General features: G+C 33.0%; 3 protein-coding genes, 2 long non-coding RNA genes and 1 pseudogene across 5 annotated transcripts; 1 reads left to right on the forward strand and 5 right to left on the reverse strand.

Moving 5' to 3' along the window:
* Positions 1 to 14,625: 14,625 nt before the first annotated feature.
* LOC137828156 (cyanidin 3-O-galactoside 2''-O-xylosyltransferase FGGT1-like) lies at positions 14,626 to 16,207 on the reverse strand. The gene has a single exon (XM_068634614.1). The coding sequence runs from the start codon at positions 16,202 to 16,204 to the stop codon at positions 14,786 to 14,788; it is 1,419 nt and encodes a 472-aa protein (XP_068490715.1). The 5' UTR covers positions 16,205 to 16,207; the 3' UTR covers positions 14,626 to 14,785.
* Positions 16,208 to 20,536: 4,329 nt separating this feature from the next.
* Positions 20,537 to 21,958, reverse strand: LOC137823159 (uncharacterized). Its single transcript, XM_068628312.1, has 5 exons — positions 21,934 to 21,958; positions 21,673 to 21,799; positions 21,315 to 21,593; positions 21,135 to 21,236; positions 20,537 to 21,058 (listed from the first exon to the last, which is right to left on the reverse strand). The coding sequence occupies exons 3-5, from the start codon at positions 21,573 to 21,575 to the stop codon at positions 20,564 to 20,566; spliced, it is 858 nt and encodes a 285-aa protein (XP_068484413.1). The 5' UTR covers positions 21,576 to 21,593; positions 21,673 to 21,799; positions 21,934 to 21,958; the 3' UTR covers positions 20,537 to 20,563.
* Positions 21,959 to 21,964: 6 nt separating this feature from the next.
* LOC137823168 (uncharacterized) lies at positions 21,965 to 24,564 on the reverse strand. Its single transcript, XR_011083075.1, has 3 exons — positions 24,406 to 24,564; positions 22,375 to 22,438; positions 21,965 to 22,271 (listed from the first exon to the last, which is right to left on the reverse strand). It is a non-coding gene; the product is annotated as an uncharacterized lncRNA (long non-coding RNA).
* An 11,220-nt stretch (positions 24,565 to 35,784) lies between these two features.
* LOC137806119 (uncharacterized mitochondrial protein AtMg00860-like) lies at positions 35,785 to 36,342 on the reverse strand. The gene has a single exon (XM_068606082.1). The coding sequence runs from the start codon at positions 36,340 to 36,342 to the stop codon at positions 35,785 to 35,787; it is 558 nt and encodes a 185-aa protein (XP_068462183.1).
* A 2,774-nt stretch (positions 36,343 to 39,116) lies between these two features.
* Positions 39,117 to 39,327, reverse strand: LOC137819985 (uncharacterized). The gene is made up of 2 exons (XR_011082528.1): positions 39,269 to 39,327; positions 39,117 to 39,190 (listed from the first exon to the last, which is right to left on the reverse strand). It is a non-coding gene; the product is annotated as an uncharacterized lncRNA (long non-coding RNA).
* Positions 39,328 to 54,395: 15,068 nt separating this feature from the next.
* LOC137811535 (small nucleolar RNA R71) lies at positions 54,396 to 54,501 on the forward strand (annotated as a pseudogene).
* The last annotated feature ends 8,109 nt before the right edge of the window (positions 54,502 to 62,610 follow it).

The following is a 62,610-nucleotide window of genomic DNA, read 5'->3' on the forward strand; positions in this document are numbered from 1 at the left end:
TTAAAAGATTGGTCAAAGCATTTAATGACTGGAAGCAGTTAAATCATTTAAAGCTCAGTCAAACAGAAAACAGTTTTTCTGTTATGGTCCCAAAACAAACAATCGGTTGTTTCCTTGAATCAATCGGTTGTTTTGGTATTTAACAGTTCAACCATTTTAAAAACAGTTTTCAATATTTTTCTCAAAACCCCTAAGTACAAACAATCGGTTGTTTCAACAAAACAATCGGTTGTTTCAACAAAACAATCGGTTGTTTTAACTTAGTTTGAAAACATTTTACTTTCACAAAGATTGAGAATGCTAATGCTTTAGATTTAATCAAAGGGTGGATTACAACATATAAACTACCCAGAACTAAGCTAAACCAGCATAGCAACATCAAGCACAACCAAGGCTTCAACATCCTTCAAAGGGTTTGGATTCTTCAAAACTTGAACACCACTTGGTTCAACAATATGTTGCTATTTCCAGAGTAAAATCCAAGAAAGGGTTGAAAATATTGATTTTGGATGACAATGGAAATACCGGTAATTCAACTACTAATGTGGTTTTCAGAGAAATATTTGAAAATGTTTGAACATATTGTTACAGCCATATATATCAGGTATCAAAATTCTTTAATCCAAAACTATTTATATTTCTCATAACTTTGTTCTAATATATTAACTGGAAACCAAGAATTTTCATACGTCTTCTTTTTTGTAATAATATGTTTCTTCTTATTTTTCATAGTAAACCGATCAACATGACTATAATGGATTACCAAGAAAGGTATTCATCTATAACTTCTTAATAAATTTCATAATTTAAATTGTCTATAATTTTAGTTTGAGAATCTTTTTGTTTTGGATGGTTTTAATACAGGTATTTCATTGTAGTTAGTAACAAAGAAGGGGATATTCAGTACAAAAAATAGGAAGCTATTATACTTTATACAGATTCTATATTATAATATTTGTCACATATGTTGTTACTTTATACATCTATGTTACTTTATACAGCTATTATAATGCTTCCTAAATAAATTGATCAGACTTCCAATATGTTTGTTTTTTGTTATGTCTATTTCATTGCATAGGAAGATTTTGTAAGTATTAACTTCAACTATATATTTCTTTAAACTACTGAGACAAAAGCTATGACAGGTACTCAATCATTCCTCATAATTTTAAATAGTTTCATGATTTTATTAATTATCCATGGTTATATTGAGATTTCTCTTTTATTTTTTACTTTTTGCAATAATGCACTTAACATGTTGTGCGAATTGAGATGTGTTGACATTAAATACAATATTGATCAACACCCACATTTTAGCACCTAAAGAAAAGTATCTATGTAGTCCATTTTGTATTTTCTTTAGTATGTTCTGTTCTTTTACTGGGTATTTCTTTTATTATCAAACTTTAAATTTAACAATACATCTGACTTCTTTTGTTTTGGAAATTATTTTACATTTTCCATGAAATTGATGATAAATTGTTGTATGGATTGAGCGTTAAATAGAGTTGGTCAAAAGTAGTAAAGTTGTTGCATTATTCTGTAAATAATTCAAGACATGTTGCATTATGTGACAATTACTATGTCAAAAGTATTTATTTAATAATATGAAAACAGCATATAGAGTTTTCCAAAATTATGCATACATGTACGAGTTTATAATTTAAGTTTTGGCTTGCTGTTTTTGGAATAATGTGTTTACCATTTTCTATGTAATTAACATGTATAAGGCAGCTACATGAATATATCATTTATAAAATTACTTTCTTCATTAGTTCGTCATGGACATTGTATCTAAAAGATTCTCAATGCTTTATCTTTTGAGGATATCAAATGAATTAAACATACATATATGAAAATAACATATCGGAGCTCCTTTGGTTACCAAAAATGTCTAACAATAAGGTATATTTAGTTCATGTTTTTTATTATTTTTGTATTTTATAGATCTCATATAAGTATTTCATTATTTTGATAACATTGCATGTCTTTCAAAAAAATTGATATTGAGAGTTTTCAAAGTAAAACATGTTGATCAAAAGTGATCAAGGGCTTTGAAGAATCCAAATCCAAGTGTTTGATGCAAGGCTGAAGTTGTTGCGGTGTTTAGGATAGGATTTGGGTAGTTTAAAAGTGTAATCCACTCTTTATTGAATCTAAAGCTAATGTGTTTTTTAAAAACCTTTATGAAATTAAGTTTTTTTCAAACTAAGTGAAAAACAACTTGTTATTTTGTCGAAACAACCGATTGTTTTACTCTTAGGTGTTTTTCAAAAGGTTGAAAACTGTTTTGGTTGGTTGACTTGCTGTCAAACAAAAACAATCGATTGTTCCATGGTTTCTTTGAAAATCCTAACAGAATTTTGTTTTGGTGGTTGAATGTGCTTTAAATGATTTCAACTGAATACGCTCCTCTATTAAATGCTTTGACCAATCTTTCAAAAGTATACATGGTTTGTTTATGTTTTAAAACAAAAAAAGAGAAACGAATTTTTGTTTTTCAGTTGTGATAAACATAGCTTTCAAGTTTTGAACATTCACATCAAGCTTTGGGTTTTCTCAAGAAATAGTGGAATAGTATTGCATCTGTATTGATTTCAGATTGTTCTGTAAATAAGTGTAATTCGTTCTGAATCTTCTGTATTTTCTGGTATTTTTGCCAAGGAGTGGTGTGTGCTCTTGAGGTGCTCAAGATCAACATTCTTAGTGTGTGTTGTCCCAAAATGAGTGTGTTTCTTGAAGGGTTCAAGGTAACTACTTTGGTGGTTTGTGTGTAATCTGTTTTGATTGCTTAGTGGATTGCCTAGTGGCTTATGGGGACTGGATGTAGCTCTTGGTTTAAGAGTGAACCAGTATAAACTGTTTGTGTATCTCTTGTTGAACAAGATGCTTTGATGTCTCTAAATCCAAGAGAAAAGCTAGAAGACCTTGTTGCTGGGTGTGTGTGTGTTGTTTGGTGTGTGTGTGTTGTTTAGTTGTTTGAAACTTGTTAATTCACTTCTTAAGATGATCCAAGTTCATTTGAATCTTAAACCTTTTGAAAATATGTGTTTTCAAAAAAGCTGTCAAACTTTCAACAGGTTGTTTTTCGAAATAAAAGGTTGTTTTACATTAGTAGTTTTTGAAAAAGGTTGAAAGTTGTTTGACTTGGTTGACTTGGTTGTCAAACCAAATCAATCGATTGTTTCGACAAAAAAATTGATTGTTTTCCTGAAAACCTTAACAAAATTCTGTTAAGCGGTTTTAATATTTTTAAATGATCCTAACTAACTTGGTTCCTTTATTAAATGTTTTTGACCACTTGGTGGGTCTATATAAAGGTGGTTTTACGCTCCTAATCTTGGAGTGAGAGAAAGAGTTTATCAAAACAGTTTTTCCAAGATTTGAAAGAGCTTTGGATCATTCTTAAGTGTGTGGAATAGGATTGGGTTGTAATTCTGATCTTTAAGTTTTGTAATACCCAGGTGTATTCTATTCCCTTCTTCCTTGATTATTGTATTTCTATAGTTGTGTTGCCAAAGAGTGTTGTGTGTTCTTAAGGTGTTCAAGATCAACATTCTTGGTGTGGTTTGCGAAAGGTAGTGTGTTTCTTGAGGGGTTCAAGGTCACTACTTTGGTGTGTGATGTGTGTAATATGGTTTTGATTGCATAGTGGATTACCCAGTGGTTTCTGGGGACTGGATGTAGCTCTTAGTGTAAGAGTGAACCAGTATAAATCTGTTTGTATGATTCTCTCTTTCCTTGATCTCACATATATCTGTTTCAAGTTGTTTTTATTAACTGCTGATAAAAAAAAACCAATTGTTTCGACAAAACAACCGATTGTTTTTCTGATATCATCTTAAAATAGTTTTGGGTTTTTGTTTCCTTGATTATTTTCTCTGTAATTTAGCATTGATTTTCATTATACCTTCAAAATTCGCTAAAATCCCTGTTAAACAATTCACCCCTTCCCCGCTCTCGTTTAAGGCCATATATTCTAACAATTGGCATCAAGAGCTTGGTTCTTTAAAGATATTCAAGTTTTGATCCTAAATCTTTTTTAATGGCTGAAAAGTTTTCTTTTGGGGAAGGTGCCTGTTTAAGCAAACCACCTTTGTTCTGTGGTATGAAATATGAATTGTGGTGCATAAGAATGAAATTCTTTGTTGAATCTATAGATAGAAAAATCTGGAATGTTATTACAAATAACTATCTCATGCCTATATTTGAAAATGTTTCTTCTGAAAAAGAACATCTTGATTGTGTAGTTATGAACATCATTGTATCTGCACTTGATTCTAATGAATTGCTCAAGGTTTCATAATGTAGTTCTGCCAAAGAAATGTGGAATACCCTTGAAGAGTATCACAAGAATCCAAGGAGTGCCTTGATGGACAAAGAAGAATCTTCTGCTGAATCTTTCTCTTCAAAATCCAAAAAGAAGGTTTGTCTTATGACAAAACAAGAATTTGGATCAAGTCAAGCTGCTGGGAACAAAAACTGTCAATACTCAAGTGATGAGAGTGAAGAGGAAACATTTAGGTTGTTGTTTAAGAAATTCAGCAAGTTCCTAAAGAAGAGAAATAGCATAAGTGACTCATTCAACAGGTATGATAACAAGAAACCTACTCAGTTTAACACTAACAAATATACATGCTTTGGATGTGGTGAACAAGGTCATATTAAAACTGAATGTCCCAACAAAAAGAGGAAAAACTTCAAGACGCATGAGAAGAAAGGAAAATCAAGAAGAGCTTATAATGATGACTCATCAAGCTCCTCTTCAAGTGATGAAGAAGAAGCAAATTTATGTCTAATGACAAGACAAGAAAGTGACACAAGCAGTGTAAGTTCAAGCACTTCTATTAATTTTGAGAATTATAGTCAACTTCTTGAGGCCTTCAATGAGACTCATGAAGAAGCTAATAGGTTGTCCCTTTTGAACAAACGGTTGAAAGGTTTAAACAACTCGTTGGAAAATAGAGTCAAGATCTTGGAAGAAGAGTTGAACAATTCAAAAACTGATTTTGAAAATTTGGAAATGATTTACCAAAACTCTTCTTGTAAGTGTGTTGATTCAAGTTCTTGTAAAAATTGTGAATCTCTTCAAAAGAAGGTTCACTATCTTTTAAAAACCATGGACAAGTTTTCCAAAGGCCAATCTAATCTTGAAACCGTTCTTGCTTCTCAAAAATGTGTTTTTGGCAAGGCTGGGTTGGGGTTTAATCCAAACAACAAGAACAAATCTATTTCAAAACCCTTTTCAAGTTTCTTTGAAAAACAACTTGTTGTTTTATCGAAACAACCGGTTGAAATTTGGCATTACTGCATGAAAATGGGCCACACTATTAGATTATGTAGAGTAAAAAGGTATTTTGTTCCTAAAGGTATTTTGAAATGGGTTCCTAAGGTTTCTAAGGTTCTTACTAACATCATTGGACCCAAATTCATAAGGGGACCAAATCTTGCTTCTTAATATTTTGTTGTAGGTATCCTTGGCAGCCAAGAATTACTTTTGGACTTGAAGAGTGACTGCTAAAGGGAAAACCATCAAAACCAAAGTCTGTCTCTGTGCCTGTACTTTCAATTGTATATGTCTTTCAAGGTTCTTTGAATGTCAAGAGACATCCTTGGCACATGCATAGTGTTGATCAAAAGAGAAACTTCAAAGAGAGTATGTGTGTTTTCATTTCTCAATTTATGTAAATGTGCCTTGTGACCATATGAACATCTCAAAGTCTTCTTTTTTAGTGAATCTATTGGGGTTCTCTGTGCAAAGGTACGAACAAATTGCATACTGCATTTTCATCAATTTAAAAGATAATTTTTGGTTATGAAAAATGTTCTTTTTGCTGTCACAATAAAACAACCGATTGTTTCTGCGAAACAACCGATTGTTTTTCCTCTGGCACCTTTGTATAATGCTGTCAAGTTTGCTTATGCATGATTAAACCTATTTCTTTTTTTCAAATCTTGCTTTTGGATAAATATACATTGAGTGTGCCTCAGAGTATAATAATAAAAGATTATATCCTCTTGTTTTCTTGAAAGCTCTATGACATGTTCTATAAATGTTAAAATTGTTTGTACTACTAAACTGCTGTGTTATCATTCTGATTTCTGCTTTATACAACTTCTCATTTTCTATTTGTGAGAGCAAATAGGGGGAGTTGTTTGTGCTTGATTTGGTTGTATAAGATAGCTTTAAAATTGATGCATTATGTTGTTGCTTCTCTACACTTGAAAGCACTTGATTACTTCAATTTTTCTGGTTTTTCTGCTAATGTTGTATATGCAGAAAACTGGTTTGTGTGTGTCTTGTTATCTTGCTGCTATACTTGCTTTGTATATGCATCAAATCTGTGTTACAGGAACTTTCAAGTACAAGTGTTATGATGAAGAATGATTAAAGTAATGCTTATGGTTCAAGAGCATATACACCTTACTCATATTTTTGACAAGTCAAAATTCATGACCTATGTAAACAAACTTCAAGAATAAAGAGTCTGATCTGGTGTTGTTGATGGCTTATAACTGTGGAGGAGTCTGTCCATGTGGTGTTTGATGAAATCATTCATAGTGATCAAAGTTCTACAAAGGTTTATGTAAAAGAAGATGAGCATAACATCACCTTGGAGAAGCTGGAATCCTGTCCAGAAAAACAACCGATTGATTATGTGAAACAAGCTGGATGAATCTGGAGTAATTACAAGGAACAAGGCAAGGCTTGTGGCTAAAGGTTATAATCAAGAAGAGTTTATCAAAATAGTTTTTCCAAGATTTGAAAGAGCTTTGGATCATTCTTAAGTGTGTGGAATAGGTTGGGTTGTAATTCTAATCTTTAAGCTTTGTAATACCCAGGTGTATTCTATTCTTTTCTTCCTTGATTACTGCATTTTTGTAGTTGTGTTGCCAAGGAGTGTTGTGTCTTCTTGAGGTGTTCAAGATCAACATTCTTGGTGTGGTTTGCCAAAGGTAGTGTGTTTCTTGAGGGGTTTAAGGTCACTACTTTGGTGTGTGATGTGTATAATCTGGTTTTGATTGCATAGTGGATTACCCAGTGGTTTCTGGGGACTGGATGTAGCTCTTGGTGTAAGAGTGAACTAGTATAAATTTGTTTGTGTGATTCTCTATTTCCTTGATCTCACATATATCTGTTTTAAGTTGTTTTTATTAACTGCTGGTAAAAACAACCGATTGTTTCGACAAAACAACCAATTGTTTTTCTGATATCATCTTAAAACAGTTTTGGGTTTTTGTTTCCTTAATTCTTTTATCTGTAATTCAGCATTGATTTTCATTATACCTTCAAAGTTTGCGACCCTCTTAAACAATTCACCCCCCCCCCCTCCCCCCCTCTCGTTTAAGGCCATATATTCTAACATCTCTCTCTTCCCTTAAACTACTTTAAATTCAGTTGTTAGTGCTTTACTGGTATAAACAACCGATTTTTTTGCATAAACAACCGATTATTTTGCAGAAACAACCGATTGTTTTTCTGGTACTTTGTTGTTTTGTGTTTAATTTCTTGGCTAACTGAAATTCTGATCTGGATTCACTCAAAGGATTTTGTTCAAGCTGAAAAAGTTTTCAAAAATCCCTCTTAAACAATTCAACCCCCCTCTCGTTTAAGGTCATATATTCTAACAAAACGTATACCTAACCCTAAAGACGTTTTCAAACTCTTGCATTTTAAACTCATTTATTACCCAATACTCTTTTTTATAATGTTCTATACTTCTCATTCGTAATAAAAAATAACAATTTATCTAGTATAACTGTCATTTTCAAAATATTCCATTCATCATTTCAATACCAAGAAATTAAAAAAAAAATCATTCTTTTATGGTCATTAAAACTATTAATTATTACTTATTTGTTATTATTTATAAATCATACACCTTTCCACAATCAAACCATTAGTTTTTAATTTCTTCTATATTGTGTTTTTAATATAATAATAGTACATATTTTACATTTACATGATTCTTAATTCATTTAATTTTAACTTATAAATTATTGTAAAACTAATATTTTAATTTAATATATTACATTTTAGAAAAATATATTTATTTTAATAAATATTATTTATTTATTATTTTAAATTATAATTATATAATTTAAATATGAAATATTTAAAATATTCACAATATATTTTTTATGTAGACATTGTGCTCTGTTGCATTGGATTTATTGGATTTATGTGTTGCCTCATAAAAGTTTCATATTTCATAGTAAAATGCATACCTAACCCCTAAAACCTTTTCCAAACTACTGCATTCTAAACTAATTGTTTACCCAATGTTTTTTTCTATGGTTTAACGGTCATTTATTTAGGAACTTATTTAGTATAACGGTCATCTACAAAAAAAAAATCATTCATAATATAAATACAAAGAAAATATGATCATTATTTCTATGGTGCATTTTTTAGACATACACGTTGTGCTCTGCTATATTGGATTTATGTGTTGCCTCATAAAACTTTATCATTTAATAGTAAAACGTATACCGTACCACTAAAGACTTTTTCAAATTCTTGCATTTTAAACTCTTTGTACAATGTTCTTTTCTATGGTTGTCTATACTTCTCATTCATAATCGAAAATAACAATTTATTTATTATAACTATAATTTCGAAAAATTTACATTTATCATTTCAATACAAATAAATTAAGCATTTTATCCTTCTTTTATAATTATAAAAACTATTAATTATTACTTATTATATATACATCGTACACCTTTCCACAATCAAACCATTAGTCTTCAATTTATTCTATATTGTGTTTCTAATATAATAATTGTATGTATTTTACATTTATATGATTATTAATTCATTTAATTTTAACTCATAAATTATTTTAAAACTAATATTATAATTTAATATATTACATTATAGAAAAATATATTTATTTTAATAAATATTATTTATTTATTATTTTAAATTATAATTATATCATTTAAATATGAAATATTTAAAATATTCACAATGATGCCTTTTTTCGGCAGACACTGTTGTTCTCTACTGGATGAGATTTATGTGTTGGCTCATAAAAGTTTCTCATTTCAAAGTAAAACGTATACCTAACCCCTAAAAAGTTTTCCAAACTAGTGCATTGTTTAACCAATGTTATTTTCTATGGTTTAACTGTCATTTATTTAGCAATTTATTTAGTATAACTGTCATTTCCAAAAAAAATTCATTCATAATTTCAATAAAAAGAAATTATGAACATCATTTCTATGGTGCATTTTTTAGATATACGTTGTGTTCTGCAGGATTAGATTTATGTGTTGCCTCATAAAAAGTTTATCATTTCCCAGTAAAACGTATACCGTACTCCTAAAGACTTTTTCAAATTCTTGCATTTTAAACTCTTTGCCCAAATTTCTTTTTTGTGGTTGTCTATACTTTTCATTCATAATCAAAAATAACAATTTATTTAGAATAACTATCATTTCCAAAAATTTACATTTATCATTTCAATACAAAGAAATTAAGCATTTTTTCCTTCTTTTATAGTTATAAAAGCTATTACTTATTACTTATTACTAATTATTTATAAATCTTCCACCTTTCCACTATCAAACCATTAGTCTTTAATTTCTTCTATATTGTGTTTTTAATATAATAATTGTATATATTTTACATTTATATGATTCTTAATTCATTTAATTTTAACTTATAAATTATTGTAAAACTAATATTATAATTTAATATATTATATTTTAGAAAAATATATTTATTTTAATAAATATTATTTATTTATTATTTTAAATTATTATTATATCATTTAAATATGAAATATTTAAAATATTCATAATGGTGCATTTTTTAGGCAGACACTGTGCTCTGTTGGATTGGATTTATATGTTGCCTCCTAAAAGTTTCTCTTTTCATAGTAAAACGTATACCTAACCCCTAAAAACTTTTTCAAACTACTGCATTTTAAACTAATTTTTTACCATATATTCTTTTGTATGGTTTAACTGTCATTTATTTAGAAATTATGAACATCATTTCTATGGGTCATTTTCTATACATACGTTGTGCTCTGCTAGATTATATTTATGTGTTGTCTCATAAAAGTTTATCATTTCACAGTAAAACGTATACAGTACCTCTAAAGAATTTTTCAAACTCTTGCATTTTAAACTCTATGCCCAATGTTCCTTTCTGTGATTGTCTATACTTCTCATTCATAATCGAAAATAACAATTTATTTAGTATAACTATCATTTCCAAAAATTTACATTTATCATTTCAAAACAAAGAAATTAAGCATTTTTTCCTTCTTTTATAATTATAAAAACTATTAATTATTACTTATTATTTATAAATAGTACACATTTCCACAATCAAACCATTAGTCTTCAATTTCTTCTATATTGTGGTTTTAATATGATAATTGTATATATTTTACATTTATATGATTTTTAATTTATTTAATTTTAACTTATAAATTATTGTAAAACTAATATTATAATTTAATATATTACATTATAAAAAAATATATTTATTTTAATAAATATTATTTATTTATTATTTTCAATTATAATTATATCATTTAAATATGAAATATTTAAAATATTCACAATGGTGCCTTTTTTCGGCAGACACTGTTCTAAGCTGGATGGGATTTATGTTTTGATTCATAAAAGTTTCTCATTTCAAAGTAAAATGTATACCTAAACTCTAAAAACTTTTTCAAACTACTGCATTATTTACCCAATGTTCTTTTCTATGGTTTAACTGTCATCTATTTAGCAATTTATTTAGTATAACTGTCTTTTCCAAATAAAATTCATTCATAATTTCAATACAAAGAAATTATGAACATCATTTCAATGGTTCATTTCTTAGACATACGTTGTGCTCTGCTACATTGGATTTATGTGTTGCCTCATAAAAGTTTATCATTTCCCAGTAAAACGTATATCATACCTCTAAAGACTTTTTCAAACTCTTGCATTTTAAACTAATTGTTTAGCCAATGTTCTTTTTTATGGTTTAACTATCATTTATTTAGCAATTTATTTAGTATAACTGTCATTTTAAAAAAAAAATCATTCATAATTTCAATAAAAAGAAATTATGAACATCATTTCTACGATACATTTTCAAGACAGATGTTGTGCTTTGCTGCATTAGATTTATGTGTTGCCTCATAAAAGTTTATCATTTCACATTAAAACGTATACCATACCTCTAAAGACTTTTTCAAACTCTTGCAATTTATACTCTTTACCCAATGTTCTTTTATGTGGTTGTCTATACTTCTCTTTCATAATCAAAAATAACAATTTATTTTGGATAACTATCATTTCCAAAAATTTACATTTATCATTTCAATACAAAGAACATAAGCATTTTATTCCTTCTTTTATAATTATAAAAACTATTAATTATTACTTATTAGTTATTATTTATAAATCTTCCACCTTTCCACTATCAAACCATTAGTCTTTAATTTCTTCTATATTGTGTTTTTAATATAATAATTGTATATATTTTACATTTATATAATTCTTAATTCATTTAATTTTAACTTATAAATTATTGTAAAACTAATATTATAATTTAATATATTACATTATAGAAAAATATATTTATTTTAATAAATATTATTTATTTATTATTTTAAATTATAATTATATCATTTAAATATGAAATATTTAAAATATTCACAATGATGCCTTTTTTCGGCAAACACTGTTGTTCTCTACTAGATGAGATTTATGTGTTGGCTCATAAAAGTTTCTCATTTCAAAGTAAAACGTATACCTAACCCCTAACAACTTTTCCAAACTAGTGTTTTGTTTACCCAATGTTCTTTTCTATGGTTTAACTGTCATTTATTTAGCAATTTATTTAGTATAATTGTCATTTCCAAAAAAAATTCATTCATAATTTCAATAGAAAGAAATTATTAACATCATTTCTATGGTGCACTTTTTAGATATACGTTGTGTTTTGCTGCATTGATTGATGTGTTGTCTCATAAAAGTTTATTATTTTACAGTAAAACGTATACCGTACCTCAAAAGACTTTTTCAAACTCTTGATTTTTAAACTCTTTGCCCAATGTTCTTTTCTGTGGTTGCCTATAATTCTCCTTCATAATCGAAAATACCAATTTATTTAGTATAACTATCATTTCCAAAAATTTACATTTATCATTTCAATACAAAGAAATTAAGCATTTGTTCCTTCTTTTATAATTATAAAAAGTATTAATTATTACTTATTACTTATTATTTATAAATAGTAGACTTTTCCACAATTACACCATTAGGTTGTATTTCTAAAAAGTTTTTGAACTAGAATACCCTCCATTGTCGGTATATTTTGCTCTCGTAAACCACTTGAGTGCTTCATTAATGTTTAAACAAAGAAAATGAACAACACAAACCTAGCAGAAATCATAAGCAAGAAAACACTAGATACATTCAAGACCATCATAGATCATTCGAAGGTATGTTTTCATTTTTATTTTCAACCAAATGGTTTCCAAAAGAATTTCTCCATATCTTTTTTTCTTTCTTTCTGTTTTAGGGTTAACTATTCTTTGACTCCATTCTCATATAATTCTTATATTATCATAGAATGATTTTTTTGTGGACCGGGTCTTTGGAATAATATTTGGTACAAAATTGGATCCTATATTTTGTCGATCAAAGAGGAAATATATTTAAGGTACGTTATAATATAGACCTCCACAATCCCTTGATCGTTTACAGTTGTGATGAAGCGTAACCTGTACGTGTTAAAAGAAGGATCTCATCAAATTCTCTTCCGTTATGTGGGGGAGAACTGTTTTGAAATAACAATATCTAAGGATAAGTTGTTTGAAGATACTGTCGTATATTTCTTTCTAGAAATTGAAAATCGAAGCTCATTAACATATCATGCACTTGTGCATTTTACACTAACTTTGACTTTTTCCTAAAGCATAGAAGTCATCTGGTATTTTTTATAACAGACTTTTAAATTGGGAAGTGGATGGAAGAAATTCTACAAGAAACACTTACTTCGGGAGAACGATAAAATTATTTTTGAGGCAGATGATGAGCATACATGACAACACTTTCGGGTTATCATTATGAAAATGATTTGATTGAAAGTTTATTGTAATATATTTGGAATTCAAGATTGTTTTTAAACTCGACATAAATTACAATTATTTATTTTTTATTAATATCATAATAATACTTCATAAATAATTATATAATGTATTTCTATTCCATGTTGTATTGTATAGATGAGTTATAATACTTTTTTTTGGTACATTTTATCTATATTTAGATTATGTAATTAATAATTGATATAATATTGATTTATAATTATGGTAGAACATATCTAGTACGATATTAAATGTAATATATTAACATTATTTTTTTCACTTCTTTAATATTATAATATTATAAATTAAGTTTATAATTTTAAAAATATGATAGTGTGGTTAACTATTATTCGTTTCATTTTATCGTGTCGTAAATATTTAAAAATATTAATTAATCTTCAATTTTTTTTATATTGTGATTTTATTATAATAATAGTATGTATTTTACATTTATACGATTCTTAATTTATTTAACTTATAAATTATTATATAATTAATATTATAATTTAATATATTACATTTTAGAAAAATTATATTTAAATATATGTAATTTATTAATTATTTTAAATTATAATATTATCATTTAAATAAATATAAAATATTATAAAATATTTAAAATATTCCCATGCGTTACACGGTCAAGATATTCCTGAAGGTTTCTATGTGTGCATCATGCCAATGTTTACTTTCCATTTCAGGTCTCAATTTCAAATACCGAAAAGTCATAATGTTTACTGTTTTCTGACGTGGTAATGGTTTGCAGAATGAGGATAGAACCTCTGGAAGCTTCGAACCTTACCCCAAACCTTTTATAATCTAACCTATCTGTTAGATAGAGGTTGTCATGTTTTTGGGACTTAGCTATGACCCAACTCTCAACATAAGAGAGATAGAGAATGATGTTGATAATTGCTAATCAATATGATTTGAGAAAGTTGCAGTAATCAATTTAATTTCGAACATTACGAAATCAATCAACTTAGTCATGAAATTCGATAGGTTAGTTTTAAGTAAGCATGATCCCTTCACTATGTTATTTAATATAATGATTAAAATTAAACTTTTTATGAGCAATATAAAATTAAAAGAATGAATTGTAGCTTTTGCCAACACTCTAAGCAACGTTTTAAAATTATGGTTGTTACCAAGGCTTTAAGCACCAATTTTATGGGCTTGCTAAAAACTATGTTGAAAATGTCACGACCACCTAAATCACGACACGACTGAAAAATTATTATCTAAATATTAGGTTATAGTTTTTATGCTTTAAACAACAATATTGTCTGATTGTCTAAAGTGTTATTTGTTTCTTAATTATTCTAATATTATATTAAGTAGTAAAAATTAAGTTTAATTCATCTTTATAAAATGTATATATAATTTGTCTATACATGTTTATTATGGAAATCTTCATGATATAAGAACACATTAAGATTCTTTTACCCATCAATAAACAATTCAGAATTAAAATATTTCCTACGCTCGACCTTGATAAAATTCTTAAATAGATGTAACATAAATAAAAATAATAATTATTGAGTACTTCAACATTAGTGATAGTTTACAAGTCTTTTTTTTATAATTGAGATATGCATTGAACAAGAATTAAAGATAAAGAGTAATCTCTCAAACATTATTTAAGCCTTCCACGTACTATGGAATAACTTATAAAACTTTTACTTGAGTAAATCTTGAAGCTTCTGACAAAAGTTATCAACACAAATGGACTCTAAATCAGGACTTACCAAGCAATTCCTCAATTTTGCATGATTTTCCCTGACTTCTCTGCCAACCTCATTCTCTTCATCCATCACAGTTTTCACTGCTTTGCTTACACTCTCCTTTGTGAACCAACCATCTTCTTCACCCTTCTGCACTTCAACCCCAACCTTCAAGTTGCTACCCATCATCCTTGCATTAATGATATGATCAGCATCTAGTTGTGGTAGTAACACCATTTGACACTTATTCACTAGTGCCTCAGTTAATGAACCAGCTCCACAGTGTGTTATGAAGCAACCCACTGATGAGTGCTCCAAAATCAACTGTTGTTGTATCCATCCACTGTGGACAATTCCTCTCCCTTCAACTCCTTCCTTAAACCCTTCTGGGAGTGCAGCTTCAATTGTCTCAAACCCAACAGGAACTTTCACAACTGCCAAGAATGGAAGTCCTGTAAGTTCAAGACCCAACAACAATTCTTGGAATTGACCATGTGGTAGTTTCCATTCACTCCCAAGTGCACAGAAAATCACAGAACCATCCTTGAAACCTCCAAGCCATGCACTCCAGTTTTCCTCCAAAACAGTGTTAGGTGGCTCAGGTATGATGGGTCCTGAAAGGAGAACAGACTTCCCTAACTGCTCTGCAAGGTAGTCAACATAAGGCCCTTCAATTTCTCTACAACCTTTGAACCCAATTGCATCTGATAGCATTAAACCATATTCGAAGCGATCATAGAAGAGAACACCGCTACCAAACTCCCAATTCCTTTTAGAAGCAAGGAACTTGGCTTCATCCAGATGAAGCTTGATGGATGACACAGGATACCCAGGAGGGGGTTGCATAAGATCACTTTGTGGGGACCTAATGTAAGATACTGTGGCAGGGCTAACAATGAAGTATTGAAAGGATTTGATCCCCAAACGAGAAGTGATGTTTGGTAGCCAATATGTGAAGTCAAAGAAAACAATTTGCGGCTTTAAATCTAGGAGGAGAAGCTCTATATCCTTCTCAGTGCGGTCCATAGCCGTCATAATGAGTGGACCTAAAGAAAAAGACACATCGGAAGTGGTTTCTGCACCATGAGGAAGACCTTCAACATGAGGAACATTGATAGGGAAAAAGGTGATCAGATCTGGGAAGAGGTTGAATTGCTCTAACTTGGATTGTGTTCTTGTGGGGATGAAGAAGGAGATTTTGTGTCCCCTCTTTGCTAACTTGTTGGAGAGGTGGAGAAATGGAGTTAAATGTCCCATGGCAAACCATGGAAACATTGCTATGTGCAAAGAAGAAGAATCCATTTTTTTTTTTCTCTGTTGATCAATTTTCAGCTTTTCTGCTCTTTCAAACACATAAAGCCAACTTCTGCACATCAATCAAGTTATTAGGAAAGAATGCAATAATTAGAAAATATGTGAACCCAATCAATCCACGTTGCTTAACAATAAAAATTCATTTACTTCACAAATTAATAAAATAATATTTTAATCATATAATTTACTTTTTAATTTAAAATATTATTTTATTATTATAATGTGCTGTCTAGAATATGCTTTTACTGTTTAATATAAAATAATCTTTTCCTTTTTAAATCCCAAATTTTAGGATGATAATACATTAACATACTTTACACTAAAAATATAACCCTTACATTCTAATAAATTAATATTTTAACAATTTTTATTTTATTTTTTAATTTAAAATATTATTATATGGAGTTGTATAACCCTTACATTCTAATAAATTAATATTTAACAATTTTTATTTTTATTTTTTAATTTAAAATCTATAATATGGAGTTGTGAAGTGTGTGTATTTTACTGTTTACTCTTTTAAAGAAAAGTTTTTCTATTTTTTTATTATTTGATTTGATTTTAAATATTTGTGGTTTGATTGTGACTTGCACCTGGTATACCAAACCATTATATTTAATCAACAATTATACTATAGAATAATATATAGTGAAATTTATTTTAATTTAGTTTTAATTTATAAAAATACATGAGTATTGTTGATAAAACACGATGACAAGTAAAGAAAAACAAAAATATTTAATAAAACCTGATGAGAAGTAAAGAAAAACAAAAATAGACGGGACACAAATTAAAAAAAAATCTTACGTTGTAATGTAAGAACCGTAAAAAAAATGACAATCCGAAACCTCCTCCCCACCACCTTTTTTTTCTCTCTCTTTTTCTCCTTTTTTTTCTTTTCATTTTCTCTCACATACCTCATCTATTTTCAAAATCTCATCCATGTGAAAATCTCATCAGGTGGAGTCAAGCTACATTTTCATCCTATCATATTTTCAAACAGAATAAGTTCATTTTTACTCTAAAGATCAATTATTCTATGTTTTTCTCTATGATTTAGTCATCAATCTTAGTGGGTCCAGTTGTGAAAAGTGTTTCTCTCAACTTGATTAAGCTCATACTAAAATTTAATAATTTTTGGATAACTTGCTCTAGGCCTGTTTGAGGTAGAATTTCCATCAGAATAAGGAATTACAGGTAAGGGAAGCTAACTTTAATTTTTAATAGCACCCTAGGCTAGAAGATCTAGATGTGGTCCCAATATTCAATTTCTCTTGCAGAGATGTGTGTTTATATATTGTGTTGTTTGTTTATATATTATTTAAACTTGTAGAAATATTAGATTTTGATGGTTTAGTATTTAAATGTTGTTTTTTAATGTTAAATAGACTTTTGAATGTTGTGGATCGCGTTTTAAATGATACTGTATGATGAAAATGGTATGGAATTGAATTCATACATTTGGGATAATGTATGGAGTGATGTTTGTTGTATATTAAGTATTGATGCCTATATGGTAATAGAGATCTTCGAGCTTCACTAATGATTTAAGTCACATAGACTAAGATATCCGGAGGTGGTGAGAAGCTGATGGAGGAGTTCATGCACACCATGACATATGAGATGCACGACTTGGGTTGTATTGAACTTACCTTGATCCTTTCTCTTGGATACCCTGATAATCTTTGGATTAGGTGTTAGTCTCTAGTAGGACTTACTTAATACGGGTCTTTCGGAAGACGTTTGTTGTTATTATGTTTGTTGAATATCTTGGATGTGTGTAAATCCATGTGAGATCTATGTGATTATTTTATGTTGGGATTTGAAGAAGATTGAATAATTGAGAAATTGATTCATGTAATTTGGTTTTCTCTTTTGATTTAATTGTGTATATTATAAAATCTTATTTTCACTAGCTTACCCTTATTTTTCTTGTTGTGTTGTGAACTGCAATGACGGTACTTACTACAAAAAATATATTTATTAGGATGGGCCAAAAACGGACACTATATATAAGAAACAGAACAAAACTATAATTATCGTCAACTTAGCGTTTATTCAAATTTGGAAGCTAATATGCTCGACGTAAAAGTAGTGGGGGATGCATGAGACACTTTTTGCATAGGCCTAGCCTACATGGTTCCCACAAGAAATTATATTTTATATTTGTTTATTGAAAAAAAAACATGGGCTAAGCCAACGGTATAGCCACACAATTTTGAATATGCGTGAGCTTAGCCTTCACGTTGGCCACAAAAAAATATATTTTTATTGTCCACTCAAAGAAGCATGGGCTTAGCCTACACTTGCCACACAATTTTTAAAAAATCATGAGCTTAACCTATATGTTACCCACATAAAATTATATTTTATATTGTTTTTTTTGAAGAAGCGTGGGCTTAATCTACCTAAGAGCCACACAATTTTTAAACATGCGTGGACTTAATCTACATATTTTACACAATTTTTAAACAAACATGAATTAAGCCTTCACGTTATACACACAAAATTATATTTTATATTTTTTTTTGTGTAGTCAACGCTACACATGCTACAGATTTGGTAGTTGTGACAGTATTTATCAGTTGTGACAGTATTGGGCTTTGATTTGCGTTTTAAATATTACAGTTAATGAAAAAAAGTTTTAAATCACTACAAAAAAAATCACTTTTAGCGACCACCAAATTCGGTCGCTAAAATCACTATAATCGGTCGCTAATCATATCTGCGACCGAAACAGTCACCAAATAAAGATGGAAGCGAAAACCCTGGTCACAAAGCCGTTAGCGACCGAATTATAAAGTGGTCGCTACTTTGCAACCGAAATTTCGGTGGCTAAATCGGTCGCAGAGAATTTGGTCACCAAAATTTAGAAACTAAATTAGCAACCGAAAATTCGGTTGCTAAGTTTGTCGTAGATAAATTTAGTCACCAAAATTTGAAAACCAAATTAGCAACCGAAATTTCGGTGACTAAATCGTTCGCAGAAAATTTGGTCACAGAAATTCAAAATCCAAATTAGCTACCCAAATTTCGGTGGCTAAATCGGTGGCTGAATTAGAAGGTGATAGCGACCACCATTTTCGGTCGCTAAAAAGAAATCTTTTGGTGACTATTTTGGTGGCTAAATGGAGACTTATACAGCGACGGATTTGATTTCGGTGGCTAAATAGCCACCAAATCAATTTCGGTGGCTAAATAGCCACCAAATCAATTTCGGTGGCTATTTTTATTTGTATTATTAATACCAATTTAAAATGGTATTTTGACCATTTTATAAAAAAATTCAGACCTGCTTATAAAGATACTCAAAATTCAATCAAGCTAAATTGTAATGAACTTCAAATACATAGTTTAAGAAGAAGTTGTGCTCAAATTAAAGGTAAATCATACTACACAACTAAAACTGTTGAAAACTAGTTATGTACCGCCCAGGTAGTCGGAAGTGATGACGTGGCAGCAAGCGATAATATAGGCATGTTAAACGGAACACCTGGCTGACAGAAGGGAAGGAAGTCGGGGAGCTCGTGTAGTCGCCAATCGTTAAGTTGGCGTGCTCCGATCTCCAGCATATCTAAACCGGTGGTCACCAGGCTTGTGTCGTAGTCGCCGGATGCGAACCCAGGCGACCAAGTGATCAGAGATCGCCGAGAGGAGGACATCGCCGAAAGATCAGGAAAGCTTGTTCAAGGCTTTCAAAGGGCACGAGTGCGAAGGATGAAGTTATCAGATGATCATTCCCCAGCTAGCCAGAGGTTAAGGCCAGAGAACAGCTTACCAGAACATACCCAATGAAGCAAGTGAAGCAGATCATGATGGCGGCCGGCGAGACCACAGATAAGGTGTGCATGATGACGCCCCGTACTCGCCACACAGAAGAGATCGCGCTCCAAGGCAGCTATACGCCGAGTTACTCCTTGCATGGGTAACTTAGTCGAACAGCCTGAAGAGTAAGAAGTGACGCTCAAGCAGAGGACGCTCCAGATGGTGACACGTGTACAGCTGGATGCGAGCCACGTGTTCAGATGTGTAACCGTCAGGAGAGAGAAAGTGCACAGGTATATAAGAGATTCTAACGAACTTCTGAGGTACGCGCGCGTTTAGAACACTTCTTTACGCTTGAGAATATTTGAGGACACTGAGAGAGTTTTTGCACGGTTCCTTTAGTTCTTAGTTTTCTCTCTTAGAGTTTTGGTGGTTCCGTCACTGACTTGAGTGTTGGAGCGCGATCGGCCGCAGCGGCGCCACTCTTTCTTTTGCAGGTTCTTGAGGTGAATCGAGGTGTGAAGGACGGAAGCTAGCGTGGTGCAAAGCCGATCCAGAGGAAGAATACCTTTGACGTGGCAAGGCTCTTGCGTTCTGGTCAACCGGCAGGATCAAGTTAAAAGAGTCAAATCTATGATATAATTCAACATATAACTAATCTTCTTCTGAACTGTCATCTCTACTCTGGTCTCCTTTATGATGTCCACTGGTAGTAGGATCTGAAGATCCTGACGCGGGATTATTCATTTGAATGTGTTGTAGGATGAGTTGCATCTTCTCATCTTGTTTGCGCATGCGTTCACTTTGCTCTTCATGAGTTTTCATCAATAGCTCCATCTTTTCTTCAAGTGTCCGCTCCTTGACACGTTTTGTCATAAGTTCATCATTTAGCTTTTGAATAATCTCACGCATTTCTTCTATTTGATGGACTACTGGAGCTTGACTTGCAGCAGAGTGAGCAGTTGTTGAACTATTAAACCTTTTGCTCAATACACCAAGACCATAGACATTCCCTTTTTTATTTCCACTTCCAACAACATCAATGTATATTTCATTGTCATCAATAGAGGCAACATGAGAGTTTTGCGAAGATGCGCTTTCAAGCATTTGCTGTTGTTGGGCTTCTTCTCGACGTTTCTTATATTTCTCCTGAAAATGAAGTCAAATTGATTATTGCGAAGAAAACATATAGTAAAAATTAAACTATAACAAATTTTAAACATACCGCAAGGTCGCGAGTCTTGTCATTGACCCATTCTCCAGTCTTCAATTTCTTTGTTCTCTCTACAACCTCCCAAGCAGTTGGTTGTCGTTCAAGCTCTTTAGTCTACATAAATTCAATAAAAAGATATAATAGATTGTATTTAAATTAAATATAGAAAGAGAAGAAATATAATAATATTACCATTTTCTCAAAGTGAGCTGCGGTAGATATGGAACCACCACAGTAGGCTGAGGCTCCCTTCTCAACAGCCCGATTCGCCTTGGCAATAACACTCTTGTTCTGGAATTCTGTAGAACTCCAATGCTGGTCCAAGGTTGCTCGAACAAGTTGTGGAATCCAGGTCCCCTTATATTGACCATGCCGAACTTTACTCATAGCATTTTTAAAGATACGGGAGGCTTTTGTATCAAAAATGGATCTAATGAGTTGGTCTTGTTCCATATCCCACCTATACTCTTTCTGCATGTAAAATAAATTAGAAAAAAAACATTGTAGAAAAATAAAATATCATTTTAAATGTAATCATAACTCAAATTACCTTGAACTCTCCAAACCATCTATCTCTAAGCTCAAGACGAACCTTCTTCCAAGTGGGACTGGGTTCATCATATTTTTGCTTGATGATTCGTGAGATTACATTGGAAGGTCCATTTGCAGGTGAAAAACTATGTTCAAAACATATTGTCAAAATGATATATGAAAATTAGATCATATTTACGAATTACAATTAGATTAAAATATACTTACTATGAAAATTAGATCATATTTACGAATTACAATTAGATTAAAATATACTTACTCTCCTCTTTCTGCATGAAGCCAGAGTCTTTGATCAACTACATTGCCAGACTCATTGTCAGGTGTAAGAGAGTCTTGTATCGGTGAAGGTTGATTCATAGTTGGCTCTGTAGAAAAGGTAGTAGGATTTGATTCTCCTACATGATGTTCAATATCTTGTCCGTGAAGTGTAGGAAGTGGGGCGGCTCCTTCATAAATAGGATGTGTAGACTCCATAGTTGTTGGAAGAACAAACGAAGGGGGAATGTTGGTATTGGGTAAAGATATATCATCAACACGAACACCTCGACCACCACGATTAGGTGGTCTACGACCACCACCTCTACCCCTTGGTGTCATCTACAAGTAAAAAATATTACATATATAAATTAATACAATAATCAAAGTGGATCAATCAATTTTGAATAAACAAATAAAGTAATCATGATCAAAAGACTCAAACCTGATTGTGTTTTCTACAACCAAATATGTCAACCAAATATGTCAGTTATCTTCCCTGTTATTCACTACAATTATGGGAAATCACAATTTGTCCACCAATAATAATTAGGCATGAATCCCTCTTGATAAAGATCCCACCCAACTTGATCCACATACTTGAAAACTTTACAACTACATTTAATACAAGGACATCTTAACATTTCACCTTGTTCTTGAAACTTTTCTTGACTAATAACATATTGTAGGAACTCATACACTCCTTCTCTAAATTCCTCTGTCAGATGTTTGTTTCTGTCCTATCTTTTATACATCCACTTCCTACCTTCGGGGATTTCCATTAATGCAATCTGACTACAACAAATTCTTAATGTATACACTTGTTTTAGGAGAGAGAAAACAGAACACTGAATGGAGAAAGTAAAAATTGGATGCAAATATGAAAGTATTGGGTTGACAGGAAGAGAAACATGCCTTTGTTGGTTCACTTTGTAACTGATCTTGGGAGGCGGTTCTATTATTTATATAGAGCTGCGGCTATATATATTTTTCCTATAGACAAGAGAGATGAAGAATATCATATTGAATCAAAAGATCATTAAAATAAGTAAAACTAGCTTCAGCCTAATAATAAAGGTTTAGTCACCATCATCGAAAACTAATAAAAATTGAGATATAATCAACCATTGATTAGCCATATTGCCAACAGTTTCATCCTGGTATCATACAAAAGAATAAGAAAGAAGAAACTACAAACTAAGGAAATGAATGCAAAGGCAAGTTTAGAACAGAGGGAAAAATCTTTCACCTTTTATTTTTTAAAGTTCAACCATTAATTTGGTCCCTATAGTTGAACAAACTTTACATTTTAGTCTCATGTAAAGATCATAATTTTAGTCTTATACATACTATTGTAATCTCTTTTAATTTCTATGAATTTAAACATTGAGACTAACAGATTAAAAATGGTATGAATAAAAACTAAAAGTAATCGAAATAATGAGTGAGATAATGGCCTTTTTTTTAATATTGATTGTGATTTTTCAGTAAAAAATAAATTTTATGCACTCTGTTCTAAAATGACATCAATTGGAATGGTATCCAAAATTAGTAAATAAGGAAGAATTTTGGAGAGTTAATTGCATATGAAAGATAAAACACCACATTGCACAACATTAATGTAGTAGTATAAACAGACACATGTAACAATGATAAAACAAGATAATTTTGTAACTCCAAAAGGTTCACTCTAAGAAAGGTGGAGTAAAACACAACAATACTTGAGAAAAAGAAAAATACCTGAGGAACAACAATTGCTAGATTTAGAACTCCTATGGCCAATCCTGCATAACCAACAGGCATCTTGAGATCAGAAACATTAAAAGACCAAATATTCAGGATATCAAAACTATCTACAACTAATACCAACCTTGGCCACCTCCTGAATCAGCCGTCAACTCTGCTGTGACAGCAAATGGAACACTATAGGATTGATTGCTTAGTGGAATTCCTCACTCCAACTTGCCAATTGTAATTGTAGAACTTGCTTTATGTATATAAACATTTTTATCATATACATGTATGATTAGTTTATGTAAACTACATTCCAAAATGACTATATTTTGCAGTTTCAACCCAAAGCTAGCCCTCAAAAAGCTTCAAGGGAAAAAACTGCTATTTGTTGGGGATTCACTGCAAAGAAACCAGTGGGAGTCTTTTGTCTGCTTGGTAGAATGGGTCATACCTCATAAGCATAAATCTATGAGACTAGCTCATTCGGTCTTCACTGCCAAGGTATTGATATATTGATTGAAATGATGGTCAAATATGTTTACTCAACTCAAACAGCTATTAACTAGAACAAAACTTAGATGCAATTTTACATATGCTTTTGCTGTTGTTTTCCAATCAGAATTGGAGTTTCACTTCAAAAGACAGAACTAAGATGAAGCTTTAAGAAAAGAAAAAAGCCAAAAGAATATGACTCTAGGGGTAGCTATTTTCAATCAATCATATAGCCAAAAGACAGGCATACCGTTCGCTCGCACCGTTCGCCTCCGCACGGCTCCGCTCACACCGTTCGTCTCTGCTCGGCTCCGCTCACACCTCCGTTCGCCTCTGTTCGTACCTCCGTTCGCACCACGACCATTACCTACAACTTCCTCCTCCTCCGACCACAGCTGCAACTTCCTCCTCCTCCGACCACCGCTGCAGCTTCCTCCTCCCCCGACCACCGCTGTAGCTTCCTTTGCACCTTTCTTCACTCCTATAAGCAATTTTGGGTATTTCGTGCCCTAACAACACCTGCACTTCCAAATAACTCCAAAGCTTAAAAAAAACAAATTTCAAATTAAAAAATATTAAAAAATATAGCATTTGTGTAAAATTAAAAGTAAATATTAAATAAATATTTAAATATCCATGATAGTAAATTTGGATATTTTAATAATTAAAATTTAATAATTAAAAAACTATTTACAATTTAATTCTAAAAATTTATTTATTTTTATAAAATTAAAGTTATTTTAAAGATATCATTTTATTTAAATTTAATTATATAGCATAATTTACTTTTTTTTAAAGGATTAATTTTATTAATAATAATATTTTGTTATGTAATTTTATTTAGAATTTTTATTTGAGCTGATATTTTAAAAAGAATATTTAATAAATTTTATTTAAATTTAAAAAATTACAAATATATTTGACATATATTTTTTAATAGAAAAAGAAACCAGTAATACAACTAATTATTTTTTAAACGGATGAGTACTCATTAATATTCAAAAGTGTGTGTGATCCTTGTATAGTTTTTTAAAATAAAAATGAATTATTATTATTATTAATAGTAGTAAAATAAACAATTATATTTAGCGACCAAAAGAAATTCGGTGGCTAAAAAATAAACGTATTTGGTAACTGATTCAGTGGTAAAAATAAACAATTATATCTAGCGATCGAAACAAAATCGGTGGCTAAAAACTAAATAAATTTGGTGGCTGATTCGGTGGCAAAAATAAACATTTATATTTAGCGACCAAAAGAAAATCGGTGGCTAAGAAGTAAACATAATCGATGGCTAATTCGGTGGCAGAAATAAGCAATAAAGTTTAGCGACCGAAATAAAATCGGTGGCTAAAAAATAAACATATTTGGTCGCTAATTCGGTTGCAGATATACTTTTCCCAATTTATTCGAAACAACCACCAAGCGACCAATGGTTTTGTCGCTCTCATATTCGGTCGCGGATTCGGTCGCAAAACTAACTAACATGATAAATAATTCAATCGGTCGCTATTTCGGTCGCAGATCTAACACTACGAGTATTTGGTGACTATTTCGGTTGCAAATTGTGACCACTAATTTTCGGTGACTAAATTGTGTTTTAAAAGTTTTATATTGGTGAGTAAAACTTGACTTACATGTGTGAAAATGACTCAATGATTGAGATCATGCAAAAGGTGTAATATATATTAAAATTTAATTTGCATGTAAATTTAAAAGGTGTAACTGATTGAAAGGGGAAAAACAATAATGTTCTCAAATAAATAATATATAAAATACACTTTTAAAGATTTTATACATAATAATTTATAATTAAATAATGGTATAAACATTTCTGTACATTCTAATTAAATTTTTAAACTAATAAACCCCTTCCTTCATGTATAAAATTGAAATTTGAAACATTGGAACACTTTATTTAAAAATTATGCTTGCTAACCATGCTTATCCATCCATTAGATATACAATTGTTGCCCATAAATAGAAAAGTTATGCACTTTAATTATTGTTGACAAAAGACTATGTTGCATTTATGTTTCTTTTCAGAGGTTGATTGAAATCATAATTTCAAAACATGTCATATTCACTTCAAAAGTTCCTTATCCAATAATTATGTACAGTATATGCACACACCAACGCAAATGAACAAGCCAATATAAATACCCTAGTTGACTCCTGGATAGCCATTGGAAATGAATCCAGATCATCTTTAGCTGCAATTATCAGGCAGGGCACTTCAAAGCCAGTACTTTCTCCATGACTAGCAATTTCAACCAGGGGTTCAGATGATGTTCTCCATGAAGATTCATCAGACCTGAAATGAATATCTTGTCAGCTATATACACATTTTTTGCAAGCATTTAATGAGTTGTCCACACAACATGATCACGAAATGAAAGTTAATTTAAAATACAGTTGACGAGTTTCCATTTTAATCAGTGATTTTTTTAATGCATAACATGCAAACCTTGAGCATCTTACTTCTAAGCTGTTTTAAAACTTATGTTTGAAAGTCACAAATCTTAATGGCTAACCAGAAATTATTTCCTTTTCAGCTTATAATCTCTTTTACGAACCTCATCCAAATGCACAGCAGATTATTCCAAGTGCTTACAAGTTACTATGCTAAAATATAGCATATACGCTAAAAATATCAGAAACATGTTGTTGTGCCTGGAAAACTTTATAAGACCTCTTCTAAATAAGTTATTTAACAGAGAAATTTATCCTCTACTGGTGCATATACTAACAAAGATAATCCATAACTTTAATCATATAATGATCTTTGATAGTGTCACCTGTCATGAAAAAAATCTGTAATGTCACATGAGGCCAAAGACTCCTTATTGGACAGGAGCCTCCTAACTCCATCTACAGGAATCTCTCTTAGCATGTTACGTTGAAAATAGAAGGAAGTAGAACAAAAGGAGAAAAACTAAGGAAAGAACTAACTAAGATAAAGATAAAACTATAATATTATTCTCTACCCTTTTTCCAACCATGAAGGCCATTATAAGAGATAGTTGTATCTCATGTAACAGAAAACATAAAGCATAAAGCATAACAAAAATATATTTTTCCTACACCAAAATGACAACTCATTGCTTCTAGATGTAATCTCTAAATCTGATGGGTTTTACTCTGCTTCTAATGGGTCTAGGCTGTCTATCAATTGCCTCTTCCTTTGAGAAAACCTTGTCCTCAAGGTTGAGACTTGAAATTGCCGAAGTGGATGGGATCTCTTGGACCGTGAGAGAGAATGGGGTTGTGTGGTATAATGAGTTGGATGGGTTACAATTTGCTGATTTGGGCTTGGGTCCGTGGTATTAGTTGAAATCACTTTTTTGGGTTGGAATGAAGTGGAAACGTTGGGCTTTGGTGTAGTGGGCTTGGTACCATGCGAGTCTAGGACCGTTGGGTCAGCGGAAGAGTTATGTGTGTGGCTTACAATTGGCTGGGAATTTGAAAGAGCATGGTGCGGTGAGTGGTTTACAGCTGGAGTGGCATTGGAAATTGGAGTGTCACGTGATGCTGCTGGTTGATGGGACATTGAAAGGAGTGGTTTTGGTGCATGGGTTACAGTTGGTTGAGCTTTGGGAAGTGTAGGGTCGCGTGCAAAAGAGGGTGGTGACAGTTTAAGTGGGGCGTGGACCGTAGATGGTTGCCACGTGTTTGCAAGTGCGACTTTTATGGGTGATTTAGTTGGGTTTATCTTTAATGAGTTAAGAGGAATATTGGAAGTCTCAGAATGTGAAGTATAGTTTGGGAAGAGAGTTGGGAGGTCGTGGGTTGGTACTGGTGGGTTCTCTGGTTCGAGAGGGAATTTGAAATGCAACGGTGGAGTTGGGCCGTGATAAGGTTTTAGAAAGGAGATGTGGAAGACTGGATGGATACATGATGACGAGGGAAGGAAAAGTTCATATGCCACTTCATTGATGCGACATTTAATGGGATAGAGACCAAAGAATCTTTGTCCAAGCTTATTGTGAGTCTTGGACGAGAGTGATGTTTGGCAGTAAGCTTGCCGTCGGAGAAGTACCCAGTCGTTTTCCCTGAAATTGTAATCAAGTCTTGATTTGTTTGTTGATTCTGCCATTCTTTGTTGTGTTGTTTTCAGCGTGGCTTTTAATTGCTGCAGCATTCGCGCACGCTCCTGTAATGTGGTATCCAGTGTTGGTTCTGCGGCAGTTCCTGGAACGTAATCTGGAATGGAAGGAGGCGATCGTCCATCCAGAGCCTAGAAGGGTGTAATTTTGATGGCCGAGTGGTGTGAGGAGTTGTACCAAAACTCCGCAAGGTACAAATAGCAATACCATGTTCGTGGATTTTCGCTGGTAAAGCACCTAAGGTAAGCTTCTAAACAGCGATTTATAACTTCGGTTTGACCGTCAATTTGGGGGTGAACTTTAATTTTGTGCCTTGCAGATGAAACAACTCATTCCAAACACGGCTCTGGAACACTGGATCACAGTCTGGAATGATGGATTTAGGGACTCCATGTAACCTGCAAATTTCAATAGAAAAACGGTTAGCTAAATGGGTGGCTGTGAAGGACGTGGGAAGGCCGATGAAGTGGGCTGATTTGGACAGCCTGTCACAGACATGTTGAACCAAGTGGTGTTCAAGCTTTGAAGAATCCAAACTCTTTGAAGAATGATGAAGGCTGGTTGTGCTTGTTGTTGCTGTGTTGTCTTTTAGATAGGATCTGGGGTAGATTTAATATGTAATCAACTCTTGATTGAATCCAAAGCATAAACACTCTCAATCCTTTTAAAAGAAAAGTGTTTTTCAAACTAAGTGAAAAACAACCTGTTGTTTTGTCGAAACAACCGATTGTTTTATACTTAGGTGTTTTTAGAAAAGGTTGAAAACTGTTTTTCAAATGGTTGAGCTGTCAAAACCAAAACAACTGATTGATTCGTGGAAACAACCGATTGTTTGTTTTGGTACCATAACAGAAAAATGGTTTTAATGCTTTGACCAATCTTTAAATGTAATTAATAGTTTGTTAAGATTTGATAACAAACAAACAACTTTGTTTTACAAATAGAAAAATAGATTTGGGTTTTTCACAACTTACAGATTTTGAAAGAGTTGAGATTGCTTAGAGATTGAGTTTGATCAAAGAGTGTGAGATAGGATTTTCTGCTTGTATTGATTTCAAATTTGTTCTGTAACAAGGGTAATCCTTGTATCTTTTGAAAGAAACCTTGTGTGTTTGCTGAGAAATGTTGTGTGTTCTTGAGGGGATCAAGATCAACATTCTTAGTGTTGGTGTGTTGACCAAGAGAAGTGTGTGTCTTGAGGGGATCAAGGTCACTTCTTTGGTTGTGGTGTAAATGATCTAGGATTGATTGCTTAGTGAATTCCTCAGTGGTTTCTGAGAAGACTGGATGTAGCTTTGGGTTTAGAGTGAACCAGTATAAACATCTGTGTGCATTCTCTCTATCCTTAATCTCTTTAAATTCAGTTTTTTATATTTGCAAACTGGTATAAACAACCGATTGTTTCTGTGAAACAACCAATTGTTTTTCTGGTGCTGTTGTTTTTGCTTTGTGTTTTGGCAAACTGGATTCCTTATCATTTGTTTCTCGAAGTAATTTCATTCTTTGCTTAAAAGTTTGCGAAAAACCTCTTTAAACCAGTCACCCCCCCCTCTAGTTTAAAGCCATCCATTCTAACAATTGGCATCAAGAGCTTGGTTCTTGAAAGTTATTCAAGTTGATCCTAAAACTGTTTTTTAATGGCTGATAGATTACCTTTTGGGGAAGGTGCTTCAATCAACAGACCACCTCTGTTTTGTGGTTTGAACTACCAATTTTGGAAAGTGAGAATGAAAATCTTTGTGGAATCACTTGACAAAGGAATTTGGGATGCAATTGAAAATGGTCCTTTTGTCCCAATTTTGAAAAAGATGGATCTTCCATTGAAAAGCCTTGGTCTCAATGGACTGATTCTGAAAGCAAAAAGGCCAAGTTTGATTGCATTGCTAAAAACATAATAACCTCTGCTTTGAATTCAGATGAGTTTTTCAGGGTCTCTCAATGCAAATCAACAAAAGAAATGTGGGACACCTTGGAGGTAACTCATGAAGGTACAAAAAATGAGGTGAAGAGAGCTAGGAAGCATACTCTAATCCAAGAGTATGACATGTTCAGAATGTTCAAAGGTGAAACAATTGCTGAAGTGCAGAAAAGATTCACGCACATCATCAATCATCTCATGAGCCTTGACAAGACCTTTGAAAAGGAAGAGCTAAACATCAAGATTTTGAAATGTCTTGATAGAGCATGGCAACCTAAGGTAACTGCTATATCCGAATCCAAAGATCTAACATCCTTGAGTATGGCTTCTTTGTTTGGCAAGCTTAGGGAACATGAGTTAGAGATGAATCGACTCAATGTTCAAGAAAGCGAAGACAAGCACGTAAGGAGTATAGCCTTAAAAGCTTCCAAGCACAAAGGCAAACAAGAATCCAGTGATGAGGAAAACCTTAGCTTGCTATCCAGAAAGTTTAGCAAATTCTTAAAGAGGAACCACAACAAGGATAACAACAAAGATAGGTATGGAAACAAGAAATCTAATGATTTTAATTCCAATAACTATACCTGTTTTGGTTGTGGTGAGCAAAGTCACATAAAGGCAGATTGCCCAAACAAAAGCAAGGAGAAAAAGCCTAGCTACAAGGAAAAGAAGAGCAAGACAAAGAGAGCCTACATAGCTTGGGATGAGAATGAGGTATCATCATCAAGCTCTTCATCAAGTGAAGAAGAGAAAGCAAACATTTGTTTGATTGCTGAAGATGATGATGAATCTTGCAGCTCAAGTGAAGTAAGTTCTTGTGCTTCTTTAAATGAACAAAATTATAGTGAATTGCTTGAAACTTTTCAAGAAACTCACGATGAAGCTAATTGATTGGTGCTTAAAAACAACTGAATGAAAGAACTTAACAGCTGGCTAGAAAAGAGAGTGAAAGAACTTGAAGATGAGATTGAAAAATCTAAAAAGGATTTCAAAAATCTTGAAACACATTTCAAAAATTCTTCTTGCAAGTGTGACACTCTCATTTGCGAAAATTGTGAAAACCTTGAGAAAAAAGTGCATTATCTTGTTAATACTGTGGACAAGCTTTCGAAAGGGAAATCTAACTTTGAGAATGTCTTGGCATCTCAAAGCTGTGTTTTTGGAAAGGCTGGTTTAGGTTTTAATCCACAAAACCAACAAGATAACTTTTCAATTTTTTTTTTAAGAAAGCCAGTAAAACAACTGATTGTTAAGTCGAAACAACCGGTTGTTACATGCTTTTATTGCATGAAAAAGGGCCATTCGGTTAGATTCTGCAAAATAAGAAAGTTTTCTGTTCACAGGGGCTTCATGAAATGGATTCCTAAAGGATGTGAGGTTCCAAGTGAGAAAAAGAAATGATTTGGACCCACATTTGTGAAGGGGCCAAATCTTGTTGCTTGAACTCATGCTTATGCAGGAATTCTAAAGAAGTGTGAAGGACTGAGTCATCTGATCAAGTTCTTGGAAGAAAAAGACCAACATTGAAGCTGAATCAATGTTTTGTATCTGTCCAAAGGCCCTCAACAGTTAAATGAGGCTTCTTGATCACAAAGCACATGGCTCATTGAAAGAACAACATAAAGGATAAAACCTTCCTTATCACTGTTCTTAATTCCTATTTTTAAGTTCATTTTCATGATTATATATCCTCTTTAAAATACTCAATTTCATCTGCTTTGAATTCCTTCTACTCATGATTGAAAATTCAAAATCAGTTTTATTGTTGCAGAAAAACAACCGATTGTTTCCTCGAAACAACCGATTGTTTTGAGTCTGACAGCACTGTGAAGATTTCAATTTAATTCCTTTTTGAATTTCTATCTGTTGCAGATCAAATTAAAGAAAGAATCCTTGGTCAATGAACCTGTGTTGAAAGCTGATCACGCTCAGAAAGAAGTTACAACAGTCATAAAGGAATATATTCCACAATCTTGAAAATTTAAGAGCTTTTATGACTAGTTAAAGATCACATGTGAAGACCATGTGATTTTCTGCTTTTTCTGACGTTTTCTGTGCAGGGCATGGTCAAGTATTCTCTCTATGAAAATCTGGTACCCACTCATGTCATTGAATGCTTTATGATTCTGTTTTTGCTATAAAATCTGTTGCAGCTGATCTCTTCCACAAGAACAACCAATTGCAACATCTCTTGCAATTCTTGTGTGAGCTTCTCTCTGTTTCTTCTCTGCCATCATGGACTCAACTCCTCCCACCTCAAGAAGAGTCAAATCCAGAGCAGTAAGGTCTGGAGGAAGGCTAGAAGGATGGTTTTCTAGTGATAATGATCTAATTGAGAGGTATAGGTTTAAGACTAGCACCAAAGTGATAAACAACCCCAAGGTTGTTTGCTTTGATTGGCTGAAAAGCTAAAAGCTGAACAATGTCAGAAGGCTCCTCAAAGATCAATCCCTCAGAAAGTTCTTGGAGATGAAGGGGAATATCTACCCAGATTTGATAAAACTATTCTACACAAATCTCAAGTTTGAGGGAAACAACCTTGTTTCTCATGTAAAAGGTGTAGATATGGAGATCACATATGATGTGTGGACTGCAGTAGCTGGTCTAAAGTACTCTGGCCTCAGAATCAACAAGGGGAACCTTGGAGTAGTGGAGGATTTCAGCAAAGTCCAATACTACAAGAGTTGCTTGAAGAACGAAAATATTCAAGTTAGGACTTGTTCGGTTGGCGGCTTAAGGATTGATGAAAGGTTGTTGGCCCTAATTGTGACTTGGATTTTAACTCCAAGGGGGAGCAATCATTCTATTCTTATAGAGGAGGACCTGATGTACATCTTCTGCATTATGAAGAAGATCAGAATAAATTGGATCCACATCATCAAAGAGCACATGCAAAAGGCAATGAGGTTAAGTGACTATCATTATCCATATGTTGTTTTGGTTTCTAAATTTCTACTCTATTTTGAAGTGAACCTAGAAGATGAAACATCTGAGTTGGTCAAGTCAACTCAAGAGTTGAACAATGGATCTCTTAGTAAAATGGGATTCACCAAAGTAGGTGGCAAATGGATTAGCAAAGATGGTGATCTTGGTGCCTCATCAAGTGCTGCTGCTGATCATGAAGAAGTTGAACATGCTGATGATATGGATTTTCAACATGAAGATCAACCTGAAGCAAATCAAGATGCTGGACCAAGTGTTGGTGCTGGAAATCAAGAAGAAAGAATGCCAACCATGTCTTCTTTTGAGAGATATATGGTCAATAGGCTTGATGGCTTTGCGGAGAACCAAAGGAATCTCCATGATCTATGTGTCTGCAATTTCCAGAGCATTGATAACAGGTTTAATAGCATGGATGCACACTTCATGACCTTAGATGAACAGATTGAGGCAGTTCAGAACCAGATCTTTGATCTTCAATACGCTGATGATGAGTAAAAAGGAAAAACAACCGGTTGATGTATCGAAACAACCGATTGTTTTTGGTATTTGTATCAGTTTTTCTGTTTTTAGCTTCTATTGTTTAAATCTGATGTATTAAGAACAATTATCTTTTTCATCTCTTCTTTTTGTGTATTTGTGAAGACAAATAGGGGGAGATTTATGTTGTGTTTGGTTTTAATTATCTTTTTCAGCAAAACAGTCTGTATGGGTGAAACCTTATAGGTTTTTGCTCTTTTTTGTTTTGTTTTTTGCTCTGATATTATGCTCTGAATTTCTATTTTTGTTTATGTGCTAACCAAATATCAGAAGTTCTATGCTTTGCTTAAAACTCTGTCTTGCAGGAACTGTTTCAGATTCAATCAGATATAACACAAGCATAAGGGATTTGTCTTCATCAAATAGGGGGAGATTGTTGAACCAAGTGGTGTTCAAGGCCTTTGAAGGATAATGAAAGCTGGTTGTGCTTGTTGTTGCTGTGTTGTCTTTTAGATAGGATCTGGGTAGATTTAATATGCAATCCACTCCTGATTGAATCCAAAGCATAAGCACTCTCAATCCTTTTAAAATAAAAGTGTTTTTCAAACTAAGTGAAAAACAACTTGTTGTTTTGTCGAAACAACCGATTGTTTTATACTTAGGTGTTTTTAGAAAAGGTTGAAAACTGTTTTTCAAATGGTTGAGCTATCAAAACAAAACAACCGATTGATTCGTGGAAACAACCAATTGTTTGTTTTGGTACCATAACAAAAAAATGGTTTGTGCTTTGACTGAGCATTAAATGTTTTTCCAACTGTTTACACTCCATTTTTTAATGCTTTGACCAATCTTTAAATGCAATTAATAGTTTGGTAAGATTTGATAACAATCAAACAACTTTGTTTTACAAATAGAAAAACAGATTTGGGTTTTTCACAACTTACAGATTTTGAAAGAGTTGAGATTGCTTAGAAATTGAGTTTGATCAAAGAGTGTGAGATAAGATTTTCTGCTTGTATTGATTTCAGATTTGTTATGTAACAAGTGTAATCCTTGTATCTGTTGAAAGAAACCTTGTGTGCTTGCTGAGAAGTGTTGTGTGTTTTTGAGGGGATCAAGATCAACATTCTTAGTGTTGTTGTGTTGACCAAGAGAAGTGTGTGTCTTGAGGGGATCAAGGTCACTTCTTTGGTTGTGGTGTAAGTGATCTAGGTTTGATTGCTTAGTGGAATTCCTCAGTGGTTTCTGAGAAGACTGGATGTAGCTCTGGGTTTAGAGTGAACGAGTATAAACATCTGTGTGCATTCTCTTTATCCTTAATCTCTTTAAATTTAGTTTTTTATATTTGCAAGCTGGTATAAACAACCGATTGTTTTTCTGGTGCTGTTGTTTTAGCTTTGTGTTTTGGAAAACTGGATTCCTTATCATTTGTTTTTCGAAGTAATTTCATTCTTGGCTTAAAAGTTTGCGAAAACCCTATTTAAACCATTCACCTCCCCTCTAGTTTAAAGTCATCCATTCTAACAAGACAACCCAGATGACTGTGTTCCCAAAAGATGAAGGTAGGTGCGTGATGAAATCTATAGTTAGTTCTTCCCACGGTTAGGTTGGTATGGGTATGGGTTGGAGTAGACCAAAAGGTTTCTGATGTAATGATTTGTTTTGTTGGCAGGGTAGGCATTCCTTGATATACCTTTTGGTGTCGCGGTACATACCAGGCCAGAAAAGGGTGGTCGCGAGCCTGGCCATGGTAAACTTGATGCCCGAGTGGCCGGCGGTGGGAGAGGCATGAAACTCATGGAGTATGGCTGAACGAATTTGCTTGATGGAAGGAACGTACAATCGTTGAGCATGGTATAGAAGGTTGTGGTGAAAACTGTAATTGGTGTCAGGTAATGAAATTAATCTGTGAACCTCTTTTTCTCCCATTTTCGTCTTGTAATAATCTTTTAATTATTTGAACATGTTCGGAATTGGCGAAGATATGGCAAAGAGGAGAGAATGGGTGGCCGGGACAAGAAATTTGCAGCTTGAATTTGGTAGTTTGGGCGGTATCGGATGTCAAAACTGTATCCAAGCAGCTTGGTAGCCCACTTTTGTTGTTCCGGTGTGTGGCATGCATTGGTGAGTAATTCCTTTAAACTTTGTTGGTCTGTTATTATTGTGTACCTATGAGATAATGACGTCACTTTTTGACTGCTTCTGTTATAACTAGCATTTCCTTGACATATGCTGAGCTAGCTTGCATTTTTGGGTAAAGTTTCTTATTGAAGAAAGCAATGGGGTGACCTTCTTGGGAAAGCACAACTCCAATTGCTATGTTGGAATCGTCGGTCTCTACCACGAACGGTATGGAAAAATTTGGAAGACTCAACACCGGAGCTATAGTTAGGATATTTTTCGATTTTGTAAAGGCCTCCTCTGCATTTGTATTCCATGTAAATGTTGATGATTTGAGTAACTCTGTGAGTGGCGAGGCAAGAGTGGCATAACCGCGGATGAACTTCCGATAAAATCCCGTAATACCCAGAAACGCACGTAGGGTAGTAAGGGATGTAGGTTTAGGCCAAAGTATGATAACCTTGATTTTATCTGGATCTGGAGCCACTGTGCCATCTTCCAAAAGATGGCCTAGGTGTGAGACTCTGGTTGTGGCAAACACACATTTTGATTCCTTAACAAAAAATTTATGAGTGTCTAATAATTGAAGGATCAATGTGAGGTGGTGAATGTGTTCTTGCATGGAGTTGTTGTAAATGAGAATGTCATAAAAAAAAAACTAGGACAAAGTGTCGTAGATGGGGCCTGAGTAAATCATTCATGGCTGCCTAGAAGGTAGATGGTGCATTAGCAAGGCTGAAAAGCATCACTAAGAACTCGTAATGGCCATTAAAGGTTCTAAAAGCGGTCTTGTGGCAATCTGTAGAATTAACTCAAATCTGGTGGTAACCTGAACGTAGGTCAACTTTGGTGAAAACCTTGGCAATGGTCAATTCATCCAACAATTCATCAATAGTTGGGATAGGAAAACGGTCTTTAATAGTAATGGCGATTATACCTCTATAATCCACACAAAAACGCCAGGTGTCATCTTTCTTTTTTATGGGGACAACTGGGGATGAAAAAGGGCTTGTGCTGGGGCAGATAATGCCTTCGTTGAGCATTTCGTGAATGAGGGAGGTCATGGTGTGCTTGTGAGCATGTGGGTAACGGTAGGGTTTAATGTTAACTGGGGCTGAGTGTGGAATAAGGGGAATGTGATGATTGTGGGGTATGTGTGGAGGTAGTCCATGGGGAGAAGAGAAAATTGAACTATATGTTTGTAAAAGATGGGATATAGTTGGGGGGTTGAATAATCAGTGAGGGCTGGATGGTGATGGCAGTGGGTCAATAATGAAGAGATGTAGAGAAATGACATTTATGTGTAACATGTGACAAAAATGAGTGAAGGAAGCTTGACTGCATAGCATATTTGTAGCGTCGTGTAGTGTAATGGGTAACCCATTCTGGGTAAAAAATAGTTGCGGCTTAGAAAAATCATCCATTAAGGGGCCCAAAGAACACAACCAGTCCATTCCCAAGACAACATCAGCCCCTTCGATAGGTAAGAGGTAAAAGGAAATGGGAAATGTGTAGGTATGTATAGAAACAGGGACATCTGGGCAAAAAGAGGAGCACTGAATTTTGTTGCCATTACCAACCATAACTGAGAAAGGTGTGATAGAAACGGTGCAAAGTTGAAGGTGAAGGGTCAAATGGGGTTGAATAATGTTATGGGAACTTCCGGTATCTATGAGAATGGTAACATGAAGATGCCCAATGTAGCCATCAAAGGTAAAAGTATGGGTTGAGGGAGCTCCACATAAGGCTTGGAAGGAGAGGTGAATGTGTGTAGGTGTATTTGTGGGTTGGTCGTTGAAGGTGGTAGGATAATCTTCCATAGTGTTTTCTTCAGGAAAATTGTGACTTAGTAAAAGAAGAAAACGATGGGTGGTGCACTTATGCCCTGGAAATTTTTTTTCATCACAGTTATAACACAAACCAGCGGCTCTATGCTCTTGAAGTTGGGTTGATGTGAGTTTTTTATAGGTATGGAAGGGGTTACATGTGGTGTTGTAGTGGGAGACGGAGAGGAACGTGGTGAGGGTAATAAATGATTGGATGGTTGGGGTAAGGTATGGAATAAATGAAAAGACCATTTAGAATCATGGATTTTAGATTCTAAAAGCTTGGCTAGGCCCATGGCCTAGGTGATGGAAGTGGGTTGCAAAACTGCTATTTCTCTTCGAATTTTCGGGAGTAGGCCAAATATAAAACAGTTAAGTATCATCTCTGGATGTAAGCCCATCACTTTGTTGCAAATTTTCTCAAACAGTTTTTGATATTCCGCAACTGTGGAGGTTTGGCGCAGCTTAAACAGCTTGCCCTGATGATTTTCATATGTTGAAGGCCCAAAGCGAAGTTCTAGGACACGGCTAAAAGAAATCCAGTCAGTAAGTTGATGATTTTGGTACATCCATTTAAACCAACTGAGTGCATCACCTCTCATGTAGAAGGTAGCCATATTCAAACGAGCATCCCAAGGAATATTATGAAATTGAAAAAATTGGTCAGCTTGGAATAACCAATCTAAAGGGTCAGTGCCATCAAAGAAAGATAGTTGTATTTTTGGTGGTCGTATAGGAGAAAAAGAAGGGGGCATAATGATTGTACTTGTCGTAGTAGCGTAGGTTGTGTGGTTGTTGGTCCCAATCGGTTGTGGAATAGAAGAAGTGGTATCCAGGGAAAATTGGTGGAAAGGAGAAGTAGGGTTTGTATGGGGTGGGAGTGTGGTGGTTTGTGAGGACAAAGGGGGAAAAACTAGGGAGGGTATTAGTGAGGATATCCTGTTTGGATTCCCAGACAGATTGTCGGGACTCCTGATCTCTTTGGAGAGCCAATTGGTTTGCTTGTGTGGTGTGTAGTTCATCTTGAAGGTTGGCTAGTTTGTCAAGGATGGCTTTAAGGGCTTCCTCCATATCCTTGGTTGATTTGGGAGGCATGTAGGGAGTTCAATGAAAGCACCAAAATGTTACGTTGAAAATAGAAGGAAGCAGAACACAAGGAGAAAAGCTAAGGAAAGAACTAACTAAGATAAGGATAAAACTATAATATTATTCCCTATCCTTTTTCCAACCATGAAGGCCATTATAAGAGGCAGTTGTACCTCAAGAAAGCATAAAGCATAATAGAAATATATTCTTCCTACACTAAAATGACAACTCATTGCTTCTAGATGTAATCTCTAAATCTGATGGGTTTTACTTTGCTTCTAATGGGCCTGGGTTGTCTATCACAGCACAACATATTTTTTGTTTTCCTGCGAAAGATAAGATTTACAAGAGACGAAACAAAAGTTCAAATATATAAAATGAATAAAATAGGAGCAGGTAGCAGGTACTGCAACAGGTGAGAAAGACAATTTTTTTTTCCCAATAAGTAGTACTAGTAGCTAACGAAAGATGACAACCAAGTATCTTACCATTGAAATATCAACAACATTTACACCATAATGATCTTCATTGGTTGGATTGTAACTTTCAGAATATGGCCTGCATTATTGATTCAACAATAGTAAGGTATAAGGTGTTGGAAACTATAACATCAAGGTAACACAAAAAAGGAAAAACCTTCCAATAAAAGAATTCAATAATGCAGATTTTCCGACCTTCCTTTTCCCAAAAACAAACCGCTGCAAAACATTTCTATCTGAATGTTGCTTCTTGCGATCTAAACGCCTCCTCCTAATTTAAAACTATTTTGGCTCTTGCTTTAAATGTTTTTTAACAACTGATTGAAGTTTATATAATTTGTTTTACGCTCCTAGTTGTAAAGGACTTTTAAGATAACACTTTCAAATCAATTTTTCCAAGATTGCTTCAAGCTCTGGATCTTTTCTAAGAGAGGAGTAAGATTGTGTTGTATCAAGTTTGTTTTGATCTTTGATCATTTCCATGTGTATTCCATTCTTTCATCTGATTACTGTATTTATGTAAAGACTGGTGTAGTGCAGATTTACAGGGTGTTTTGAGATTTGTGGTGTTGTTTGCCAAAGGTGGTGTGTATTCTTGAAGGGTTCAAGATCACAACTTTTGTGTGTTGTATGTAATCAAGGTTTTTGATTGCTTAGTGGAATCTCATAGGTTTCTGAGGACTGGATGTAGCTATTGGTAAAGAGTGAACCAGTATAAAATCTCTGTGTTGATCTTTCTATCCCTTCTCTCCTTTAAATCTGTTATTGCCTGTTATTGCCTTGTTTTTAACACTGTTGATAAAAACAATTGATTGTTTTGCAAAAACAACCGTTGATTTTCTGAAATCACAGTAAAAATAATTTTGATTTTGGCTAAACTGATTCCTACTTCATTAATTCCTCATTGGCTTTCATCCTACCTTAAACATTTGCGAAAATCTTTCATAAGCAATGCACCTCCCTCTTGTTTAAAGCCTATAATTCTAACAATTGGCATTAAGAGCTAAGTTCTTGAAAGTCATTGAAGTTTTTGATTGTAAAATCTTTTTTCATGGCTGAAAAACTATCCTCTAGGGGTGCTTCAATTAACAGGCCACCTCTGTTTTATGGTTTGAGTTATCAGTTTTGAAAGGTAAAAATGAATATCTTTGTGGAATCAATTGATAAAGGAATTTGTGATGCCATTGAAAATAGACCTTTTATTCCAAAAGCTGAAAAATATTATATTTCTATTGAAAAACCTTGGTCCCAATGGACTGAGTCTGAAAACAAAAATGCTAAGTTTGATTGTATTGCTAAGAACATGATAACATTTTATCTAAATTCTGATGAGTTTTTCAGGGTATCACAATGTGTTTTAGCAAAAGAAATGTGGGATATTCTTGAAGTTACTCATGAAGGAACCAATAATGTAAAGAGATCAAGAAAGCATGCTATAATCCAGGAGTATGAGATGTTCAGAATGCAAAAAAGGGAGACCGTTATTGATGTTCAAAAAAGATACACTCATACTGTCAACCATCTCATTAGCATAGGAAAGACCTTTGAAAGGGAGGAACTCAATATCAAGATCCTCAAGTGTTTAGACAGATCTTGGCAGCCCAAAGTCACAGTCATATCTGAATCCAAAGATTTAACAACCTTGACAACAACTTCCTTGTTTGGAAAGCTTAGAGAACATGAATTGGAGATGAATAGGATGAATGATCAAGAGCATGAAAACAAGAATGTGAGAAGCATTACTTTGAAGACTGTTGGTCACAAAAACTATCAAAAATCAAGTGAGGATAGTGATGGATAAACACTTAGCTTGCTGACCAGGAAATTCAGTAAGTTCTTGAAGAAAAACAACAATAAGAACCAATCCTCCAACAGGTATAACAGTAAGAAACTCAATAATTTTAATACTAACAATTATACCTGTTGAACATTAGCTTTGATGTCTCCAAATCTATGTGGATTGCTTGAAGTCTTTGATGATAGGTTTCTGTGTGTGTTCTGGGTAGTTTGAATTTGTAATCCACTCAAAGAATTGATCCAAAGTTGTTTGATTTAAATCCAATTGAAAGAGTTGTTTTCAAAGAGAAGTGGAAAAACAACTAGTTGTTTTATCGTTTCAATTGGTTGTTTTACACTTAGTGTTTATGAAAGGATTTGAAACTAGTTTGACTTTGCTATCGAACCAATTCAATCGTGATGATTTCCGTGACATGGTTGCAAAACAATGTGAAGGAGTTACAACAATTGATAAGTGGAAGGAAATTTTTTGTTCCACATGATATTCCTTCTCTAGTACTTGAATTGTTCTCAATGGATGATACACATCAACAAATGAACGACGTTAATGATATTGACGCAGGAGAAGATGAACAAGGTGGGGGAATTGAAAAAAGTAACATGTTCTCCCGAATGAAACACGTACTCAAAATTCGTGTAAGACCTCTATTATGTAAACACCTTGGACAACATATTAAAGGAAAATAAGGAGAAATTCTTAGTCGTATTGTGAGTTGATGTGTTTATTGTATTTTTTTTTATTTTTTTGCCCTTGCATGAATGGAAAGTGGTTGTAAATGCCTAGTACATTATTTATCAGTTTAACATTGTACACAATTTTTTGGGTCAGTACTATATATCCAATTCTACTGAATCTTATTAGCAAAACATGCATCTACTAATGTATTTAATACTTCACTTGTATCCATGTGTGTACTCATAGGATCTTTTTGTCATCTCCCATGAATCATGCATCCAAGAAATTAACCATAACAATGCAAATTGACTAAGAAACCAAATTTTAAGACAAGGAAGACTTTCAATCATGCATTCAAGTACAACCTCTCACAAAAACCAATTTTCCAGAAAATCAACAAATTAAAACAACTGGTACAAAAAATTAAAAAAGAAAACTTTTATTGATTAGAACCTTAGAACTTAATGGGGAATTACAAAGGAATCAACCAAAATGAGTTTAGCCTTCTATGTAGAGGAAAAACAAGAATAATACAAAAAAAGAAAATAATACTAGGTTTAGAGTGTGTTGTGTGGCTATGAGACATGATCCAATAGCTCCCCTCATTCTTCCTTTGAAGTCTATTGTATAATCTTCTTTTATTTGCAAAAATCGGATTTGAAATTTGCCTCATGATATTGTTTTGCAATTATCAAATGATTCCTTTCTCTATTTTAAATTATGAAGTAGATATCTTTATTCCAAATATGTCCCAGATTTTATCATCAACATACACAATCAGAAATATAAACTTGCTCCCACTGACCTTCAGATATATGTACTAATCAACAATGTTTTCCTTTAAAACCAAATGACATAATAGTATCACTGAACTTAAGGTATCATTGCCCGTAAGCTTGTTTAAGTCCATATATTGATTTCTTAAGTTCACACACCATGTGTTCCTTTCCTTTCCTTCTTCAATGGACCTCATTGGTTGGTCCATATAAACATCCTCTTTTAAATTTACATTAAAAAAGGTAGTTTTAACATTCATATATGCAACTCAAGATCATAATGAGCTATTAATGCCATGATAATTCTAAAGGAATCTTTCTTAGAAACAAGTGAAAATGTTTCCTTATAGTCAATGTCATCCTTTTAAGTAAAATATTTGGCAACAAGTTGAGCCTTGTAACGTTCGATATTGTCATGAAAGTCACATTTAGTCTTAAAGACCCATTTACACCCAACTATTTTGCATCCTTCTAGCAATTTCGTAAGGTCCCACACATCATTTTGTATCATTGATTGAAGCTCATCCTTCATTGCATTTAACCACTTAGAATTATCACAATTGATGACTTCTGAAAATGAAAATTGATCATTATCAAGGCTTATGTAATTTTCTGACACTTGTAGATAAATCACAAAATCATTCGAAAGAGCGGATTTTCTTTCTCTTTGATATCTTAATATTATTTCTTGTTGTTGTTCTACTACAGGTTCATTGTTAATTTCGGGATCATTAATTTGGTTTTCTTCTTAATCGTTGTGTGATTCAACAAGATCAACAAGATGAGGAACAAAAATTCCTAAAGTAAAGGTACTAGTTAAAGGAATTTGTACTTAACTTCCTTAATCTTCCTTAATCTTCACATTTTGTGAAGCTTCACTCTCACTAGTTTCACCATTCTCAATGAACCGAACATTTCTAGTTTAAAGAGTTCTTGTATTATGTATAGGATCGTAAAACGTATACCTTTTTTACTTTGTTGGATAACCAATGAAATATGCACTAATTGTTCTTGCATCCATATTTTTTTCTTGCGGATTGTATATTCTATTTTTTGTTTGACAGCCCTAAACATGCAGGTGTCTAAAACTAGGTTTCCTACATGTCCATAATTCAAAAGGTGTCTTTTGAATTGCGTTACTAGGAACCATATTTAACAAATACATTGAAATTTTTAAAGCATACATCCACAATGATATACGTAAATATGATTACTTAACATGTGCCTAACCACATCCAATAAGGTTTGATTATGCCTTTCTAACACAACATTTTGTTGTGGTGTACCTGACATTGTGTATTGAGCACAAATACCACGTTTCTCAAGGAATGTAACAAATGGACCAGGGTGTTTTTCACTTTCATCATATCTTCCATAATATTCACGACCTCTATCTGACCTAATAATTTTAATCTTTCTAACTAATTGTCTTTCCACTTCCTTTTTATAAATTTCTAAGGCATTTCACTACTTTAGATTTCTCATGTAGTAAATAGACAACCATAACGTGAAAAATCATCAATAAAGTTGATAAAGTACCTTTCTTTGTTCAAATAATTTACATCAAAAGGTCGACATATATCATTGTGTATAATTTCAAAAAGTTGAGTGTTTCTTGTGGCTCTTTTCTTTTTGTGTTTTGTTTGTTTGTCTCTAATACAATTCACACATACATTAAGATCAGTAAAATCTAAATTTCACTAGTGCAAAAAGAAGAAAAGGGTACTCTTTATTTAGTGCGGCTTTTGCGCTACCCGCTTTTGTAAAAAACGCGGTGGCATTTTTGAAATTATTTTGATTTACAAATGCGGCTATTTGTATAGCCACATTCGTAAATCAAGCGCTTTGATTTACGAATGCGGCTATTTGTATAACCGCACTTGTAAATCAAAGCGTTTGATTTACGAATGCGGCTATTTGTATAGCCGCACTTGTAAATCAAAGCGCTTGATTTACGAATGCGGCTATTTGTATAGCCACACTTGTAAATCAAAACGTTTTGATTTACGAATGCGGTTTTACCTTTAGCCGCATTTGTAAATCCTTTTTTGCCCTAAATTTTGAAGTGCGCCACTCACAATTTCATACTTTCTTTCTCATCTTTGCTTTCGTTTCGTGTTTGCGCTCTAAGTTCATCTCCTTCTACTGCATCTGCATTCCATTTATGCCAATGTAAGTTTCTTGAGCTCTTTTTCTTCCTCTTCATCTTCACAAATATATGCATAGATGTTTTCGTTTTTCCTATATATGTTTTTTTCCTTGCATTGGTGATCTCGAAGCACTATTTCATTGGCTGGTAGTCATTGCTCCGTGGTTGCTTCCCTATCCGTCGCCGCTGCTGGCGCTCCCGTGCCACTCTTCATGTATAAATATTTTTCATTTTTCTTACATTGTTTGGTTTCTTGCATTTCTCAGTACTCTTTCATTGCCTTTGTGGGTTCTTGTGGATTTTTTGGTTTGCTCCGTCGCTGCTTCCTAGTCCGCCACTGCTTCCGCTGTCGTCGTCGTTGCTGGCGCTCCCGTGCCACTCTTCATCAACGTTGCCTTCACACAAGATTGACGATGTTTTAAATTTTTTGAATTTTTTTTTTAATGTTTTGGCATATACAAGTGCGGCTATATAGCAAATTTAGAAATAGCCACACTTATAAATGGTATTTACAAGTGCGGCTATATAGTCGCACTCTTATCTCTTCGATATACAAGTGCGTGCTGATCAAATGCGACTATACAACCGTCCTTATAAATTTAAAATAGCCGCACTCGTTTTGTCTTTCTGCACCAGTGTTTGGAAGTTTTTCATTCTTTACTAATAATTGCATCCTTTCTTTGTAAATGTGTCTCATACATTTATGCCACAAGTAAGCAAAATATCCATTCATTAAACTACATTTAGTGTCAACATTATGATGCAAGATCATAAGAGTTTCAACATTTAAATTATCAAGATTCAATTTATATAAATCATCATAAAGTGTACCAAATTCAATCATACAAGTACGCTTATACAGACTAAAACAACATCAAGTTGAGACAAGGAAACTAAATTCCTAGAAGTATTAGGTACATAAAAAGCATCAAACAAGTCTGAATAAAATCCAGTTTCTAGAATTAAACAATAAGTCCCGATAGCTTCCATTAGAACCTTCACTCTATTCCCCGTGCAGAAAAAACTTCTCATTTCAATTTATGATCCAAGTTGAAATGAATCTTTGCATCATATTAGAAACATGAGTTGTATATCCAGAATCAATCCACCAAGTATTATGTGGAACTTCAGATAAATTTGATTCAAAACATACATAAGCATTATGGTTACATTTCTTTTCAAATGAAACTTTAATAAAGGACTGATAAGTGCCAAATTTCAGTAATATTTCATATTAAAATACAGGTACTTATGGATATTAATTGATAAATAAACATAAAATAACCCCTAATTTATGAATTTATACCTTTTTACATATTTTGTGATTTTAATTTGAATAAGAACGATTTATTTCTAAATTTGTGTTAATTTCAGGATTTTAGGGAAGAATGGAGATGATTAGGCAAAAGGAGAATATACAAAGGTAAAAAGGGAAAGTTGGAATGCACCATTACTCACCAAAGCTCGCCCAAACTCGCCTAAGCAGGATTGATGACTTTTTACGGCAAGTGCACCGCTTTGTCAAAAGTAATAATTGTCCCTAAGGACGGATATCGATCCCACAAGGAACAGTGAATTATCAAGTACAATAATCGCTAAATATAAAACAAAACAATTAAAAGTGTACTGAAAGTGGTTGGGTTGGCGATGATCAATAAGAAAACAAACAAAGAATTAGTTGTTTCAATTGGAAAAATAGGGATTAGGTTTCATCTCTCTCACTCTCATGTATTTTGATTAGGATGTCAATATTAAGTTTTTAATTGAAATTGATGCTCGTATAAAAATCATTTATATCGATTCCTCGCATATAAAATCCTTAAGAATGTTCCCTAACTATCGATCCTTCACATTATTATAAGAACAACTTCGAACAAAGCTCATACGTTAATAGCAATTAACATTTCAAGTTTATTCCTAGCACTCAAATATGCTAAGTATTGTTGTTTAGGTCCAAACCCTAAAAATACCTCCCGGTCAGATTTAAGATTCTCAATTTGTCACAGAAAAATAAAAGTAAAACAACAATACCAATAATCAATCAAGAACTGAATATTAATATATAAGATATCACCTCAATACATAAGAGTTTGAGCAGATTACTCCCAATCCCAAATGGTAGAATTAGCCACGCATACTTCTATCACCTTCCATTCTCCCAATTGGGTTACAATTCACTCTATGGTGTTTTCCTCTCAATCTGCTGGCCTATGGTTGAGCCTCTAGCCCTCTATTTATCCTAGTTTTCTAGGGTTAGGTTGTTTATTGTGTCGCGCTAATGGGCTAAATGATAAAACATAAAAAGGGCCCAATCTTTCTTTGCATCTTTTTCCATTCTGGGACCTTCTATCTCTATCTTTTTAGCTCCAATCATTCATCTTTAATCCAAATCTCTAATCTTCCTTAGAAATCTGCAATTAACACCAAATTTGGGAATAAAATACTCTTATTCAAATAAAGATCATAAAAAATGTAAAAAGGTATAAATTCATAAATTAAGGATTATTTTATATGTAAATTAGCAATAAATCCTCATAAGTGCCTATATTTTAATATGAAATATTACTGAAATTAGACACTTATCACTCTCCCCAACTTAGAATCTTGCTTGTCCTCAAGCAAAGTGAATGAATATATTTGAATTTAAAAATCAAACAGCTTAATTCACTAAACAACAAATCAAATTAGAAACTTATTATGCTTCCAAATTCAAATATAGAAAATTATAGACACAATCAATTTTCCAGGATCAAATCAAAACAAATAAATGACAATTCATCAAGGAATATCTTCTCATATGCTCACGGGTAAGTGTTTCTCTATATTTTCACTGAATCATAACAAATCACAGTTGCTTTTCATTTCATCTTCAAATCACAAACATATTAGAAACATGAATCTTGAGGTCTTTTCCATGGTTGTAATGAGGCTGGGCTTCCAAAAAATATTGGTTTTTCTTAGATAACAAAATGCACATCTTAAAGAAGAAGAACATACCTACAATTCAATTATAGAGAACATATATGTTATCTAATTACCACTTTCTTTCGATGTCACCTTTTTCCTCATTTTCTTTCTTTTCATGATTTTCATGAATTTTTTATCTTTTTTTTATTTCTTTTTCTTCTTCTGTTTCTCTTCTTTTTTTAGTTTTGTTTTCAATAATAGGAAAAGATTCTTCCTATTTTCAACTTTTTGAACTTTCAAAATCAGAACCAACCATTTCCTTTTCTATATGTATTGCATCTATGTTCTCCTTCCTTAGACATGCTAAAGGGTAGAAAATTATATCAATAAAGGTTAAGGTGCAATATTAACAAAAATTTTCCTAGCCCAAAGGGGATATAAAAAAAATGAAATTCTAATATAAAGGTTGGCTTTTTGGCCCTGGCTCCTAATTAACACAAACAAATGCCTCAATCATCTTCATGCTCTTTTATGATGCAACAAAAATAAAAATTAAGCAACCACAACTGTCAATTCATCAGTAAAACTCTCAAAACTGTTTAAGGTTCACACACTCACTTGGTTTAAATGGTCTCATTCCTTTTTGTCTTGTCATTATCTGTCCTAATCAATCATCCTGTTAAATTTTCATGTATCATATTTGAACTACATTTGAATAGGGATTCAATCATATTTTCTTTTCTAACATGTGTCTAATTCATCTCACTATTTAATATTTAAACACAAATTCTTTTTTCCACAATTCAAAATTACTATTCTAGTTCTTTTTTATTTGAAAAAAAAATAAACTAGAAAACAAAAAAATTAAAAATGAAATTTAGTCAAGAAAGATAATTCAAGACTTAAAATTACCAAACTAATAAAACAGGAAATTTATTCAAAATAAGCAATAAAAACAAACCAAACAAATAAGCAAATAAACAGAAAACAAAATAACCGAAAAATAAAATAAATAAAATAAGAAAAAATTCAAATAACTGAAAAGAAAAGAGAATTAGAGAGATAAAACCATATTTTTGTTCAATCCTCTCTTCTTAAGAAGTCATCCAGCATTTTGTTAAAAATTTTATCTACAGTCTTTCTTCATTTGCTGGATCTGCCCCCCTGAATAATAGAACCTGTCCCCAGGTCAAAAATACATAACCTGCAAAATGATTAGGAGGCATATAGGATTTTTTTTTTTTATTATTATTATTATTTACTTTTTTTATATATAAAATCAGCAAAGGTAATAAAACAATATAAAACTAAAATGTGGACTGGGTTGCCTCCCAATAAGCGCTCTTTTAACGTCATATAGTTTGACGCCTATGTCTTTATGAGTCATCTAAAAGGATTAACATAGTGAGTGTTTCCTGTTCATTACCCAAGTAAGGCTTTACCCTCTGACCATTTACAACCCAACTTTTGTGTGATTTTGGTTCTTCTAACTCTATTGCTCCATAAGGCTTTACCTCTTTCACAACATAAGGACCTGACCATTTAGATTTTAACTTTCTAGGAAAAAGTTTCAATCTAGAGTTGAATAAAGCACAGATTGCCCAGGGTAAAAATTTCTTTCCACAATCTTCTTGTCATGATATTTCTTTGTGCGTTCCTTATAAAGCTTTGAGGAACTATATGCGTTTAACCTCATCTCTTCAAGTTCATGGATTTCCAGTTTTCTCTTTTCCCCAGCCGCTTTAGCATCTAAATTTAGTGTTTTTAATGCCCAATATGCTTTATGCTCTAATTCCACCGGAAGATGACAAGCTTTCCCATAAATCATCTGAAATGGGGAAAGGCCAATAGGAGTTTTAAATGTCGTTCTATACGCCCACAGAGCTTCATCAAGTTTGATTGACCAATCTTTCCTTGATGCAACCACTGTTTTCTCTAATATTTTCTTGATTTCTCTGTTAGAAACTTGTGCTTGCCCATTTGTCTGTGGGTGGTAGGCTGATGCTACTTTATGACTAACCCCATAATGCTCTAACACTTTCTTCAATTGGATATTACAAAAATGAGACCCACCATCACTTATCAATACTCTTGGAGTGCCAAATCTGCAAAAAATATTCCTTTTAAGAAATTTGATGACTGTCTTGGAATCTGCATGTTGTGCTGGAATTGCTTCCACCCATCTAGAAACATACTCAACTGCCACTAGTATATATTCATTTGAAAAAGAAGATGGCAAAGGCCCTATAAAATCAATGCCCCAAGAATCAAAGACTTTAATTTCTTGAATATTTTGTAATGGCATCTCATGTCTTCTAGAAATGCTTCCTGTCCTTTGACACCTATCACATCTTTGTACTAATGCATGTGTATCTTTAAACAACGAAGGCCATAAAAAACCTGATTGAAGAATTTTTGCAGCTGTCTTTTCCCCATTAAAATGTCCTCCATATGCTGAATTATGGCATTGCCATATAATTTTATTTGCTTCATCTGAAGAAACACATCTTCTCAGCAAATTATCTGCACCCATTTTAAACAAATGAGGATCATCCCACACATAATGATTGGCATCCTTAAAAAATTTTCTTTTTTGATGCCAGTCAAAATTCTCCGGGATTGTTCCAATAGCTTTAAAATTGGCCATGTCTGCAAACCATGGCCTCTTTTTGATTATCAGTAGCTTCTCATCTGGAAATTCAGCAAGAACCTCCGGCTCTAATGTGGTTACCTCATCATTTGCTAGTCTTGATAAATGATCTGCTACATTGTTCTCACATCCTTTCTTATCTTTGATCTCCAAATAAAATTCCTGCAACAAAACTATCCATCGTATATAATAAAATCCATCGTATATGATGAATATCCACTAGGAGAGGATTTTATTAATGAAGGAAGAGGATTTTCACCTACACATTTGAAGTTCTTCCTTCTAGTCTTCTCACAAATTAAAAGAAGTCAAAGAGAAGATCAAGCCTAAAGATAAAGAAGTCTACAAACTCTCAAATAATAGGCTTCATATTAAATATCTCTCTTTATAGTTTCTTTTAAATTGTAAATAATATAGAATAATGTTTAGAAAGGTGCTTAGAGGGAAACATGAGACACCTCTTTTGTAAAAGCATCTTTAGGCTTTAGTTTAGCAAATTCTAGGAGCTTGGGGAGTGAGCTTAGTAAGGGGGGTGTGATCTTAGGAGTTTTTTGGGTAGCTTAGGGAATAAGCTATGTAAATGACCAGCCCTTACTCCTATAAAAGGAGGGCTTAGGTCCTTCACAATTCAGATTGGAATTTTATAGTAGAGAGACTATACTCAATTTGGGAGAGAATTTGTGAGTTTTGAGTCTTCCTCTTCTTTGCCTTATCTTGTGAGCTATGGTGAGCTTCAAGTGGTGGCACTCCATCACTTATCTTGGTTCAAGGTTCCAAGTGGCGTGAATGGCTTCTTCCAATTCTCAAAATCCAGCAAGCATCTTCCTATAAGTGTTCTTCTTCCTTTTCTTCAATTTTCCATTCGGTAGTTTTAATGCCTAGTGTTCTTCCTTCATTTTCTACCGTTTACATTTACTTTTCCAGCTTTGTTATTTGTTTCTTTTCGGTTCAGTAGCTAGCTTTTCAATTCTGTCCAGTTTTTAATTCTTGTTCTTCATTTCTTGTGTTTGATTCAATTTGACAATACATGGACTTCCATATGAGTCTTGGTTGGTGCTAAGTTTTGGTGAGTTCTTGAATTAGAACATTGATCCAATTCTAAAGTAAAGTGCCTTTCAAATCCAGCTCAAGTTGCTCCTAAGAATGTCAAGAATCATGTGTTCTTGTAGTTACATTCACATCAGTATAAGTCTTGGCTTAGAATCTGCTTTATTCAATAAATATTTTATTGCAGCATGATCAGTGAAAACAATGACTTTAGAACCTATCAAATAAGATCGAAATTTCACAAGTGCATACACTATAGCTAGTAGTTCTTTTTCTGTTGTGGTGTAATTACTTTGAGTTTCATTCAAAACTTTACTTGCATAGTGTATTACTTGAAAAATTCTTTCTTTCCTTTGTCCTAAAACTGCTCCTATTGCATAATCACTAGCATCACACATTATCTCAAAATTAAGTTTCCAATCAGGAACAGTTATGATAGGTGTAGAAATGAGTTTTTCTTTCAAGATATTAAAAGCAGTTAAACAATTATCATCAAATTTAAAAGGAGTATCCTTATTGAGAAGGTTGCACAGGGGCTTTGAAATCTTGGAGAAATCTTTAATAAATCTTTTGTAAAATCCAGCATGCCCTAGAAAACTTCTAATTCCTTTGATGTTGACTGGTGGAGGTAACTTCTCAATGACATCAACTTTTGCTTTATCTACCTCCAGCCCTTTATGAGAAATTTTATGGCCTAAGACAATTCCTTCAGTGACCATGAAATGACATTTCTCCCAATTTAGCACAAGATTTGTCTCCACACATCGCTTCAGTACGAGATCAAGATTAGCTAAACAATCATCAAAAGAAGATCCAAACACAGAAAAGTCATCCATAAAAACTTCAATGCATTTCTCAATCATATCTGCGAAAATAGCAAACATACACCTTTGGAAAGTTGTTGGCGCATTACATAAACCAAATGCCATTTTTCGATAAGCAAAAACGCCAAATGGGCAAGTAAATGTTGTCTTCTCTTGATCTTCTGGATTAACCACAATTTGATTAAATCTTGAATAACCATCCAAAAAACAATAATATTCTTTACCTGCCAATCTTTCTAACATTTGATCCATAAAAGGTAATGGATAATGATCTTTCCGCGTAGCTTGATTCAGTTTCCTATAATCAATGCACATCCTCCATCCTGTAACAGTTCTTGTAGGAATTAATTTATTTTTTTCGTTATAAATAACTGTCATACCTCCTTTCTTAGGTACCACCTGTACCGGACTAACCCACGCACTGTCTGAAATGGGATAAATCATTCCTGCTTCTAAAAGCTTTTGTACCTCCTTTCTAACAACCTCCTTCATGGAAGGATTTAAGCGCCTTGGTGGTTGAGCCACAGGTTTGAAATCTTGCTCCATGTGAGTTTTATGCATGCAATATGTTGGGCTTATACCTTTCAAGTCAGCAAATGTCCATCCTATAGCTTCTTTATTTGCCATCAACACTTTTATCAACTTTTGTTGTTCCTCTTTGGATAAATGGTTGCTTATGATAATTGGTTTCTCCCCATTTTCTTCAAGAAAAACATATTTCAAATGAGTTGGCAACTGTTTCAACTCTATTTTCTGAGGGGTGTTGGCTTTGTTCAGTTCTAATTCATCAAAAATCCCTTGTTGAACTTCTTTTGTCTTTCCCAGCTCTAACAAACATTCCTTGACTTCCTTCTCCCCACAGTCCTCACAATTTTCATTATCATTTAAGACTGCTTTCATCAATGAATCATCTATAAATATTTCTCTGTGATTTTCCAAATACAGTTCATCCAGTGCATCCATCCTAAAACAATCATTCTGATCAATCGGATGTTTCATTGCTTCAAATACATCAAAGCTAACTTCTTCATCCTGCACTCGAACCTTCAACTTTCCTTCATCCACATCAATCATAATTTTTGCAGTCTTCATAAATGGGCGTCCAAGAATAAGAGATACTTCAACATCTTCCTCTATGTCCATGATCACAAAATCAACTGGGAAGTAAAATTTGTCTACCTTCACCAAAAGATCATTTACTATCCCATGTGGATATTTTATTGATCTGTTAGCTAATTGCAGTGTCATCCTTGTAGGCAGAATTTCAACATCCCCGATTTTCTTCAACATAGATAGTGGCATCAGATTTATGCTTGCCCCAAGATCTAGTAATGCTTTGGCCACTGTAAAATTTCCTATTGTGACTGGCAAAGTAAAACTCCCAGGATCTTTAGATTTTTGTGGCAATGATTTTTTAATAATGGCACTACATCCTGCTTCTAGCTCCACAATTCCTTGTTCTTTTAATCTTCTCTTCTTGGTCAACAAATCCTTCATAAATCTGGCATAAGTAGGCATTTGTTCCAAAGCTTCAATGAACGAAATACTTATCTCTAGTTGTTTTAGAATTTCACAGAATCTGATAAACTGTCCTTCTATATTCTTTCCGGAGAGAGCATGTGGATAAGGTAAATCTACAATTGGAACACTTCTTTTTTCATTCTCTTTTTCCTTTTTTTTCTTTTCTTCCTGTACCCTCTCATTTTTTTCTTTCACTTCTCCCTCTTCACTCTTGTTTTTTTCTTCCTCTTCTTTTTTTTCTTCCCTATCAATTTTTCTTTCTTCACTCTCTATGTCTCTTTCCTTACTTTGTAGATTATCACCAATCCCCTTTCCTACAACTACTCCACTTCTTGTAGTGATTGACTTACATTTCTCCCTGAGTTCCCTCAACTCTTGTGTAAGTTGCTTAATTTGTGTCTCAAAATTCCCAACGTTCTTCTGCACAACCAACATACTGTGTGTAAATTTTTTTGTAGAATCTTCCATTTTGCTCATTCTCTCTTGGGACACATGATCTAATAGTTGGAGTTGTTGAAAAGTTCCTTGCTTTCCTTGATCTTCCATGTAAAACGCTTTTTCTTCAAAAGAAATATTTTGGTAAGCACATTGCTCACTGGAATGCTCACCTCCACACAATTCGCACCTTAATTCTTGATTCTGCCTTTGAATAACATGTAATTGTTGAGGCAATTTCGCCATTTGTGTGGTTAACTGCTCAACCTGTTGTGTCAAAATTTGATTTTGAGCCAATAATGTATCTTCAATCCATCCTTTCTTCCGAGTACTTCGTCCATCATACTGGTCTTGAGAATCTGTTGATGCCAATCCATTAATAATCCTCGTTGCTTGTTCGGCATCAAGAGTCATCATTGTGCCACCAGCTGCGGCATCTAAGAGCATCTTCATATCAAATTTGAGACCATTAATGAATATGCTCAGTTGAGCAATGTCTTCAAACCCATGATTTGGGCATTTTCTCAATATCATCTTAAATCTTTCCCATGTCTCACAAAAAGACTCCTCTGCTCCTTGTCTGAACATAGAGATTTCAGACTTAGCTTTAATGTAGCGAGAGATTAGAAAAAATCTTTGCAGAAATTTTTCTTCTACATCCTCCCAGCTCGTCAGGCTCTGATTTGGAAGTGAACTAAGCCAATCCTTAGCTTTTCCTGCCAATGAAAAAGGAAACAAGCGCATACAAACATTATCAACATCATCTGATTCAAAGCCCATTACTCCCACCAATTCATAAAATGTATTCAAATGTGAATATGGATCTTCATGCTCCATTGCTGTGAATTGATGGGCACTGATAAGAGTAAGAAAATTGGGATTTATTTCCAAGGCCTTAGCGGTAGCAGGTATTGCGATACTAGAATAATGTCGTGGTCCTTGGTATATGACATAATCTCCAAGTGTCTTCTTGGCTTGTTCTTCTGCCATGTTGCTTCCTAAAATATTAGTGGGAAAGAAGAAAAAAAATAGAGTATATTTTTATTTTAATTTTTTTTTAATTTTATTTATTTATTTATTTTTATTTTTTTAAAAAAAATAAACAGAAATTTAAATTTCTAACTAAAATAAAATCAATAACTTCCTAAACTATAAATTAAAACTTAAAATAAAACAAAACAAAACACTAAATGACACTAAGAAAATAAAACAAAGATATTCAGAAAAAAAAATATATATATATATATATAACAAAAATAAAAATAAAAATAAAAATATATAAATAAAATAAAAACTAAAACAGAATAGAAGAAAACAATGAAGACGAGAAATAACTAAAATCAAGAAATAAAAACAGAATAAACTAAATACTAGAAATAAAAACAAAATAGAATAAAACAAATAAAACAAAACGTAATCAACTAACTAACTTATTTTAAAGATACTATGTAAACTAACGTAAAAATAAAAGTTAAAACTAGTAATAGATAAATAATTAAAACAAATAAATAAAAACTACCTAAACCTAAATAAAACTACGTAACTAAACCTAAAAATTACTAAAATAGAATAAAATCAAAATAAATAGAAATAACTAAAATCAAAATAAGAATTAAAATAATAACAGCAAATCAGCAAACTAAAATAAAATCAACTAAAAAAAAATCTGTACAAAAAATTAAATATTAAAATCAAAACAATTAAAATATTCACAATATTTAGGAAATTATACTCAACAAATCAAACCTGTTCCCCGGCAATGGTGCCAAAAACTTGTTGACTTTTTTACGGCAAGTGCACCGCTTTGTCAAAAGTAATAATTGTCCTTAAGGACGGATATCGATCCCACAAGGAACCGTGAATTATCAAGTCGCTAAATATAAAACAAAACAATTAAAAGTGTGTTGAAAGTGGTTGGGTTGGCAATGATCAATAAGAAAACAGACAAAGAATTAGTTGTTTCAATTGGAAAAATAAGGATTAGGTTTCATCTCTCTCACTCTCCTGTATTTTGATTAGGATGTCAATATTAAGTTTTTAATTGAAATTGATGCTCGTATAAAAATCATTTATATCGATTCCTCGCATATAAAATCCTTAAGAATGTTCCCTAACTATCGATCCCTCGCATAATTATAAGAACAACTTAAAACAAAGCTCAGACGTTAATAGCAATTAACATTTCAAGTTTATTCCTAGCACTCAAATATGCTAAGTATTGTTGTTTAGGTCCAAACCCTAAAAATACCTCCCGGTTCAGATTTAAGATTCTCAATTTGTCACGGAAAAATAAAAGTAAAACAACAATACCAATAATCAATCAAGAACTGAATATTAATATATAAGATATCACCTCAATACATAAGAGTTTGAGCAGATTACTCCCAATCCCAAATGGTAGAATTAGCCACGCATACTTCTATCACCTTCCATTCTCCCAATTTGGTTACAATTCACTCTATGGTGTTTTCCTCTCAATCTGTTGGCCTAAGGTTGAGCCTCTAGCCCTCTATTTATCCTAGTTTTCTAGGGTTAGGTTGTTTATTGTGTCGCGCTAATGGGCTAAATGATAAAACATAAAAAAAGGCCCAATCTTTCTTTGCATCTTTTTCCATTCTGGGACCTTCTATCTTTATCTTTTTAGCTCCAATCATTCATCTTTAATCCAAATCTCTAATCTTCCTTAGAAATCTGCAATTAACACCAAATTTGGGAATAAAATACTCTTATTCAAATAAAGATCATAAAAAATGTAAAAAGGTATAAATTCATAAATTAGGGATTATTTTATATGTAAATTAGCAATAAATCCTCATAAGTGCCTATATTTTAATATGAAATATTACTGATATTAGACACTTATCAAGGATCTCGCTCAAGTTAGCCCTATCTCACTCCAGTGACGTTGGGCCTTTTTTCGTGTAACTCGCCCAGGCGAGCCCAATAACACCCAAGCGAGAAGTCACTTAGCCCAAGCCAATTAGGTTAAATAGGAGGCTTCAAGCACAACCCTAGAAAAGCAGTGATTGAGAGGAAACCACAATTGACTGAGTTGTAATCCAATAGGGAGAATGTGAGGTGTTAGAAACTTTAAAGTAGGCAACCGTCAAGGAGAAACATCCTATACCTTCTTTTCTTGATCTCCCTATTTGTAACCGTCAACATGTGTGGCTAATTCTATCCTTTGGGATTGAGAGTAATCTGTTCGAACTCTTATGTATTGAGGTGATATTGTTCTTGATTGATGATTGGTATTATCATTTTGTTAGTAATGCTTGTTTGACATGATCTCGAAATTTAGATTTGACTAGAAAGTACTTCTATGTTTTTAACCCAAATGATAATGCTTAACATATTTGAATTCTAAGAATAAATTTGAAATCTAGTTCACTCCAATCAGAAAAATTCAATCCATTAAAGATTGGAACAAATATATGTAAATATATATTTATTTCATGTCATTATATATTTTACCATGCCTAGCTCCCCGAAAACAACGTTCGATTTGCATGTGTTAAGCATATAGCTAGCGTTCCTTCTGAGCTATGATTGGGAATCTTTTACTCTTGCATTCAAAATAAAAAAAAAAATTGCATGAATTAGAGTGCACATCATAAATTTGAATGCAAAAATTGCATCAACACTTAAGGACACATTGATTGTAGCGGAAATGGAATTTATGATTTCAATTTGGAATCAATTCATACGAACAGTACAAAAGCATTCTTTACTTTATGTTTTTCATTTTCCATGAGATTAGGTGTTCATTAGTTTTATATATATATATATATATATATATATATATATATATAACCTCTCACATTAACTAATAATTTTTTTTAATATTAAATCACGGGTTCAAATCCAAAAATTATTTCACATTACTCATATTATTTAATTAATTTACATAACTTTGTAATAGGGTGTTCAGTAGTTGTGGCACCCAACCTCCATATGCAATATCTCTTTCTTTAATTCATCTTTAACTCTTGCTCCAAACCCTTCTAGCATAGCTTCTTCAATAGACTCAAATCCATCAAGGGGCTTAAGTCCTAAAAGAAATGAAAAACCTCTTAGTTTAAGACCAAGCAACACTATATAAAAAAATCATTAAAAAAAATTAATTTTAGAGATGAAAAATATTAGTTATTATATTAATTAAATTAAATATTATTTTAGACTAAAAAAATTATTGATATCTAAAGCAGTGTTTATTATTAATAAAATTTATAAACAAGTTTCTAAATAATTTGTTTAATTAGCTACCAAGATTTTAGCTACAAATTTTAGAATCTAAAGTAGTTGGTAGCTAAAACCTTGATAGTTAATTAGATATCAATTTAGAAACTAGTTTATAAATTTTATTAATAATAGAAACTACCTTAGCTACCAATAATTTTTTTAGCTTCTAAAATAGTATTTAATTTAGTAAATATAGTAACTAACAATTTTTTTTTCTCTAAAATTGGTTTCTATTTAATTATTTTCTTGTAGTGACAACTCTTGAAGTTGATTTTGTGGTAACGAGTTTTCGCTTCCATAAGCACAAAAAATAACAGAACCCACATTGGGTCAAGTCGTACCATGTCAGGTCGAGTTGTGTCAAGTCCACGTCTAATCGAGTAGAGTCGATCTCACTTCTAATTGAGTTGAATTAGCCCACATCAAGCCGAGTCGAGTTGGGCAACGCAACTCCTAGTTGAGTCAGACAATTTAGGTTGAGTCGAGTTGTGCTCATTTTGGACTGAGTCTAGTCGGGTCCATGTTGGGTCTAGTTCAAATTAGCCATGTTAATTTAGGTTGAAATAGCCTCAACCAAGGTCAAACCCACATCGCAAAGTTTTGAGTTATGCTAAATCCAAGTTGGGTTGGGTCGCCCAAGTCGAGCAAATGGTAAAACTTAATTAATGATCAATTTATAATTAATGTAAAGTATTTAGGGATCAATTTGGAATTTAGAATATTATAAGGACTCGTATAATCTTAAAAAAAAATAGAAGTTAATTGATGTTGAGACCATGGACAATTTGGACAATCTGCCCAAACGGTCTGTTAAGTCAGTAGATGGTATATATGACTCATTAGATGGTATGTTAAAGGTTCTAATAATGTTTTGTACAACTGCAATACACAATAGATTCTCTAAGCGTTCATAACATGCATTCACGATAGACAATCTACTAAGACTTGTTATTTGCATAAAAGAATTTAGACTAAATGTCTTATTTGTGATTTTCTATACTTTATTTGTGATTTACCGTGGTTAAATGAAAGATGCAGTATAGAGTAGATCTTCTAAGCATATACAATTTTTTTCATGCTAGACAATCTAATGAAGATGTTGAACAAGTACCAAGTTTCTTTTATTATAACAATTAAATAGAATCTTACAAATCATATATATACTAAAAACGTGTTCAATAAAAAAAATATTATATCAAGAAACGAGAAGATTTCAATATGTGAAATGATTCTATTTAACTCTATTTTTCATATATATTTAAAATCAATCTTTTACTAAACAATTTTTTTTCAAATTCACTCATGCAAATATCTTTTTAATATATTCCAAATACCTCTAAATCTTTTTTTAACATAAAAAATTTGAAAAATTTAAAATCTCAAGTACTTTGTTTGCGGTATCACGTATTATCTAGAACAAAAATAATTCTTATTATGTTTTGATTTGTTTTACTAAATCATAAAGCAAATACTTAGGTTCTTAAACAAATTTGAAGAAAAAACAAATTGAAAGATTGTAAATTCAAATCGTCTATTTTCAGCATCTAACACCAAAACGATGAAGATGTTTCAATATTCAAACTCAACCAATTCAGGTATCAAAGGTGAAGAACTAAAGCAAGACAAGGGAAGCAACAAAAACTATAGTAATCATCTTGCTAAAAATACAAATGTTGCAATGAGCGTCTAATCGGGTCATTAGAGCATCTAGACTTTTGGGTTGAGTAAAACACTATTGTAATTCTTCACATTCTAAAATTATATCCTTTTGAGCTTTGTTTGTACTTTCTTTGAGAGTTTTTCTTGTTTTCTTGAGAGTTCTTCATCTTAAAGGAAGGTTAAAAAGGTTTAAGAGGTGCAAATACTCGTTTTAACTTAGAATATTTGTTGTAACTTAGAGAAATACGAATATTCATTATAACTTGAAAATATGAAAATAATCGTTATAATGTTAATGAAGAATCTTAAGCAACATAGCATATAAACCATGTAACAACGTAATACAAATGTGAAAGTCGTAACTTAGATACATCGTATATTTATTAGAAAAAAATTCAAACGCGGGAGTCATAACAATCACTTTTGGCTTGCGCTAGATTACAATCAATGAGTAGGAGAGAGATAGTTACGTGGCACGACAGTTTTGTCAAGTGATGAAGGGCAGAGAAAATTGAAAACCGTGATCGAACAAATTATTAATGTGATCAAAGATAAAAATGTGAAGTTAATTTTTTTTTTCTTTCACGTTTTAAAAAATCATTTCAATAATTATCTTTTAATAATATAACAATATAATAAAATATATCATATTTAAATTAAAAAAAAATTAAAAATATAATTAAAATTTTGATATTGTTAATTGTTAAATAATTAATTTTTTTAAATATTAAAATCTATTTATTCAATTTAGAAAAGACAAATGTTTGCTAGAAAAGATTTAAAAAAATTCAAATTCAAAAAAATCTCATATTTACGTAACATTTCTAAAAACTAACGTTTTCAAATAAATTTATTATGATTCCAAATAAATCATTTATATAAAGCATATAAAAAAATATTTTTTTTCTCAAAATAAAATAAAAATTTGAATAATAAAAGTAATATGTTATTATCAATAATATATTTTATAAATCCAACAAATTTATTTATTTATAAAATTAATAATTTATGAGATTCATAAATTTCAAGCATAATTTTTTTTTTTTTTCATACGTAGTGTCTTTTTAAAATGATTCAAAATTTTAAAACCTTCAACATAAAAGTTATAAACTTGCGAAATAGTTATATATTATTAATATAGTAAAACTTAACAGTATCTTTTATTGATCATTTACATCCTTATTTCTTTCTTGTTAGAATGTTAATAACATTCTTTAGAAGTTTTTCCTACATAATGACGAGAAATTTACAAACTTCAACCTTGTAACCTGATTAATAAAGTACATACTCACAATAATATACACTGAATACATGCAATATAACAAAATACTATCATCAAAAGTGATCTCGCAGGTGATTCGAACGTCGAAGGATTCACCACGTCAAACTCTGTCTTCCACAAGAACGCTCCAAGCACTCCACAAGAACTCCAAGCAAACCTGCGAAACACAAGAAACGGCGCCTCTAGCGGCCGATTGCACTCCGACGCTCAAGTCAGCCTTACAAAACCACCAAAGAACTAAGAACTAAGATTCTCAGCGAGACTCGTGTGCACTATGTGATTCTCTCTCTCTGTGTAAACTAGTAACTTGCAAGAATGAATCTTACCTTTCTCTGCAAGAGCGCAAAATGCCTTTATATACTCTGTTGCGCACCTAAGTTATTCGTGTATGAAGTAACTTAGCGCGTTTCTTTCACTAGGTGTCTCGTGCAACCTCAGCGTGAATACCAAGTGTGGCTTGGCTAAGCGCACGCACTAGGCATCACCTACTGTGTGACCAATCACCTAGGAGAGCACCAATCACCGACTGGCTACTAGCTCTCTTAGACCACCCTCATGCACAACACTGCAAAGCACATAACTTTTCCTTTCTCTGATACTCTGCCACACAAGGCTCGTAACGCAGCGCTCTCGCTAGGAATCACCCCTCAGTCCCAGCTTAACCGCGCGTAACACGAAGACCCGATGACCATCGCTCACCCAGACGACCGATCGATTCATCATAGCGCCACGCCTTCTGCCTCATGGCGCTTATCTAGGCGCTGATCGCGCATCCTCTAGGGCCACCGACCACCCACTGATCACCGATCATCCCCTGGGTGACTTTCTCAAAGACACATCTGCTTCCCTGGCCCACATGTCCCACTAGGAACGGTCCACGTGGCTATCTGTTGCTGACGTCACCGACTACCGATGACCGACCGGATCACAAGCCCCCCAGTCTCGAGCTGTATACTTGTTTTCAGTGAAGAGACTAAGTGGTCGTCCTCAGTGGCCACGTGGCAAGTGAATACACGTCACGTGCCACATCACGTGCTACGTTTTGAGTGACGTTGCGCCTTCCTCCCTTAATCTTGCGACACGTGTACGCATCAACGGTTAGCATGAAACGTCGTTTGCGTTTCCCTTATTCAAAACTTACGCGCCTTCACTGTTTCATCACCTTCTCCAACACTTTTTCTCTGAATCCCTCGAACTTCCTCTCTGCGATTCATCTTCCCCAATCTTCAAGCTTCTAGAAACCGTTTGCGATCAACAAAAGGTACCCCTTTTCTTTATCTATGGCATATTTCAATACCTTCTACCGATTGCATCATCCAATAACTGCATTGTGCATACGTTGTGGGTTGTTTTTCTTTCCCTGCACTGCACCAGGGTTTCTTCTGGTTTTTCTGCGTTTTCACTTATTCTTCTTCTTCGTCGCTTTCGTTTCTCTACTCCCTTCAAATCGTAGCATTTTCGCTTCCTTCGCCTTCCTCTTGTTTTTCATTGATCCCTCATTTCTTCTTTCTTTCTCCATTGTAGCTACTGGACA

This window comes from Phaseolus vulgaris, chromosome 11 (genome assembly GCF_000499845.2).
Source record: "Phaseolus vulgaris cultivar G19833 chromosome 11, P. vulgaris v2.0, whole genome shotgun sequence".
NCBI classification, from domain to species: domain Eukaryota; kingdom Viridiplantae; phylum Streptophyta; class Magnoliopsida; order Fabales; family Fabaceae; genus Phaseolus; species Phaseolus vulgaris.

Excerpts from the sequence above, each read along its gene's own strand:
- LOC137806119 (XM_068606082.1), bottom strand. The coding sequence starts at position 36,342 with ATGCAAGAACACATTCACCACCTCACATTGATCCTTCAATTATTAGAC.
- LOC137828156 (XM_068634614.1), bottom strand. The coding sequence starts at position 16,204 with ATGTGCAGAAGTTGGCTTTATGTGTTTGAAAGAGCAGAAAAGCTGAAA.
- LOC137823159 (XM_068628312.1), bottom strand. The coding sequence starts at position 21,575 with ATGGAACAAGACCAACTCATTAGATCCATTTTTGATACAAAAGCCTCC. Across the intron at positions 21,237-21,314 it reads CAGCTCACTTTGAGAAAATG|ACTAAAGAGCTTGAACGACA; the intron begins GTAATATTATTA and ends GAATTTATGTAG. Across the intron at positions 21,059-21,134 it reads ACAAGACTCGCGACCTTGCG|GAGAAATATAAGAAACGTCG; the intron begins GTATGTTTAAAA and ends CTTCATTTTCAG.